The sequence below is a fragment of the Triticum aestivum genome, chromosome 1D, assembly GCF_018294505.1.
Source record: "Triticum aestivum cultivar Chinese Spring chromosome 1D, IWGSC CS RefSeq v2.1, whole genome shotgun sequence".
NCBI classification, from domain to species: domain Eukaryota; kingdom Viridiplantae; phylum Streptophyta; class Magnoliopsida; order Poales; family Poaceae; genus Triticum; species Triticum aestivum.
The window spans coordinates 346,036,987-346,108,289 of NC_057796.1; the positions used below are offsets into that span (position 1 = coordinate 346,036,987).

The 71,303-nt window shown below is 47.4% G+C and overlaps 3 protein-coding genes across 6 annotated transcripts; 1 reads left to right on the forward strand and 2 right to left on the reverse strand.

The window, feature by feature from the left end:
* Positions 1-30,626: 30,626 nt before the first annotated feature.
* On the reverse strand, positions 30,627-35,457 carry LOC123181954 (uncharacterized). Of its 3 annotated transcripts, XM_044594376.1 has the most exons (6): positions 35,436-35,457; positions 35,159-35,346; positions 35,019-35,068; positions 34,828-34,945; positions 34,117-34,506; positions 30,627-34,045 (listed from the first exon to the last, which is right to left on the reverse strand). In XM_044594376.1, exon 6 carries the CDS (start codon positions 33,963-33,965, stop codon positions 31,167-31,169), a length of 2,799 nt encoding a protein of 932 aa, XP_044450311.1. In that variant the 5' UTR covers positions 33,966-34,045; positions 34,117-34,506; positions 34,828-34,945; positions 35,019-35,068; positions 35,159-35,346; positions 35,436-35,457; the 3' UTR covers positions 30,627-31,166. The 3 variants fall into 3 exon arrangements, with proteins under 3 accessions (XP_044450311.1, XP_044450312.1, XP_044450314.1); XM_044594377.1 differs by lacking the exon at positions 35,436-35,457 and having other exon boundaries at positions 35,019-35,201; XM_044594379.1 differs by lacking the exons at positions 35,159-35,346; positions 35,436-35,457 and having other exon boundaries at positions 34,117-34,160; positions 34,294-34,506; positions 34,828-35,034.
* Positions 34,967-44,138, forward strand: LOC123181955 (putative disease resistance protein RGA1). Its single transcript, XM_044594380.1, has 3 exons — positions 34,967-37,817; positions 39,655-39,866; positions 42,117-44,138. The coding sequence occupies exons 1-3, from the start codon at positions 34,967-34,969 to the stop codon at positions 43,932-43,934; spliced, it is 4,881 nt and encodes a 1,626-aa protein (XP_044450315.1). The 3' UTR covers positions 43,935-44,138.
* Positions 44,139-44,710: 572 nt separating this feature from the next.
* LOC123181956 (probable manganese-transporting ATPase PDR2) lies at positions 44,711-56,401 on the reverse strand. 2 transcript variants are annotated; one of them, XM_044594382.1, is made up of 22 exons: positions 56,181-56,401; positions 55,812-56,095; positions 55,617-55,709; positions 55,334-55,536; positions 54,119-54,191; positions 53,869-54,041; positions 53,625-53,790; positions 52,767-52,871; positions 52,572-52,682; positions 52,405-52,491; positions 52,109-52,291; positions 51,986-52,036; positions 51,789-51,914; positions 51,612-51,691; positions 50,630-50,738; positions 49,765-49,893; positions 48,848-48,913; positions 48,689-48,760; positions 48,320-48,468; positions 47,692-47,803; positions 47,501-47,617; positions 44,711-46,116 (listed from the first exon to the last, which is right to left on the reverse strand). In XM_044594382.1, exons 2-22 carry the CDS (start codon positions 56,058-56,060, stop codon positions 45,046-45,048), a joined length of 3,525 nt encoding a protein of 1,174 aa, XP_044450317.1. In that variant the 5' UTR covers positions 56,061-56,095; positions 56,181-56,401; the 3' UTR covers positions 44,711-45,045. The 2 variants fall into 2 exon arrangements, with proteins under 2 accessions (XP_044450317.1, XP_044450316.1); XM_044594381.1 differs by having other exon boundaries at positions 55,617-56,095.
* Positions 56,402-71,303: the final 14,902 nt, after the last annotated feature.

Consider the following 71,303-nt stretch of genomic DNA (forward strand, 5'->3'; position numbering starts at 1 on the left):
TAAAAACGGTGGTGGAAATATCATCGCGAAGCGAGTGATATGATTCCAGAAGACTACAACTCATCGAGCGTCGGAGTGAGGCTCGAGAAGACTTATTGCGGGTGGCGGAAGCGTATACAATACAAGTGACCAATATCCGGGATCGCATAGGACTGACTGGGACTCCTCTAGGCATCGGACGCGCTATCAAACTCTTCATCCAAGAGATCGCCTTCGTCAACATCTGACCAAATCAACAAGCCAGGTGAGTACTATGAAAGTACTCGCAAGACAGTTCGGACATAAGGTATAACAAATGTAAACATGAAGCACATGAACAAGTTAACCAGTGCGATCAGACATAGAGATAATAAGTACTGGGTGCCAAGCGAGGGTCTGAATGACGCCTCGAGCGGAAACTGCAGAATAGTAATACTGGTGCCAAACGAGTGTCTGAAAGACTCCTCGAGCGGAAAATGCGGAATAATAATACTGGTGCCAAACGAGTGTCTGAAAGACTCCTCGAGCGGAAAATGCGGAATAATAATACTGGTGCCAAACGAGTGTCTGAAAGACTCCTCGAGCGGAAAATGCGGAATAATAATACTGGTGCCAAACGAGTGTCTGAAAGACTCCTCGAGCGGAAAATGCAGAATAATAATGCCACAATCGGGCGTCGGGGCGACACCACATAAAGGGCTTATACTTAAAATGAGAAACGAGTACACGCCACAGTCGGACGTCTGCGCGACGTCTCATAAAGGGCTTATATTGTAGCTCAATAATACAATAGTTTGGGAACATAATTTATCACAAGCATGAGACAAATATAAAGTTAGTCCATCCACAGGAATAACAATAAATCTGAATTTACCACTTGAGCTTGTTCACCGGGGACAAGTCTCACACGGATAGATATGGATATAATGTTTACACTACTTGATCATGAATACGATGATTTGGAAAGAATTGACTCTGCAGAGTTTGTACTTAACCACAGCCAACGGATTTCAGTAGTCACGGGGACTAGTTCCGTCTACGGTGTTTTGGAAGAAACACGTCTAACCAGTACACACCCAATTCAACCATCCGAAGCCAGGGATCACCCTCGGCAACATTCAAGAAAAACCTTGAGACGGGGAGTCTACAACCTCGCGTAGCATGGGATCAAATTTCTATACGCGCGCTTTAAGGGGGTGCCCCCCTCTCGGTCCCAACCGGAAACACCCATGCCCCCTGACCGGATGACTGGCTTTAATCCTGGACCAAGGTACCATCATCCCGGCCTCTCTGTTTGGTGTGTACACGGAAAGAGGTTACCAACTTACTAAACCGCATCCTGGCAATGAGACATGTGGTAGCACGGAAAGGGGAAAGAACGGTAACGTGGCTCCAACCACGTTAACGTCGGAGGAAAGTCGGATGACGCAAGGCTGGTATGCTACAACAGTACCACCTTGCTGCCCTTCATGTCACCACATGATTAGGCCATCTCTCATCAGAGATCATCGCAACTTTGGAACATGCGGGAAAAGAACGATAACGTGGCTCCAACCACGTTAACGTCGGGGAAAGTCGGATGACGCAAGGCTGGTATGCTACAACAGTACCACCTTGCTGCCCTTCATGTCACCACATGATTAGGCCATCTCTCATCAGAGATCATCGCAACTTTGGAACAACCGGGTCGTTGCCTTACAAGCAACGAGGTATTTACCGACACTCATATGCCACGCACAAACTTTCACGCAAACATGCAAAACACCTGTCATATCAAATGTTCAAAACATGCTTGCCTGGTTCGGAGAAGTCGGAGTCTAGCTCGGCGAAGTTCGCGGCTCCGTCACCTCTTCCGGAACCTACGGCAATCACGAAACGGGTACTAACGTGAAAACCAACACATGCACAGAAACTTTTCCAAATATTTTTCAAATAAATCCCATAAAAAAACTAGACAAAATTTGAAGATTGTCAGAAAAAGAATCACTCAAAAATCCCTTTTTATTAAAAAGTTATAAAGGTTTCTGTCCAGGGACTTATCTGTAATGAAACAGAAAAGTTCCAGGGTTTTAACTGAGAAAACAGAAAACGCTTCGGTTGGGAATGCGCAAGCGCAAAGGAGGAAACGTATTTTTCCCGAAGGCGCCAACAGAAAACGGTTCGCGAATAAAAGAACAGAGGCTGACACGCGGGGTCCACATGTTAGGTTTGAAAAGCTCGCCGGCGCCCGAAGACTGCGGTGGACGCCGGCGTCGAACCACGGCGAGTTAGCAGAAACGGAGGGTACCAAGAGCTTCAGCGTCTTCTTCCGTGTCGGTGGGTGGTGGACTCGTCCAACGGGGAGCACCACGTCGACGGCGACACTATCTCCGGCGGACGGCGGCTCGGGTGAGGATGGGGAACTCCGGTGGAGGGCTGCAAGCTACAAATTGAGGCGCGGGTCAGAACGAGGGATGCAAGGTGAAGCTACTGGCAAGAGAATGGAGGCGGAGGGGCACACACGGGGGCGAATCGGGCTGGATCCCGTGGCGGGTCGCGGTGGCGGAGTCGAGGAAGGAGACCTCCTCGGGGCTCTACCAGTGGCTAGGCTTGCTCTAGGGGGAGTGCAGGGATGGTGGGTGCTCGAGTTGAAGCTCGGGGCCTCTATTTATAGGCAGATCGACGGGGTGGCCGTGAATGGAGAATCTCCGGCGAGCGATTACGGCGGAGCAGTGGATTGGCAGGTGGTTTGAGCGGCCAGGCAGCATCAGTGGAGGTTACTGGAGTCGTTTCACAGCTAAACGGAGATGGTCTTGGCGTAATGGCGTCGGTCCACGGTGAGGTGACCGCACGGGCTCAACGGCGGCAGAGAGCGCGCTCCGCGCCCTGCGGTTCACGAAGAGAGCGGCAGCGCATTCGGGGGAGTGGAAGGCCACGCGGCGGGCTCCGGTGGTTTGGGCGGCGCTGGGTGGCGTCGTCGGCGCCGTGTCTCCCGCTGGCGCCCGCAAAGCCGCCGCCGGCGTCGGTCACGGGGCGGCGCACCTTCTGCGGCTCGTCGCCGACGCCCGCAAGGCGCCAGGCGTTCGTGCGGTGCAGGAACAAGAGGGCGGGGACGAGGAGCAAGGCGACGCGGTGGCACTGGCGAGATCGACGTCCTTCTCTGAAGAAAACGACAGCAGCCACTGTAGTGTTCTCTGAACTTTCTGAACTTGACATAGACAGTGCACTGCAGGTGTTCGACATAAGGTTTTTGCAATGAGATGAATTTTTCTGGAGCTGTAACTTGGTGAGATGACCACTCAAAGCACCCAGGGGCTGCCTGATTTTACTTGGAATTTTTGGAGAAGGTTTTGAATGAATTTCACCAAATTTGTCAAATCTGGTCCAAACTCGCAGCAGGTGTAGTTTGAAAATTTTGAACTGAAGACCAGTGGATCTTCATGGTTCTAGGTTGAGGGTTCAAAGGACTAGGAGGGGAAAAAGGTTTGGTGGCAAAAATCAAGACAGAAAGTGGAGTTCCTTTGTAAATCTCCAAGTGCTAGAAAAGGAGGCAGAAAATTATTTGAATAGAATTTGAATGGAAATAATCACATGGGGAGGTTCAACTTGCTGGGTCTGATGCAAATCATGATCCAAAGGTGAGGAAGTGGTTAGGAGAGAGGATTTGCACTAATGCCATGGCAAGAAGGAATTGTTGAAAGTGGCAAAGGATTTTCCAAAAGCCATAGTGCAAAAATCAAAAAAAGATTTTCAAAAGTCATTTTCCAAGTGAAAATATTTTGTCTTCAGTCCAAGTGAAAAGCAAGAACCTCCAAGACCAAAGACAGATCTTGGGTGAATCCAAATAAAACTTTTGCCATAAAGAAAAAATATTTGAGAGTGAGAGTTCTCTTGAAGAAAAATTTAAATCACTCCCCTCAAGTCAAATAAAATCTTTTGAAAAATCCAATTAAAAACTTGGGTGTCACACGAAACTATTCCGCATTGTTTCAAATTAAGACCAAACTCGTAACTCAAATATCCTCCTCCTCCATGATCAGATCGTAGAAATTTTATTTTCTTGTTATGATGATTTTCAACTTCACTCTGAAATTCTTTGAACTTTTCAAATGTTTCAGACTTATGTTTCATTAAGTAGATATACCCATATCTGCTCAAATCATCTGTGAAGGTGAGAAAATAACGATATCCGCCACGAGCCTCAATATTCATCGGACCACATACATCTGTATGTATGATTTTCAATAAATCTGTTGCTCTCTCCATAGTTCCGAAGAACGGTGTTTTAGTCATCTTGCCCATGAGGCACGGTTCGCAAGTACCAAGTGATTCATAATCAAGTGATTCCAAAAGTCCATCAGTATGGAGTTTCTTCATGCGCTTTACACCGATATGACCTAAACGGCAGTGCCACAAATAAGTTGCACTGTCATTATCAACTCTGCATCTTTTGGCTTCAACATTATGAATATGTGTATCACTACTATTGAGATTCAACAAAAATAGACCACTCTTCAAGGGTGCATGACCATAAAAGATATTATTCATATAAATAGAACAACCATTATTCTCTGATTTAAATGAATAACCGTCTTGCATTAAACAAGATCCAGATATAATGTTCATGCTTAACGCTGGCACCAAATAACAATTATTCAGGTCTAATACTAATCCCGAAGGTAGATGTAGAGGTAGCGTGCCGACTGTGATCACATCGACTTTGGAACCATTTCCCACGCGCATCGTCACCTCGTCCTTAGCCAATCTTCACTTAATCCGTAGCCCCTGTTTCGAGTTGCAAATATTAGCAACAGAACCAGTATCAAATACCCAGGTGCTACTGCGAGTATTAGTAAGGTACACATCAATAACATGTATATCACATATACCTTTGTTAACCTTGCCATCCTTCTTATCCGCCAAATACTTGGGGTAGTTCCGCTTCCAGTGACCAGTCTGCTTGCAGTAGAAGCACTCAGTTTCAGGCTTAGGTCCAGACTTGGGTTTCTTCTCCTGAACAGCAACTTGCTTGTTGTTCTTCTTGAAGTTCCCCTTCTTCTTCCCTTTGCCCTTTTTCTTGAAACTAGTGGTCTTACTGACCATCAACACTTGATGCTCCTTTTTGATTTCTACCTTCGCTGCCTTTAGCATTGCGAAGAGCTCGGGAATTGTCTTATTCATCCCTTGCATGTTATAGTTCATCACGAAGCTCTTGTAGCTTGGTGGCAGTGATTGAAGAATTCTGTCAATGACGCTATCATCCGGAAGATTAACTCCCAGTTGAATCAAGTGATTATTATACCAAGACATTTTGAGTATATGTTCACTGACATAACTATTCTCATCCATCTTGCAGCTGTAGAACTTATTGGAGACTTCATATCTCTCAATCCGGGCATTTGCTTGAAATATTAACTTCAACTCCTGGAACATCTCATATGCTCCATGACGTTCAAAACGTCGTTGAAGACCCGGTTCTAAGCCGTAAAGCATGGCACACTGAACTATCGAGTAGTCATCAGCTTTGCTCTGCCAGACGTTCATAACTTCTGGTGTTGCTCTTGTAGGAGGCCTGGCACCTAGCGGTGCTTCCAGGACGTAATTCTTCTGTGCAGCAATGAGGATAATCCTCAAGTTACGGACCCAGTCCGTGTAATTGCTACCATCATCTTTCAACTTTGCTTTCTCAAGGAACGCATTAAAATTCAACGGAACAACAGCACGGGCCATTTATCTACAATTAACATAGACAAGCAAGATACTATCAGGTACTAAGTTCATGATAAATTTAAGTTCTATTAATCATATTACTTAAGAACTCCCACTTAGATAGACATCCCTCTAATCATCTAAGTGATTACGTGATCCAAATCAACTAAACCATGTCCGATCATCACGTGAGATGGAGTAGTTTCAATGGTGAACATCACTATGTTGATCATATCTACTATATGATTCACGCTCGACCTTTCGGTCTCCGTGTTCCGAGGCCATATCTGCAAATGCTAGGCTCGTCAAGTTTAACCTGAGTAGTCCGCGTGTGCAACTGTTTTGCACCCGTTGTATTTGAACGTAGAGCCTATCACACCCGATCATCACATGGTGTCTCAGCACGAAGAACTTTCGCAACGGTGCATACTCAGGGAGAACACTTTTATCTTGAAATTTTAGTGAGAGATCATCTTATAATGCTACCGTCAATCAAAGCAAGATAAGATGCATAAAAGATTAACATCACATGCAATCAATATAAGTGATATGATATGGCCATCATCAGCTTGTGCTTGTGATCTCCATCTCCGAAGCACCGTCATGATCACCATCGTCACCGGCGCGACACCTTGATCTCCATCGTAGCATCGTTGTCGTCTCGCCAACTATTGCTTTTACGACTATCGCTACCGCTTAGTGATAAAGTAAAACAATTACATGGCGATTGCATTGCATACAATAAAGCGACAACCATATGGCTCCTGCCAGTTGCCGATAACTCGGTTACAAAACATGAGCATCTCATACAATAAAATATAGCATCATGTCTTGACCATATCACATCACAACATGCCCTGCAAAAACAAGTTAGACGTCCTCTACTTTGTTGTTGCAAGTTTTACGTGGCTGCTACGGGCTTAGCAAGAACCGTTCTTACCTACGCATCAAAACCACAATGATAGTTTGTCAAGTTGGTGCTGTTTTAACCTTCGCAAGGACCGGGCGTAGCCACACTCGGTTCAACTAAAGTGAGAGAGACAGACACCCGCCAGTCACCTTTAAGCAACGAGTGCTCGCAACGGTGAAACCAGTCTCGCGTAAGCGTACGCGTAATGTCGGTCCGGGCCGCTTCATCTCACAATACCGCTGAACCAAAGTATGACATGCTGGTAAGCAGTATGACTTATATCACCCACAACTCACTTGTGTTCTACTCGTGCATAACATCAACGCATAAAACCAGGCTCTGACACCACTGTTGGGGAACGTAGTAATTTCAAAAAAATTCTACGCACACTCAAGATCATGGTGATGCGTAGCAACGAGAGGGGAGAGTGTTGTCCATGTACCCTCATAGACCGAAAGCGGAAGCGTTAACACAACGCGGTTGATGTAGTCGTACGTCTTCACGATCCGACCGATCAAGTACCGAACGCACGGCACCTCCGAGTTCAGCACACGTTCAGCTCGATGACGTCCCTCGAACTCCGATCCAGCCGAGTGTTGAGGGAGAGTTTCGTCAGCACGATGGCGTGGTGACGATGATGATGTTCTACCGACGCAGGGCTTCGCCTAAGCTCTGCAACGATATTATCGAGGTGTAATATGGTGGAGGGGGGCACCGCAGACGGCTAAAAGATCGTTGATCAATTGTGTGTCTATGGGGTGCCCCCCTGCCCCCGTATATAAAGGTGCAAGGGGGAGGCCGCCGGCCAAGGAGGTGTGGTGCGACAGGAGGAGTCCTACTCCTACCGGGAGTAGGACTCCCCCCTTTTTCCATGTTGGACTAGGAGTGGAAGGTGGAGGAGGTGGAGGGGAGGAAGGAAGGGGGGCGCCGCCCCCCTCTCCTTGTCCTATTCGGACTGGGGGGAAGGGGGGCGTGGCCCTGCCCTAGCCTCCTCTCCTCTCTTCCACCTAGGCCCAATAAGGCCCATTAAGTTACCGGGGGGTTCCGGTAACCTCCCGGTACTCCGGAAAAATCCCGATTTCACCCAGAACACTTCCGATGTCCAAACATAGGCTTCTAATATATCAATCTTTATGTCTCGACCATTTCGAGAATCCTCGTCATGTCTGTGATCACATCCGGGACTCCGAACAACCTTCGGTACATCAAAACATATAAACTCATAATATAACTGTCATCGTAACGTTAAGCGTGCGGACCCTACGGGTTCGAGAACTATGTAGACATGACCGAGACACCTCTCCGGTCAATAACCAATAGCGGAACCTGGATGCTCATATTGGTTCCCACATATTCTACGAAGATCTTTATCGGTCAGACCGCATAACAACATACGTTGTTCCCTTTGTCATCGGTATGTTACTTGCCCGAGATTCGATCGTCGGTATCTCGATACCTAGTTCAATCTCGTTACCGGCAAGTCTCTTTACTCATTCCGTAATACATCATCCCACAACTAACTCATTAGTTACAATGCTTGCAAGGCTTATAGTGATGTGCATTACCGAGTGGGCCCAGAGATACCTCTCCGACAATCGGAGTGACAAATCCTAATCTCGAAATACGCCAACCCAACAAGTACCTTTGGAGACACCTATAGAGCACCTTTATAATCACCCAGTTACATTGTGACGTTTGGTTGCACACAAAGTGTTCCTCCGGTAAATGGGAGTTGCATAATCTCATAGTCATAGGAACATGTATAAGTCATGAAGAAAGCAATAGCAACATACTAAACGATCGAGTGCTAAGCTAACGGAATGGGTCAAGTCAATCACGTCATTCTCCTAATGAGGTGATCCCGTTAATCAAATGACAACTCATGTCTATGGCTAGGAAACATAACCATCTTTGATTAACGAGCTAGTCAAGTAGAGGCATACTAGTGACACTCTGTTTGTCTATGTATTCACACATGTATTATGTTTCCGGTTAATACAATTCTAGCATGAATAATAAACATTTATCATGATATAAGGAAATAAATAATACTTTATTATTGCCTCTAGGGCATATTTCCTTCACCGCGATGGAGGATTGTCTCCGCGGATCATGAGCTTGTCATGGGCTAAGTTGGGACACCCCTGCAGGGTTTAAACTTTCGAAAGCCGTGCCCGCGGTTATGTGGCAGATGGGAATTTGTTAATATCCTGTTGTAGAAGACTTAAAGAAAACTTAATTAAAATACACCAACCGCGTTACCGTGATTGTCTTTTTTCGGGGAAGTTCGAGAGGAGAACACGGTTGGGTTATGTTTGAACGTAAGTAGTTCAGGATCACTTCTTGATCATTACTAGTTGGCGACCGCTTGCGTAGATTCTCATCTTACTCTTGTATTCGTAAGTTAGCCACCTTACGTGCTTAGTCGCTGCTGCAACCTCACCACTTTACCCCTTCCTTACCCATTAAGCTTTGCTAGTCTTGATACCCATGGTAATGGGATTGCTGAGTCCTCATGGCTCACAGCTTACTACAACAACAGTTGCAGGTACAGGTTATGCGGTGATCATGACGTGAGAGCGATGTTTACTCGTGTTGGAGTTCTTCTTCTTCTTCGTCGATCTTGGGTTAGGTTTCGGGTCGGCCGCCTGGGCTAGCAGGGTGGATATTGTTTGAGTTTCTGTTTGTGTTTCATCCGTAGTCGGATGTTGATCTCTTGTATGATGTTGATGTATTCTTGGGGCGTTGTATGCCTTTGTATGTATCCCCAACTATTTAGGTAATGGTTTGATGTAATGATATCCACCTTGCAAAAGCGTGTCAATATGCGGTTCTATCCTTGGTGGGACCTTCGAGTCTCTTTAGGATAGTATCGCATATTGGGCGTGATATAAAGTTTCTACAATCTGATCGCGGAGGCAAATATTTGAGTTACGAGTTTGGCCTTCATTAAAACAATGTGGAATTGTTTCACAACTCACGCCACCTGGAACACCACAGTGTAATGGTGTATCCGAACGTCGTAACCGTACTTTATTGGATATGGTGTGTTCTATGATGTCTCTTACCGATTTACCACTATCATTTTGGGGTTATACATTAGAGACAGCCGCATTCACGTCAAATAGGGCACCATCTAAATCCGTTGAGACGACACCGTATGAACTATGGTTTGGCAAGAAACCTAAGCTGTCGTTTCTTAAAGTTTGGGGTTGCGACACTTATGTCAAAAGGCTTCAGCCTGATAAGCTCGAACCCAAATCGGAGAAGTGCGTCTCCATAGGATACCCTAAGGAAACAACTGGGTACACCTTCTACCATAGATCGGAAGGCAAGATCTTTGTTGCCAAGAATGGAACATTTCTAGAGAAGGAGTTTCTCTCAAAAGAAGTGAGTGGGAGGAAAGTGGAACTTGATGAGGTAATTGTACCTTCTCACAATTTGGAAAGTGGCACATCAGAGAAATCCATTCCCATGATGCCTACACCAACTAGAGAGGAAGCTAACGATGATGGTCATGAAACTTCAGATCAAGTTACTATTAGACCTCGTAGGTCGAACAGAGCACGTTCCGCACCAGAGTGGTACGGTAATCCTATCCTGGAAGTCATGTTACTAGACCATGGCGAACCTACGAACTATGAAGAAGTTATGATGAGCCCAGATTCCGATAGATGGCTTGAGGCCATGAAATCTAAGATAGGATCCATGTATGAGAACAAAGTGTGGACTTTGGTGGACTTGCCCAATGATCGGCAAGCCATTGAGAATAAATGGATCTTCAAGAAGAAAACAAACATTGATGGTAATGTCACCACCTACAAAGCTTGACTTGTCACGCAAGGTTTTCGACAAATTCAAGGGGTTGACTACGATGAGACCTTCTCACCCGTACGATGCGTAAGTCAGTCCGAATCATGTTAGCAATTTCTGCGTTTTATAATTATGAAATTTGGCAAATGGACGTCAAAACTACATTCCTTAATTGATTTCTTAAAGAAAAGTTGTATATGATGCAACCAGAAGGTTTTGTCGATCCTAAAGGTGCTAACAAAGTGTGCAAGCTCCAGCGACCATCTATGGACTGGTGCAAGCATCTCGGAGTCGGAATATACTCTTTGATGAGGTGATCAAAGCATATGGTTTTATACAGACTTATGATGAAGCTTGTATTTACAAGAAAGTGAGTGGGAGCTCTGTAGCATTTCTGATATTATATGTGAGTGAAAGCTTGCATATGGTTTTACGCTTTGAAACATTTCGAATACGACCAATTCATAGTTACTCCACATGTTTTTAGCAAGTCTTTTGCCTCCTATATAGATGAGGAGGAGTTGCATGCCACATCAGTATGGTCATCTGCTCTCTCATTTAGTAGGAGCGATTTTGGACGTGGGCCTAGATGAACCTGGGCTTACTTCATTAATTGAGCTTACAGCCTCCGGACGTAAATCAAAGGCCGCCCATTCAAAAAAAGGTAGTAAGTCCCATATGAGGGCGAAATTTTCTAAATCTATTTCCTCATGATTGTCATGTTCTTTAATAGCAGAGGTCTTGGTGACTTGGCTAAACATCTATTCATTGCGAAATGTAATAGGGAATACAATTTAGACTTTTTGGCTATCTCTGAAATGGGGAGACGTGATTTCTCATTAACTCTACTTAACCGTCTTTCTGGCGGGATAGAATTTACTTGGATTTCACGACCGCCTAGAGGTCGTTCTGGGGGCATTTTACTTTGCGTAAATACAGGGACTATGGATGTTTTGGCTAGTTCAGATGGTGTGTTTCACGTTAAACTCCATCTTCACAACAAAGCCGACAACTTCACATGGCCCCTCGTTGTCGTGTATGGGGCAGCCCAGGATGAGTTCAAGGCCGATTTTCTCCATGAATTGGTTAATATGGCGAAAGGTAATCCCTACCCCATTCTTATAGGTGAGGATTTCAATTTGCTATGATTTGCAAATAATAAAAGCCGCGGGAGGTTTGATAATCATTGACCTTTCCTTTTCAGCGCTGTCATCAGCAGTCGAGATTTATGAGAGGTTTCCATGATCAGAAGATAGTTCACTTGGGCGGACAGTCTTCCAAAGCCGACATACGAGAAACTAGATCGCGTTTTAATGGATACTGACTGGGAATCCAAATACCCTATGGTTTATGTTCATGCTCTACCTCGTATCGAGGCTATATCAGACCACACACCCATCCTCCTAACTACTAGTTTGCCACGACCACAACATAGACGCAAGTTCAAGTTCAAACTTGGTTGGTTGCATCGGGATGGCTTCCATGACATGGTCAAGGAGGTGTGGGAGAAACCAGTGCTCGGTCATACCCCCAATACACAAACAGAATAAAAAATGTGTGCATTACGTAAATTCCTTGGTGGTTGGGCTAGGTATACCACATACGGTAGGTATCCTCAAAAAGGTGAAGCTTCATCTATCATCTATCATTGATGAATTAGAAGATTTGGCAGAGGTTAGACCCCTATCTGAGCATGAAGTCAAGATCAAGAGTCAATTGAATGCACAGATAGCTAGCATGTTGCGGGAATAGGAACTCAAATGGTACCAACATTCTAACTCTCAATTAATCCTGAAAGGTGATTCGAATACTAGACATTTCCATGTTGTCGCCAATGGCAGACACTGGAAAAAACTTATTCATTCCCTACAATAGGAGGAGGGCACGATTCAAGGTCACGAGCAAATTAAATCTTATATCACTAATTATTATAAGAATCTGTTCGGAGCCCCAGAAGAAGGAAACTTTTCGATGGATGAGTCCCGAACAGATGACATCCCCCAAGTCTCTGATGAGGAAAATAGTCTTCTAATAGCCCCATATTCGGAGGAGGAAGTTAGAAGGTGGTTTTCCTAGAGCACAACAAAGCCCTGGGTCCAGATGGTTTTCCCGCCAAGTTTTATCAGAACTTCTAGGAAGTCATCAAACCAGATCTCCTACTTTTGTTTGGCTACCTACATGCTGGCCAACTAGAATTGTTTCGCTTAAACTTTGGTGAGATTATTTTATTACCTAAGGTTAATGAGGCTGAAAGGATACAACAATATAGACCTATCTACCTCCTTAATGTTAGTTTTAAAATCTTCACGAAAGTTGCAACGATTAGGCTAAAATCGGTTGCTGAACATGTAGTTCATCCTTCATAGACCGCTTTTATGCAAGGCAGACATATTCTAGATGGAGTTGTTATCCTTCATGAAACAGTCCAGGAATTATATCAGAAAAAGTTGAATGGGGTGGTACTCAAAATCTACTTTGAAAAAGCTTATGACAAAGTCAGGTGGTCTTTTCTTCAACAGACTCTCAGAATGAAAGGCTTTTCTGTAGAGTGGCGCACTATGATCCATAGTTTCATTTCTGGAGGTAGTGTGGTCATTAAAGTCAATGATGACGTTGGCCACTATTTCCAAACGAAGAAGGAATTACAACAAGGTGACTCATTATCGCCCATGCTATTCAATATATTGGCGGATATGCTAGTGGTCATGATTAAGTGTGCCAAGGTTGATGGCCAAATTGATGGGGTAGTGGATCATATAGTTGATGGTGGTCTCTCTATCCTTCAATATGCCAATGATATGATTCTCTTCAGGGATCATGACCTCGAGAAAGCGAGAATCCTAAAATTAATTTTATCAGCATTTGAGCTACTCTCAGGTCTTAAGATCAATTTTCATAAAAGTGAATTGTTTTGCTTTGGCAAGGCTCAAGAAGAGGCCCACTTGTACGCTGACCGGTTCGTATGCGGGTTGGGCCAGTTTCCGATCACATATTTGGGGATACCGATACATTATCGGAGACTCACAAAGAGTGAATGGAAACATGTCGAGGAGAGACTACAGAAAAGACTAAGCAGTTGGAAAGGTAAATTGTTATCTCTAGGTGGAAGATTGGTCCTCATAAATTTAGTACTTAGTAGTATGATACTATATATGATTTCCTTCTTCCAGTTGCCGAAAGGAGTATTACATAGATTGGATTATTTTCGATCAAGATTCTTTTGGCAAGGAGATAGGGAGAGAAAGAAATATCAATGGGCTAAATGGAGTGTACTTTGCCGTCCCAAAGACCAAGGCGGGTTGGGCATTCATGACCTTGAGGTTAAGTATAGGGCCCTCCTCGGAAAATGGTTGTTTAGGTTAGTGACGGGAGATGGTGTATGGCAAACCCTCCTAAGGAGAAAATATATGAGTTCGAAGGTGGTATCCCAAGTATACTGGAAACCTGTGGATTCTCACTTTTGGGCAGGTCTAATGGCTACGAATGGATCCTTCTCGATTAAGGACAGTTCGGAAATTAGATTCTGGGAGGATAAGTGGCTAGACAATGCTACACTCCGGGAATAATATCCGGCTCTATGCAACATTGTGCGTCACAAGGGTGATACTATTGCCAATGTTTTGGAATCATTTCCGCCAAATGCAACGTTCAGAAGAGATTTAATTGGACCTAGACTCCAATCGTGGAACATCCTGCTCCAGAGGTTGTCCAAGATGCACTTGTCACATGGGTCAGATGTATTTCGTTGGAACCTACATGGGAATGGACAATTCTCAGTGGAGTCTATGTATAGAGCTTTACTCCAGTCTGATGTGCCAGTTGATAATAACAAGAAGATCTTGAAGATGAAGATACCTCTTAAGAATAAAATCTTTGCATGATATCTTCGTCGCGGAGTCATTCTTACCAAAGGTAACCTTATTAAGATAAATTGGCCTGAAAGTACGCAATGTGTCTTTTGTCAGCATGATAAGACAATAAAACATTTGTTATTTCAATGCAAATGGGCTCGTTCTATATGGTCAGTCATCCAAATAGCTTCTGGCTTGCATCCTCCTTGTAGTGTTACTAATATATTTGACAACTGGTTACATGAGATTGATCACAGGTTAAGAACTCTTCTCAGGGTGGGAGCGCTTGTCGTTATTTGGTCGCTTTGACTATGTAGAAATAATAAAAGTACTTCTCTTATACAGGTTATCTACAGATGTACTGAGACTCTTCGTTTATGGTCCTCTCTACAAAGCGCGGAGAATCGAGACATGTTTACGGATGTGTTTACACGATTGGAGGCTATGACGAGGGATGCTTTTACCCAACATGCATGGCAGCATGATCTTAGGATTGGCGCCCTCCGGTTTAGGTTTTTTGCAGACTACATGTTTCTTTGTATTTCGCCTCTTTTCTATTTTTGGCTTTTGTGAGACGATAGTCGGACGGGGGTAAATAGGAAGTTAGAATTATGGAGACAAACCTTGGAATCGAAAGGGTTTAGGCCTAGTAGAACTAAAACTGAGTACATGATGTGCGGTTTCATTACTAAAAGGTGTGAGGAGGAGGAGGAGGAGGAGGTTAGCCTTGATGGCCAGGTGGTACCCCAGAAGGACACCTTTCGGTATTTGGGGTCAATGCTGTAGGAGGATGGGGGTATTGATGAAGATGTGAACCATCGAATCAAAGCCGGATGGATGAAGTGGCGCCAAGCTTCTAGCATTCTCTGTGACAAGAGAGTGCCACAAAAGCTAAAAGGCAAGTTCTACAGGACGGCGGTTCGACCCGCAATGTTGTATGGCGCTGAGTGTTGGCCAACTAAAAGGCGACATGTTCACCAGTTAGGTGTGGCGGAGATGCATATGTTGAGATGGATGTGTGGCCACACGAGGAAGGATCGAGTCCGGAATGATGATATACAAGATAGAGTTGGGGTAGCACCAATTGAAGAGAAGCTTGTCCAACATCATCTGAGATGGTTTGGGCATATTCAGTGCAGGCCTCCAGAAGCTCCAGTGCATAGCGGACGGCTAAAGCATGCAGAGAATGTCAAGAGAGGGTGGGGTAGACCGAATTTGACATGGGAGGAGTCCGTTAAGAGAGACCTAAAGGATTGGAGTATCACCAAAGAGCTAGCTATGGACAGGGGTGCGTGGAAGCTTGCTATCCATGTGCCAGAGCCATGAGTTGGTTGCGAGATCTTATGGGTTTCACCTCTAGCCTACCCCAACTTGTTTGGGACTAAAGGCTTTGTTGTTGTTGTTGTCAGAGTAATGGGCCACGGGTAGCCTAACCCGAGTCCCAGAACCTTTCAAGACATCGGGGCCGGTTGCACCCCTCGAGACGTCAAGATAAAGCGCCGCCTTCTGGTGGCTAGCTGGCTGAACGGCCGACTGCCAGAAGACGGCCATGCTCAGGAAGGCGGCTCCAAGACGGGCCGACTCCTACCAGGCGGCCTCCAGAGAGGCCGGCTCCTAGCAGTCGGCCCATGGCGCCCTCAAAGTCTGCACCCCCATTAAGAAGACAAGACAGGGTGAGGCTACAGTGTAGCCCATCCCCCCGTATCCAGGGCCGGGCGTGGCCACAGTGCTCCGTACAGGCGGAGATCTCCGCCCGGCGCGGCACTGTTGCCACTCCGCCCCTGACGTCACCCCTGTCAGGCGGAGCCCTGCTCCCACGACCACCTGTCGGTACGGCCCGAAGACGGCGGGCCCTACTAGTCAGCGAGAGCCCGGAAGACGGCGGAAGCCTCACCAGTCAGACCCGAGGGAGGCCGGCTCCTAGCAGGCGGCCCGTTCCTTCCTCGGGGCCCGTGCACCATTAACCAGATAAGACCCAGAGTGGCTACAGTGATCCCCCACCAGGCGGCAGGACTATAGCCACGCTCCCCTGACCAAGCCTGTGTCATTAGCATCACGGCTACAGTAATCAGCAGCCGGCATGACCCGCGAGCGGCGGGAGCGGCCTGTCGGCGCCGTACCAGACCAGCCAGCGGGGCCCGCCAGGCGGCGGGCCCCAGCAGCCGGCGGAGAAGCCGGCGACCAGAGAGACTGACAGCCGGGTCCTACACCCGGCCAGATTACCATTGTACCCCTGAGGGGGTAGGCCTATATAAACCCCCCAGGGCGCCCATGCAAAGGGTTCCAACCTATTAGAATTAGACTCACACCTAGGGGGAGAGGAGAGCAGGCTCTGCCCTCTTCTACCTCTAGCATACAGCTCGAGGAGCACCATTGTACTCACTAGTGCCTTAGTGATCATGCAGAGACCCCGCAGAGCAGGACTAGGGGTGTTATCTCCTAGGAGAGCCTCGAACCTGGGTAAAGTGCGCCGACGTTCGTGTCTACGCCTCATCCCGCTTCCAGGCACCGGCGACGTTCTACTCGCTCCCACCATGATAAGCCATCCATTGGCATATGTCGCACCCAGCCCCCGACATTTGGCACCCACCATGGGGCGAGGTGCACCATCTCCCGAAGACCTGTTCTGGACGGGAACCCTGTTCCTTCCTGGCGAGCGCAGCCAGCCCGGCATGCCAGACGGCGTCTGCGCCGACGCGCTGCGCGACGCAGAGGTCGCCTGCGCGGCGAGCTGCCTCGCCGATCTCATTGGCGAGATTCGCCTCTCCGACGAGCCCGCGTCTGATGCGGGCACCGATGGCCCCGAGAGCCGCCTCGTGAGCCTCCATGATCAGCTTCACGTCGCCAGCGAGCTTGCTGCAGACTTGGAGTCGGTTGGCTCCACCGACCCGATGCTGGTCGACTCCGACACCGCGTCGCTTGACGCATTCCCCACCAACGTGGTGGTCTACGATGAGCCGCTTCCTCGCGCGGATAGCGGCGGCAGCACCGTCACGGAAGTGCTCATCATTAGCCATGGGAGCACTCTGGTGGAGGAGATCAGCATCCGTTGCGGGCGGCAATACAAGACCTGACTGTGCCCATCCCGGAAGACGCCGACGCCGAGACGCTGGAGGCACGCCGCGTCCAGCTCGTCGAGAGCGCCAACCGGTTGGCCAGCATGAGACGCCTTTCGGAAGCCTACCAGCGGAAGATGGACCGTGTTGTCGGCGGCACGCCGGCTCCTGGTGGTCCTAGCCGCATTGGCCAGATCCGGCAGCGTGGCGCGACCATCGCCAGCATGTTTGGGACAGATCGTCCCGTCTACGCCACGCCTGCGGAGAACATACGAGCTGCCCAGGCGGCAGCAGACGAGCTAGACAAGCTCAAGGGCGACGAGCGTAGCCACATGATGGAGCGCGTTTAGAAGCTCCTCGACGCGGCTGCTGAGCAGCAAGACCCCGGGTGCCGCACTGAAGCGCCCAACCGGCGAAACGACGACCCGCCTCCTCGCCGAGACCAAGGCGCGACATCCCGGACACCGACTGGTGGCGTCCGCGATAGAAGAGACAAGGAGCTGGCTGCCAGCCGCAGCCGGACTCACATCACCATAGAGTGCGACCAAGACGGCCGCCCAACAGCAGTGCGGCGGCGAGACGACTGTCCGCCTCCCCCTCCCCGCAGGGAGAGGCGTATTTCCCCGCCGCCTGTTGATCACCCGTCACTCGGCGACCGGCTTGGCCGCCGAGAAGGAATCGGGGAAAATGATGCCCGCCACCGGATCGATCGCCTCAACCGATCCCTGGTGCTAGAAGAAGAAGATGAGCTGGGTCCACCTTGCTTTGGCCCCCGCATCCAAGACGAGCCTTTCCCCAAAGGGTTCACACTCCCAAGAGATACACCCAAGTACACCGGCTCCATGAAGCCGTAAGACTAGCTGGTCGACTACTCCACAGTCGTCAGCATCGCGAACGGCAACAAGCGCGTTGCTGTGAAGTATGTTCCGCTCATGCTCCAGGGCACAGCCCGGACGTGGCTAAACAGCCTGAAGCCCCGCAACATCAACAGCTGGGTTGATTTCACTAAAGCATTCATCCGCAACTTCACCAGCACGTACAAGCGGCCGCCCAAGCCTCGCTAGCTCTCCTTGTGCGTCCAAGGCCCCAACGAGTCGACTCACGAATGCCTCACGCGCTGGGCCGAGCTGCGCAACTCTTGCGAGGGCGTGCACGAGGTGCAGGCCATCGAGTACTTCACTGTCATAGGTGCAAACCTTGACAACAAATAGGAAGGCGAGCTCGTCGATTTCCTCCGTGAGAATCGGGACATCTTTGCATGGTCTCCCAAGGACACGCCGGGTGTTCCGACGGAATTCGCCGAGCACAAGCTACATGTTCGGTCTGACGCCAAGCCAGTCAGGCAGCCCTTGCGCCGCCTGTCGGGAGAGAAGAGAAGAGTCGTTGGAGAAGAGATAGCCCGGCTTCTAGCAGTCGGCTTCATCATGGAAGTATTATTTCTCGAGTGGTTAGCCAACCCAGTCCTAGTGCTGAAGAAGAACAAGCGGTGGCGCATGTGTATTGATTATACCAGCCTCAACAAAGCATGCCCCAAAGACCCATTTTCTTTGCCAAGAATCGACCAAGTGATAGACTCCACAGCCGGATGCGAGTTGTTGAGCTTTTTGGATGCATACTCAGGGTATCACCAGATCAAGCTAAACCCGGCCGACAGGCTGAAGACCGCCTTCATCACACCGTTCGGAGCCTTCTGTTACCTGACCGTGACGTTCGGCTTGAGGAATGTCGGTGCCACGTTTCAGCGTTGCATGCAGAAGCGTCTCCTCAAGCAACTCGGCAGAAACGCCAACGTCTATGTGGACGATGTTGTGGTGAAGACGGAGAAGCGTGGAACGCTGCTAGAAGACCTCAAGGAGACCTTTGAGAACTTGCGCCGATTTCAGATCAAGCTCAACCCAGAGAAATGCGTCTTTGGAGTACCAGCCGGCCAGCTTCTTGGCTTTCTGGTCTCAGAGCGCGGCATAGAGTGCAACCCTGTGAAGATCAAGGCCATCGAGAGGATGGAAGTGCCCACCCGACTGCTGGACGTGCAAAAATTTACCGGCTGCTTGGCATCCATCAACCGTTTCATCAGTCGGCTGGGCGAGAAGGCTCTTCCCGTGTACCAACTCATGAAGAAGACCACTTTTTTGAGTGGAACGACAAGGCGGGTGAAGCTTTTCTCCGGCTCAAGAAGATGTTGACCACTCCTCCTGTCCTGGCGGCTCCGACTCCTAAGGAGCCCATGCTCCTCTACATCGCCGCCACCAGCCGGGTGGTCAGCACGGTCATAGTTGTGGAACGCAAAGAAGAAGGCAAAGCACTACCAGTCCAGAGACCGGTGTATTACCTGAGTGAAGTGTTGTCCGCCTCTAAACAAAACTACCCCCACTACCAGAAGATGTGCTACGGCGTGCACTTCGCCGCCAAGAAACTGAAGCCATACTTCCAAGAGCACCCAATCATTGTGGTCTGCACAGCTCCACTGGCCGAGATCATTGGAAGCCGAGATGCCTCAGGCCGAGTGGCCAAATGGGTCATAGATTTGGCCCCCTACACCATCTACTACCAGCCTCGCACCGCCATCAAGTCACAAGCACTGGCCGACTTCCTCGTCGACTGGGCCGAGACCCAGTACCTGCCGCCAGCACCAGACTCCACCCATTGGCGAACGCACTTTGATGGTTCCAAGATGCGCACCGGTCTGGGAGCCGGCATCGTCCTCACCTCTCCCAAAGGCGACAAGCTCAGATATGTGCTGCAAGTCCATTTTGCCGCCTCTAACAATGTCGCTGAATACGAAGCACTCATTCACGGGCTCCGGCTTGCCAAGGAACTCGGCATTCGCCGGATCTTGTGCTATGGTGATTCCGACTTGGTGGTCCAGCAGTCGTCAGGTGACTGGGACGCCAAGGACGCAAACATGGCGAGCTACTGTTTCCTCGTACAGTAACTCAGTGGATACTTTGAAGGATGCGAGTTCCTCCATGTGCCAAGAAATGACAACGAGCAAGCAGATGCCTTGGCATGGATCGGCTCCACCCGGCAAGCAATACCAGCCAGCGTCGCCTTGCAACGCCTCCTCAAGTCGTCGCGAGAATCAGACTCCATCTTCGTGCCGGCTCCTCTTGAAGCAGTCGAATCCGACTTGAGGACCCCAGCAGCCGGCACGGGGAATTCAGCAGGCGACCCGGGGACTGCGGCAGCCGCACCCGGCCCGGGGACTTCAGAACCCGGTCCGGGGACTGCAGCAGTCGGCTCGGGGACTTCATCAACTCAGCAAGCGGCAGCCGACTCCAACCCGCCGCCTCCCGGCCCAACCGCCCTCGTGCAAGTAGCAGTCCTAGCAGTCGAAGAACGTGCAGCACCTTCATGGGCCCAGCCCATCCTCAACTTCCTGGTGAACAAAGAGCTGTCGACTGATGAGATCTCGGCCCAGCAAGTGCAGCGCCGGGCAGCAGCGTACACCATCGTCAACAGAGAACTTGTGAGGCGCAGTGTCACTGGTGTTTACCAGCGCTGCGTAGAGCCGGAGCAAGGCCAAGCAATCCTCAAAGATATCCATCAAGGCGAGTGTGGTCACCACGCGGCTTCAAGAGCACTTGTGGCCAAAGCTTTCTGCCACGGTTTTTTCTGGTCGACTGCTCTAGAAGACGCCAAAGACTTGGTCCAGAAATGCAAAGGGTGTCAGAAGTTCCGCTCCAAGCCACATCAGCCGGCTTCTGCACTCAAGACCATCCCCATTGCCTGGCCTTTCGCTGTTTGGGGGCTGGACATGGTGGGACCATCCAAGACAGCACACGGCGGCATGACTCATCTGCTTGTTGCGGTGGACAAGTTCACCAAGTGGATAGAAGCAAAGCCAATTAAAAAATTGAATGGTCCGACTCCTGTGACTTTCATCTCCGACATTACCATCTGGTATGGCATACCGCACAGCATCATCACCGATAATGGCACAAACTTTGCCAAAGGCGCCTTGGCCCGTTTCTGCGCGACGCAGGGCATCCGACTGGACCTAGCGTCCGTTGCCCACCCGCAGTCAAACGGCCAGGTGGAGCGAGCAAATGGCCTCATTTTGTCCGGCATCAAGCCCAGACTGGTCGAGCCTCTGGAGCGTTCGGCTGGCTGCTGGCTCGATGAGCTGTCGGCCGTCCTCTGGAGCCTGCGCACAACTCCGAACAAGTCAACCGGCTTCACGCCTTTCTTCCTCGTCTACGGTGCCGAAGCCGTCATCCCGACGGACATAGAATCCGACTCCCCTCGAGTCACTATGTACACCAAAGAAGAGGCAGAAGAAGCACGACAAGACGGTGCTGATCTGCTGGAAGAGGGCCGGCTGTTGGCACTCAGCCGGTCCACCATCTACCAGCAGAGCTTGCGCCGATACTACAATCGGAAGGTCAAGCCAAGATCCTTCCAAGAGGGAGACCTTGTGCTCCGGCTGATCCAGCGAACAGCCGGCCAGCACAAGCTCTCGGCACCTTGGGAAGGCCCCTTCATCATCAGCAAGGTGTTGGGCAATGACTCCTACTACCTGATCGATGCTCAGAAGCCTCGAGCACGCAAAAGAGACGACTCCGACAAGGAGACGGAGCAACCATGGAATGCAAACCTCCTTCGAAGGTTTTACAGTTGATGCAGTATGTACCACGCCAACTTTTGTATTAAGTACGAAGACTCCGGGTCCCCCGAGAAGAGCTCAGGGACTGCCCTCTTTTATCTATATGATAAGATTATGCCTATCAGTGTGTTATTTCATTTAGTCCGCCTGGCACCGGGTTTGACCAGTCGACTCGGGGACTCGCCGTCTTGTACTATGTAATGCTTCCTGTAGCCGGACAAGTAATGTGTTGGCACTTAAGCTTTCTCCTGGCAGAAGCCGCAGCTCGCAGAGAGACTGTTCAGTCGGCAGGAGTCAAGGTAGAAAGGGTGTCTGCATGAAAAATGGCTAAGGACCCAAAGCATGCACATAGTCCAAGCCGGCTTCCCGCTTCACCGACCGGCTGCTGAATAGCCGGCCGGCCGGCTTCTACTTAACTTTCTAAAAACTCTAATCGGCTAAGTACTTGCCTCCTGAAAGTGGCTAAGTACTTGACCCAGCCACAGTCCGCAGAGCGGCTGTTCAGCTGGCAAGACGGCAACCGAGGGAAGGCGGCAAAGGAAAAGGCCGAGGAGCAGAAAGCAAGGAAAGATAGAACTCGGCGAGCATATTTACATATCAAAAGGCCCTTGGCCAACATTCAACAGAAGTTTGAAATACACCCCGCGGGTGGAATTGTGCGAAGTTAACAAAGTTTGTCGAGACTGATAAGCAGGTAGAAACAAAGATAAATTGGCAGCCTAGGAAGCAGCAGACGGGTTCGGCGAAAGGTGGAGTCGGTGGCGCCGGTTGGTGGAGCAGCTGGCTGGTCGGTCTCCGCTTGGTCACCTTCAGTAGCAGCCGGCTCGCTCGGGCGTGGCTCGTTGCTGGAGGCGCGGTCGAGATGAGGCTGGCCGTTTGCTCCAACCTCTGGCACCTCCTCTTCACTTTCCTCCTCCTCCCCGCCTTCTCCCTCGTCGCTGGAGTCGATCACTTCGGCCGAGTCCTCGCCATCCTCCGGGTTCAGCCCAAACCACTCTGGTGGTGCCTCGGCGCCGTTCTCGGCCAGCTCCGGGATGAAGATGCCGGTGTTGGTGTATTCGGCGATCGCCGCCGCTCGCTTGACAAGATCACCCTCCACCGCCACCAGCTCCTCCTGGGCCTCCTGTCGAAACATGGTCAACTGGGCTAGATTTAGCCCAGGGTACCACGCCTTGACGAACTCCAAGGCTCGGCGTGCTCCAGCCCGGGCTGAGGAGCCCTTCCAAGCCTCAAGGCGGCCAGCCGCCACCTCCAGCCAGTCGACAGTCCGGCTGGATGTGCACGGAGCCGGCATGTCCGGCCACAAGGCGGCGATCGCCTGGGTGCCGACACGCTGAAGGCGGCGCAGCATCCGATGAGCCGGCCGAAGACGAGCCTGGATGCTGAGAAGCTGCTCGCTAAGAGTGCGGGGGGCGTCGGCAGCGATCTGCTCGCCTTCTGCCCTCTGTCCTTCGCGATCGGCCTCGATAGCCTGGTTGGCAGCACTAGAGTGACCTGGGAAGAAGTCTGCTCGGACCAAAAAGCAAAAGAGTCAAATCAGAAACAAGAAGCCGGCCTGATCAGAAGCTGGTGGCTCGAAGAAAAGAGTAAAGAAGGAAGCTCACCGTCAACCATGTCTTCAATCTCGCCGAAGCCGGCGGTCAGCATTGCCTCCTTATCAGTCCAGGCGGAGCGTTCGGTCTCGAACTCAGCAAGGAGACCGGCCTCCTTGTCCTCCGCCTCCTTCTGGGCCTTCTTGAGAAGCTCCGCCTGCTCCGCCAGTTGCGTGACCAGCCGGTCACGCTCCTCGGCCAGCTTGCTGCAGTCCACCTCCTTCGCATGCAGCGCGGTGTTGGCTTCACCCAGCTGCTGCTGCAGGGCGGCGTTGGCCTCTGCAAAAGCAGAAGAAGAAAAGGACATCAACAATCAACAAAGAGAGATATAGTTGCTGGGAAGGTCCGGCCCGACTGCTCAGCAGTCGGCCCGAATCTCGGGGACTACAGCCCGCGGGTGCACCAGCGCGTCCCCGTGGAGAAAGAAGTTATCAAATATCAACAGAGAAGAAGAACAGTTGCCAGGAAGATCTGGCCCGACTGCTCAGCAGTCGGCCCGAATCTTGAGGACTACAGCTCGCGGGTGCGCCAGCGCGCCCCCGCGGAGAAAGAAAAAGACTTACTATGGCTCTCCGACAAGTCGACGGTCCGTTGATCCAACTCCTGAACTTTGGAGTTGAAGGCGGCTGCACGGAGGTTACGATAATCCTGCAGCAAAGATATCAGACAATATTAGTACTCGGAGCTTGCCAATTAAAGTTCCGAGTCGCCTGCTCAGCAGCCGGCCCGAAACTCGGGGACTACACCCAGTGGGTGCGCTGGCGCGCCCCAACGGAGCAATACAAGAATTAAAAACAAAGAAGCAAGAAGCATACCCGGACGGCTGCTCGCGACTCCAGGAACGCATTGTTGCAGTGCTTGAGTGCATCGGCTTCAGCGCGGAGCTTGGCCTGGACGTCCAGGATCGCCTTGTTCAAAGGGCCCGTCCCGCCTCCCCGCACCCACCCAGTGGGCGCGGCGCTGGTCGCCTCGGCATCCGGGATTGAGGAGCTCGCAGCACCGGTCTCTAGCGAGCGTGGCGCCGAGGCCGCCTTTGCAAACCGGCGGCGCGATGGTGTGCGGACCTCAGGAGTCGGACCAGTTACCATCTCGTCTCCGGCTGGCGGCACCGGTGCGTCCGCCGGCTGCTCCTCTAGCACATCTCCAGACGGCGGTGGCGGAGGCACGATTACGTCCGGCATGACGACGTAGCCGCCGTCCCTCTCCATGATCGGGTGCTCATCGCCGGCTCCCCCAGTCGGCGCCATGAACTCTGGTGGTGGCGGCGCGGAGTTCAGGGGGATGACGAATACCGCCGACTGGCGGCGCGCGGCCTCTTTGGCCTGCTCCTTCGCCGCGGTAGCGGCCTCGGCCTCCGCCAGCTTCTTCAAGGCGGCGGCCTCCGCCTTGTCTTCCTCCGCCTTCTCCAGGCGGGCGGCTTCCCGCTCCTCGCGTGCCTCCCGCACGTTTCGCTCCGTCACCTCCCGGAGGTCGGCGGGCGGATCGATTCGCCGGGTGGTGGTGGAGGTCTCCGCCGACCCAACGATGGAGGCGGCGGCCGACTTCTCGAGAGAGAGCGGAGCCCTAAATCAAGAAAATAAAGCAAAGGAAGTTCAGAAAGAATCGGCAAGAAAGAAGAGCACCAGGAAAAGATGCTTACGCCGACACCATAGGAGGCGCCTTCGGGAGCTTCTGGTATTTGGCCGCCTTTGCGGCGGCCTCCTTCCGCCTGGTCGCGGCGGTCAGATTCTTGGCCTTCTTTGGCGCGCTGCCGAACAAGGCGGCGCCTTGCTTACGCTTGCGCGTGCCACCTCGGGCAGTCGGCTCGACGGAGGGGCCCGCGTCCGCCCTGCCGGCATCCCGCGCGGGCGCGGCTCGTCTTCCTCCTCGTCGTCGTCAGGCCAGTTCTCGATGCCGCCTTCTTCGGAGCCGCCTGCTTCGTAGACGTCGCCTGTGGTGGTGTCCTCCAAGGCGGCCGCCCCCAAGTCGGGGTCGTCCACGTCGCTCACCGCCCGGTCCGGCTGGTAGTCACCGCCCGCCCCCACGATGGCGGTCGTCATTTCCGACATGTAGATCTGTTTCAAATGACGAGAGGCCGGCTGGTCAAGACCAAGATTGAGACTAAGACAAGTATCAGAAGGAAAGAATGGAAAAACTTACCGCAGGCGGCGGGTCGGCGCGGGAATATGGCCGCCTGCCGAAGCTCCAAGACCCCTCCAGCTTGAGGCTAGAGATCTCCTTCACCAAATTTGTGACCTCGGCAGCCGGCATCTCCTTGGTGCTCAGCCGGCACGGGTCGCGATGCCCGCTCATCCGGCTGATCAGGTGCGGCCGGCCTTGAAGCGGGAGAACCCGGCACGTGACGAAGGCGACCAGCAAGTCGGACGCCTTGAGGCCTTCGGCTTCGGTCAGCTCCCGGAGTCGTTGAATGGCGGCGGCGCCGTCTGCTGATACCGGCTTCGGCTTGTAGCCCCAGCTGGCCCGAGGCTCTGCCGGCGGGCCGGCTACATAAGCCGGCAGGGTGATGAAGTCGATGGCCGGGTCCACGTTCTCCACGTAGAAGTAAGATTGCTGCCACATCTTAACCGATTGTGGCAGCTTGATGGTGGGGAAGGCGTTCGTCGGCGAAGGCCAACGAACCGCGACGAAGGCACCACATTGGGTAGCCACCTCCCGGACGGAGGTGCCCAGCTTGGTGTAGAAGAATGCTCCCCACAACTCGAGGGTGGGGAGGATGCCGAGATAGCCTTCGCACATCGTGACGAAGGTGACCAGGAGCATCACGGTGTTGGGCGTGATGTGATGAGGCTGGAGGTGATAAAACTCAAGAAACGAGCGGAGAAAGCTGCTCGCCGGCAGGCCGAAGCCGCGGATGAAGTGCGAGCGGAAGACGACCCGCTCGCCCTCCCCCGGCGTCGGCGAGATCTCTCCCTCCGGCGGCACACGCGCCTTCACATAGCCCGCGCTGGGGAGACGCCGCGTCTCGCGGAGGAAAGTGATATGGTCTTCGTTGACGTTGGACCCGTCCCAGTCTCCTCCTCGCTCGCGCGCCATGGAGAGCTCGACGAAGAAAGGGCGCAGCGAGGGAGCTGAGAATGGAGCGGGGCAAAGAGGGCTCGGGGCGGACGAACTCGACGGAGACGAGCTGCGGCAGCGCTCCGGCGTGGCTCGGGGGCGCTGCGGCGAGAGGAAGAAGAAGGAGGCAAGAATGGGGTGGAGGGGCGCGTGTGCTCCGCCGCTCCCTCTCCTCTCCCTACTTATAGCCTGCGGGCTATGAAGCCGAGGGGGCGGGCGTGGGATCGTGGGATTAACTGTGCCCACGACCCCACGCTCCCGCATTTGCCGCGCGAGTTACTGCGTGCAGTAACTCCGCGGGGAAACTCAACCGCCCGCCTCGGCCGCAGCGGATCCGCTCGTGTGCCGAGGCCCGGTGGTGGCGGGCCCAGCCCGCAGTCGCGTCCCATCGCGCGCGTGGGCTGGCAGGCTGGCCCGGCTGGCTAGCGCCACGCGGCACGCCCACGACGGGCGGCGGGCCTAGAAGCTTAGCTAGCACGCCACCTAGTTCCCGCCGTTACATTCAAAATTCTAGATAAATCCGACTGGACGTGGCCAACTCCCCTTAGGCGGCTTGCGAGGAGCCGGATGAAGCTTCCACCCAGAGCACCCGGAGGAGGAAACTGTTGAGGCTTCTCGGCTCCTCCGCCGCGGCGCCTCACCAGCTTCGGGGACTACTGTCGGAGTAATGGGCCACGGGTAGCCTAACCCGAGTCCCAGAACCTTTCAAGACATCGGGGCCGGCTGCGCCCCTCAAGACGTCAAGATAAAGCGCCGCCTTCTAGTGGCCGGCTGGCTGAACGGCCGACTGCCAGAAGACGGCCATGCTCAGGAAGGCGGCTCCAAGACGGGCCGACTCCTAGCAGGCGGCCTCCAGAGAGGCCGGCTCCTAGCAGTCGGCCCATGGCGCCCTCAAAGTCTGCACCCCCATTAAGAAGACAAGACAGGGTGAGGCTACAATGTAGCCCATCCCCCCGTATCCAGGGTCGGGCGTGGCCACAGTGCTCCGTACAGGCGAAGATCTCCACCCGGCGCGGCACTGTTGCCACTCCGCCCCTGACGTCACTCCTGTCAGGCGGAGCCCTGCTCCCACGACCGCCTGTCGGTACGGCCCGAAGACGGCGGGCCCTACTAGTCAGCGAGAGCCCGGAAGACGGCGGAAGCCTCACCAGTCGGACCCGAGGGAGACCGGCTCCCAGCAGGCGGCCTGTTTCTTCCTCGGGGCCCATGCACCATTAACCAGATAAGACCCAGAGTGGCTACAGTGATCCCCCACCAGGCGGCAGGACTGTAGCCACGCTCGCCTGACCAAGCCTGCGTCATTAGCATCACGGCTACAGTAATCAGCAGCCGGCAAGACCCGCGAGCGGCGGGAGCAGCCTGTCGGCGCCATACCAGACCAGCCAGCGGGGCCCGCCAAGCGGCGGGCCCCAGCAGCCGGCGGAGAAGCCGGCGACCAGACACTACTAGGGAAAAGCCTAGCAGTAGCGCGAGTTTTAGGTATATTAGTAGCGCGGGTGCCCGCGCTACTGATACGACGCTACAGCTAATAGGTAGTAGTAGCGCGAGTGCCACCGGCGCTACTACTAACTTTTTTTTTGAATTTTTTTCCCGAATTTTCAAATTTCTGAATTATTTTAACTTCTAATCTCTAATCACCCCTCATCGCTGCTCAATTTAATCTCTAATCTCTAATCACCCCTCATCATTCCAAATCATCTAACTTCCCGGACGGTCACCATCCTCTCACTACCCCAGCCTGAGCACGCTTAACTTCCGGGTTCTATTCTCTCTCGTTTCCAAGTCTGCACTTATTGTTTTCCTGACAATAGTAAGATGTCAATCCTATTAACCCTCGGGAGTTTAGCTTGAGCATGAAGTCACACATTTCACTGTTTGAGTTTGAAACTATTGTTCTAAAAAAATAATTATTTAGTAACACTAATATTTCTTGAATAAGTAGTTTGACCATTGTTTGACCACAGTTTGACCATAGTTTGACCAGATTTGACCAAAATTCAAAAAAATGAAATAATTATTTAGTGACACTAATATTCTTGAATAATTATTTAGTAACACTAATACTTCTTGAATAAGTAGTTTGACCATAGTTTGACCAGATTTAACGAAAATTCAAAAAAAACTAAAATTTGAGCATAACTTTTTTCCCTTTTAGAATTTGAGGATTCTAAAAAATTGCAAACAGGCCATAGGTGGTCAAAATCGGATGCGGATTTTCGTGCTGAACATTTTGATATATTATACTTTTTTTTCTGACATCGTATGCAAAAGTTATACCCGTTTTACATTTTCCCTACACTTTTTGCAAAACATGTCCAAATTCAAGTTTTTAAATTTTCCTAACTAGTAGATGTAGTAACATCACTACATCTCGAAGGATTTTAATTTTTGAAGTTTTTATCATTTTCTTTTGCTTTTTACAAAACTGAAAAGGCGATCCAGGGGGGTAGAGTTTAAAATGGGACCTTTAGTTCCGGTTTGAAAATGGGTTGCATCCATCAGAGATCTGGCCATCGTCATGGACGGCGCTTTGTTGGATCTTCCTCTCCTTCCAGCAGCGGAGGAGGAGGAGGAGGAGGAAGGAGGGGCAGCGGAGGAGGAGGAGGAGGAAGGATGGGCTACGGTGGAAGAGGAGGTCACCGGATTTGAGGGAGACGTCGCGGAAGAGGGACGAGGGAGAGGAGTGATTTGGACGAGGAGATGGGGATTTCAGGGCTGTTAAAAAACCCAGTACTTAGTAGTAGCGCGGGTTTTTAATCCTCGCTACTATTATGGCATGTCCCGGAGGGGCACGGTTGAGACCGCTTAGTAGTAGCGAGGGTTAAAAACCCGCGCTACTACTATGGCATGTCCCAGGGGCACGGTAGAGACCGCTTAGTAGTAGCGAGGGTTAAAAATCTGCGCTACTACTACCAACTTAGTAGTAGCGAGGGTTAAAAACCCGCGCTACTACTATGGCATGTCCCGGGGGCACGGTAGAGACCGCTTAGTAGTAGCGAGGGTTAAAAACCAGCGCTACTACTATCAACTTAGTAGTAGCGAGGGTTAAAAACCCGCGCTACTAGTAAGTAGCAGTAGCGAGGGTTTTTAACCCGCGCTGCTAGTAAGCGTCTGTGTATAAGCTTTTCCATAATAGTGAGAGAGACTGACAGCCGGGTCCTACACCCGGCCGGATTACCATTGTACCCCTGAGGGGATAGGCCTATATAAACCCCCCAGGGCGCCCATGCAAAGGGTTCCAACCTGTTAGAATTAGACTCACACCTAGGGGGAGAGGAGAGCAAGCTCTGCCCTCTTCTACCTCTAGCATACAGCTCGAGGAGCACCATTGTACTCACTAGTGCCTTAGTGATCATGCGGAGACCCTGCAGAGCAGGACTAGGGGTGTTATCTCCTAGGAGAGCCCCGAACCTGGGTAAAGTGCGCCGGCGTTCGTGTCTACCCCTCATCCCGCTTTCAGGCACCGGCGACGTTCTACTCGCTCCCACCATGATAAGCCATCCATTGGCATATGTCGCACCCAACCCCGACAGTTGTTGTGAGAGGACTTTGTTTGACTGTGTGCATCTTAGTTATGCAGAGGCCGGGTGTAATGCTTAAACCTTCTAACTAATAAAGTGTCCCTAATCGGAAAATATAGTGTCACAATAATTTGAATATCAATCATTGGATATGCTCCATCCAACGGTTGAGAGACAGATAACATCAAATTCGAAAAATATTATCCGTTGGGTAAAGTTTTCATCTCACAAGATTCTGCCGCGTGCCCTTTTAATTGAAGGATCCTGATAAGTGCCACACGTGTGACACGAACACATGGCAACTCCGAACATTAAGTTTAGTGACGCAAGAATGACGACTTTTTTTCGGATGACAAGTTCCAGTTATTTTGGTTGTTTTTTCTTTTCGAATGGCAAATTTAGTTGTAAAAAATATCAAGGCTGGAGTGCTTCGTTCAACACGTGTGACACTTATCATTTGGGTTAAATGAATCCCCACTATCGTCTCATATTAGTCTACAAGTTTTCATGCCAAGAATCTGATTCTCCAATAAAAAAACACGTACAGAAGGAAATAAAATGTCGATAATGTATTCCTCCTGCTATTATATATTTCTTGACGTGCAAAACACGTACTAATTTACTAGTAATAGAAGAGGGGAAGAACAATACAAGGTCTGATAAAAGTTAAAAAGGCCACATCGCCAAAAGAAAGGAAACCCCACGCACCTAAACAAACAGCGACTCGAACCTTAAACAAACAGCGACTGAAAGCATATTTTTTTTCTTTCCAAAAGAAGGATTATCCTGGCCTCAGTGAAAGTACTTGGCCCTGTCCTTGAACCAATAGAATGCATCACACTTAATTTGCTTTGACACATGATCAAATGAATTGAACTTATTCTCAAATACTCTACCCCGCTGCGTTCTTTCCAGTTGGTTGAAGAAATATCACCAGTTGCAATTATCAAGAAATTGAATCCTTGCAAGATTTAGGCCCCGTTTGGAATGGGTGTAATTTTCTGTGCCCATCGGAATTTAGTTCCAAGTTTGAGCTAAATACCTGCAGCCACACAAATTTTACACCCATTCCAAACAGCCCGTTAGGTGTCGTTTCATGTTAAGCGAGATGCGAACCTTCCATAATTCCATTCGTCTCCTTCAGCCACAAGCCCTTTTGACAGTCAGGCCAGGTTTCAAGATTTTCACATTCATGCACCTCCAATACATGGAGTTTCATGAAAGTATCACGCAGTGCCGTCCATGAATAGTTGAGATGCTTGAGGAACCTTAACCGAAGCACGGTCACCTCCCAATACTTGTCCTCGCCTAGACTACTTATGATACCTCCCCTGATATAGAGTTTCTTCAGGTTTTTCAGCTCTCCAGGATTAACCCAGCAAGGAAATTCTGCCACTGGGAAGCAACAGATCTCCAGCTTCTCAAGACCCGAGGGGAGAACACAAGGCATTGCATGATTAACAGCAATAGTAGCAGCACTGCTTGATCTTGAAAGACGATTGCCACCGTGTATAGCAGGTACCGAGGATAACCCAGCCCCCCAAGTAAGTGTGAGCGACCGGAGGGCACAAAACTCGTTAATTTTCTCAAACTGATCACTATCTACACTATTTCCAATTCTAATGCTCAGCGTCCGTAATTTTTTCAGCATGACAAGTTCCTTGAGATGGCACGGGTCTTTGCTCCTAGTGTTTGCCAGAACAAACCCCTTGAGAACTTCAAGGTGAGAAAGCTTGATTAGTCCCTTGGGCATACCAGACAGCAAGTAGCATTCAGAAACGTCCAAGTACTCCAGCTTCACTAGTTTCACTATCTCCTTTGGTAGATCCTCCAGATTATGGCATGCTTTGAGATCAAGGATGACAAGTCTTGTGAGCTTTCCAATCGAGGTTGGAAGGGCCTCGATTCTCGATATCCCTCTGAAGCTCAGGTACTTCAATTGCTTGCATGACTTGACCTGCTTTAGGAACTCAGCATTGTTCAACTCTACGTGATGCGCCCGAGGGTCATAATCTGAATCCTGCCATCGTCCTAACTGCACAGTGCTCAAACATGTCTTTCCGGAAAACCATGTCTTGTCTAACTCCAGATACTGTTGTTTAATATTGTAGATTGTCAGCGCATCGCGATGGAAACTGGTAAGGATCTTCCCATCCTGCAGACATGCACGCCGGGTTCTGGTGAAGTCATTCTTGGAGCTGCCGTCAGAATTGAGCTCAACAAATGCTGCGCTCTTTGCAGCTTCAATCAGTAGCGCACGGATCGACGGTTGCACCTTGCACCCGTGGACTTTGTTGCAGTGGTATTTCTTAACTGGCTTAATGAATCCCTTGGTGATAAGCAGCTCATTAAAAACATTCTTCCCCTCGGAAACTGAACTCACAAAGCCTTCTCCAATCCACCAATGAATTAGCAGCCTCTTCTTGATGACTGCATCCTCTGGGAACACAGCAAGGCACAAAAGGCACTGTCTCAACCTCGTCTCCAGTCCATTAATGCTATCCTTCAGCTTCCACATCTGCACACTTTCCCTGTTAATGTTGAATTTATCTGCTGCTGGCATCAATGGACGAGAAGATGAAGCTTCATGCCTTGCAGCCATCGATCTGATGGAGACATCCTGGACGTTGAAAGAGTCATCCACCTTTCCCCATATATTTGATATCTCTTTATTAATCGCACAGAGCTTTTCTCGCAGGCCACCCATCTGCTGAAGTTTTAAGGAGCCTTCAGCATCTATCATAGGCCCCTCAAAAAGATCATCAAGATGTTGCTCAATGGCATCAAAGTTACTGTATATCCCTTTTTCATTCTCCTGGACCTTCTGGAGTACATCTTTGAGCTGTGACAACTCATCGCTGATATTGCCCAAGAGAATAAAAGCACCTGATTTGTCTTCATGGGCTAAGGCTTCTAATGAGAGGTGCCTGATGGTGTTCAAACATGTCAATAACGGCGAGAAGGCTGCATTGACAATGCTGAAGTTAGCATTTCCATCCTGCTTCTTTTTCTCAATCATGTCAAGTACATGTACCAAGTGATCAATGCCGTCTTTGACATTGATCTCATCTTGGAAGCTCGAAGGTTCCAATTGAACATTGCAAGTGTCTTTAAGGCGTGACAATAGTGGCTCGATGAGAGCTTCCATTGTTCTAAAGCTTTCATCAACCTCTCTCTTATTTATATCAATCACATGTAGTGCATCCTGCAAGCATTTTACTTGGCCATCAATCTTGGCAAGCAACTTATAGTTCTCAGATTTGTCTCCGCCATCAGTAGCTGCTGATACTAGATGATCAATGGTTTTTATAAGTTTCAATACTGGGGAGAAGACATGGTCTACAATACGCAAGCTCCCGTTGGCTGCTTCCATTCTTGATCGAACGGTGGCAAGAACATCGTTGATGCACTGCATCCCACTCCTGATGCCATCCAGGAGACGAGCTTCTGAGCCACCTTCTGCGGTCTTAAGGTCTCGAAGTGATTCAAAAAGCTCATTTTCATCAAAAGACAGTGTCTCAGTACTGGCTACTGATGTGGTACCATCCTCAACCCACCCCTCTTGATGCTCAACTGCCCATTTCATTACCTCCAAAGGTTCAGGAGCTCCAGATGCATTCCGGTATGTTACTCCCAAACTTCTTTGCCACTTAAAAACTGCCTTGCTAACAGACCTAACGCTCTCACAGACCCCCTCCTTGTCTTCCATGATCCCCTCAAACACATCTTCGAGATGTTGCACTTCCCATCTGATCTTTTCTGGAAGTTCATGCATTGTAGGACCCCTTCCGTCATTTTCAGATGAGCTCACTATCCCAAAGAAGCGGCGTCCAATTTCAGTAACACGCGAAACCATTGGCTCAAACACATCTTCCTCGATGCTTTGGTTGACAAGCATAACGACTGATGGAACCAGTACTGAAGATTAAAAGTATGATCAAACAAATATGATCTGGAAAGAAACAGCTGGTAATCTTTCTGCAGGACAACCAGAACTGATTAGTGATATGCTGGAGACCAATGGAAGCTTCAATAAATAGCACAAGTACCTCAGTTGTTTTACAGCACGACAGATCTTCTCAAGTTTATTGTTCTGCAAACCATGGCGAAGTTCAGCTTGCAGTACCAATAAGCAGAATTTGCAAGATGGGAACCAGGAAACTGCACGGCAGGTTCCTACCCAAGAATCTTTCAGAAGTATTATAATGACAACTGCCAAGTCTTACTTGTGGACTGAGAACATGTCAATTGGAAACTCCAAGGAAACTGTACTAGTAATATTTAACCAGGTTTGCTATTTGTAAGTTGCCGGTTAACTCTGTCAGGTTTCCTGGCCTTTGGATAAGCTTTGGGATGTGCTTGTGTCTGATTCTACACTGATCCAATCGTCGAAAAATATGCCACAAATAAATAAATAACCATAAGTTACCATAGAATACCTGCCCATATTTCAAACAAAGGCATCAGTGAGACAGTGACGTTCCAACAGCACATCACTAAGGCCCACCACATATACAAAATTAAATTCCGATGACTGTAGGAAGGAAAATTTAATGACCCAACGGTGTAGGAAAAAAGACAGCTGTGAGACAGTGACGTTCCAACAGTACAGCACTGACCCCTGCCACCCATTACAAAACTAAGTTTTAATGGCAGATGGAAGAAAACTGTAGTGACCTAAGAAAAATCCACGAAGTTTCCTAGTAATGTGCCTAAATAAGAAAAATGAAAAAAAATGCACAGGTAGTCAACAAGCCCACCTAAAGAAAGGCAAGTTCATGACGAGGAAAAAGTCCTCCAGATCTTGCTCTTCAAAATAAATATTCTCCTTCCAAGTGCGGGCATAGTTGAAGGCAATCATATTTCTCAGAAAGAAGTCTAGGATAGAAGAGAAAAACCATGTCAGTGGAGCATCTGCTACATGCAATGGTGGAAAAGCTGAAATCGGAACCTGTCCTGGAGGTGGGCCGGTTGCTTGGCATTGGAAGCCTACTTCAGGACCTGCAGACACATTTCAGGATGATCCATTGGAGGATCAGTCGCATCGATGAGAGTGCAGTTCTTATGATCAACGTCAACAACGAGCAGTACCTCCAGCTTCTGCAGAGGCTCTGGTCTCTCACACTTGATACTGATGACGCGCTGAATAGGATCTCTCGCCATCTGAGAAAAAAGGGGGGCATTTTCTCATTTCATCAGGTATGCAGCTCGCCCATCTTTCGGAGGTTCCATTTTCGCCGTGTCAATAAGATAAGAGAGGCAGTAGCTAGCTTGAAAAACTGCTATGCACAAACATATAGAATCAGACTTCCAGCCAAACATACAGATATCCAGGAAGCTATGAGTTGCCAGAGAACATGTGGCAAACCTGAAGGTGTACTTGGTAGAGAGAGAGAATTGGACGATGTCCTAAGAATGATGCAAACTGATGACAGCACACCCGGCTTGTCAATTCTCCCCATAACGGGAATGGCTGGAATCGGGAAGACTACCCTCGCTCAGCTAGTATTCTGGCATCCATGGGTTGTTGATACCTTTGGTGATGATCGGATTTGGGTTTCGGTACCTCGTGAGTTTAACACCATGGTGATATTGAGTAGAATAGCACAAGTTCTAACCACCCAGCAGTGTAGCACAAGTGATTCGCCAGAAGAAGAAATGATAGAGCAGGAGGACTCCGTGAAACTGAAGTACCTTGTCAAAGAGAAACTCAGTGGGCAGAGATTTTTCATTGTACTGGATGATGCGTGGGATCAGGATCGGAAGAAATGGCAGGAGCTGATGGAAGTCCTTGATAGTGCTGGAAAGCCCGGAAGCAAGATGATTGTCACTAGTCGCATCCCTGATGTTGTAACATTGACCAAGTCCCTCAAACCATACACCTTACAGTGTCTCTTGCCAGCTCATTCTTCAAGTCTGCTCACACAATGGATGCAAAATCCTGCAGAGTTGCCACCACGGCTCATTCCAATCAGAAAAATGATTGCTGAAACATGTGCTGGCGTGCCCTCGTTACTACTCAGCGCATCAAACAAGCTGAAGAGCATACGGAAAACTCAGGTCGCTTGGCAGCATGTCCTGAGCAGATTTGATCTCGTCTTCTATGCAGACCGTCTTTTGTTGGATGCGGCTTATGTCAGCTACCAACATCTCCCTCCAAGCATCCAGCAATGCTTTCTTTACTGCTCACTGCTCCTAGTTCATAGCTTTACACCTGAACAACTGACTGACATGTTTGTTGCTGATGAGCTCATAAAACTGATAAGCAGCAAATCTGACATGCATCTCTACTTCTCCAAGATAATGACAGAACACTTCTATGGTGTAGTCCAGAAATCTCGACACAGAGGAAACACTGTTTACAAGATGCATCCTGGGATGCAACTTCTTGCACAAAGGATTAGTCGGGGATTCCACTTAGCAATAGATGCTAGAAAGGAAATAATTTGGCCTTCATGTGATGCCAGGTGCCTCTCCTTACTTGTTGATTGTGAAACAAGTAAGCTTCCACCAGAATTGTTTGAATTGGAAAGTTTGAGGACCCTAATATTGCTCAGAGATGAAAATATGCTTTTGTCTGAGAACAAGTGCGCAATCACCGATATCCCAGCAGAGTTTTGCCAACGTCTGATAGCTCTGCGTGTACTGCATATGCAATCTTGCAGGATCAAAAGGATTCCTAGGTTAATTGATATGTTACAGAATCTAACCTATATCAATCTTTCTCACAATGATATTGAGATTGTACCAGATTCAGTTAGCAACCTTCGATTCTTGACCCACTTGAATCTTTCACAAAATGAGATCATTGAACTGCCAGAATCAGTTGGAAAGATGCAATCCTTGCAGATGCTGGACCTGTCTCACTGTGAAAAACTTCTTGGCTTGCATGAAGCAATAAGCAACCTTGTGAATCTACATACTCTAAACCTTGAAGGCTGTCACTACCTTGCTGTATTACCCAAAGGCATGAAAAACTTGAGAAGTCTTACGTGCCTGAACATTCTTGAATGTCCTTTACTAACTCAAATGCCTCGTCAGATGAACCAACTCACAAGCATCAAGATATTGCCAAGGTACATTGCAGCAGAAACTCCCAAACATACCATCTCAGAGTTACGTCCTTTAGTTTATTTGAAGGAACTCGGTGTCCAGAACATGGAAAATTCTTCTTCTGCTGATGCCAGAAATGTAATCCTGCAAGACAAACACAAGCTTGAGTCACTGGCATTGAGTTGGACTGGAGATTGCACAGATCCTGAAACTAGCTCGAGAGCACAAGAAATACTTGAACATCTGAAACCACGCCGTGGTTTGAAAGTGTTACAGTTATTTTCCTATCCAGGAAGGAAACTTCCATCATGGATAAACAGTGGCGTACCTTACCTAAACTCACTTACTGATATCAAGTTGGTTAATCTGGCATGTGAAAGCCTGCCACCGCTGGGACAACTGCCTAACCTCAAGATTGCTGAAGTAAGCGGAATAGATGCTGTCACATGTGTAGATGACACATTCTATGGGGCCGATGGCACATTCTTCTCATTGGAGAAACTATCGTTCTTTCACATGCCCAACCTAAAAACCTGGGTACCATCACACAGAGAAGGACTTTTTCCCTGCCTTCAAGAATTGACAATCGCCCAATGCCCAAAATTGACAGCAGTACATGTAAAACTCAGAGCTGTTACAAGCTTGATCATGCTGATGAACAATGAAAATTTGATTGCATGTAGAGGATCACTCCAAGGTTTGTCTCGGAATTTAAGGTCTCTGTCAATTTCCCTGTGTGAAGAGCTATTAGAACATTCTCAATGTGAGGGGTTGCATGAACTTCATGGGCTTGAGGAGCTCCAAATTTCAAGGTGCACAGAATTAATTTCGTTACCTGGTGGTATGAGGCATTTGTCAGTCCTTCGGAGTTTGACTATAACAAAATGCACAAAATTAGAGACCTTGCCAGAGTGGTTGAAGAATATAACCTCTCTGAGATCATTGTGCATATCTGACTGTCCAAAGCTGCACATTCCCAAGAGTTTGAATAATTTGTCACATCTCCAAATTATTTTGGAGTGAAGTCCATCGGTTTTCCCTTTATATGGTAAGAACTGTTTATGTAACAGGAGCAAAGAATGGTTATGGTTATGGGTACATTTTTCATTCCCTCGCAGAAAAAAAGAAGAAAGACTGGTTATGGGTACATTTTGATGTTCCTTGTTTTAATAATTAATATTCTTGACATAAATACATGTGCGGCTTTGCACTACTACCAGACTATATGATGACTAGTTGAATGCCCGTGCATTGCTACGGAAGAACGAAAAAAATGTAGTGCCCAAACAATTGCTCTAATTCAGAAATGTGTGTCAAGCATGATGGCGTGTGATTTTCATTTATATAGCGAAAGACTGGTTTTCTCTCCCATTCCATTTCTCCTCGGCAGTGGTCGTGGTTGGAGTGGCAACGATCCATCAATTCTAACACGAGCAACTTCAGGGCCACCGTCCTCTTCCTCGGCTTGGTCGTGATTAGTACACCTGTACTGCACTCATGTGGCGGGTTTCTTCTCGGGTGTGTTCCAGATTGGTGCACTGACTTGCTTTGTACAAATTTAACTGTACCGTGGTTATTACGAACCCACTCACTCCCACCTCAGATGCTCCGTCGCAAGCAGCTATTGCCGGCAAGGGTTGGGCACACTAGACTACAGCCAGGGTCATCATGGCAATGAAATCCTTCACAGTTTCTAGTGTAGATTACTGCAGCTATATAGTGCTTGAAGATGACTCGTGGTGGCCGGGGGCCTGATGCTAGTCTAGCTACACTATTGTGTTGCCTGCAAGGTGTTCCATATCTATGGAGATGAGGAAGAAGCTAGACACGCACCTCCATATTGTCGGCACCTCTCCCCACTTTCTTTGTCGCCCTTCATGACCCAAGCCGGACTACGGCTTAGATCCAGCAATGGTGAGCTACACTAAAATTGCCATCCAAAAAAAAAACAAATCCCAAAAAAAGCTGAAACTTGCCATCCAAACAGAAAGTTGTCATGCTTCACAACTAAAGTTGTCATCCTCGCATAACTAACCTTGCCATCAAAAAACGTCAGGGCGGAATTGCTTCGTGCCACACGTGTGGCACTTATCAAGGTCCATTTCCCCTCTACTCCAGCTCGAAGCTAAGCTAAATTTTTCGTGAGGAACCGTAGCACACATCAATTATTCATTCAAATTTCAAGAGAAGTTTAGTGGAAAGCGCTAAATCTGACAGCAAAAAAAAAAAGAAGGAAATTCTGCATTAGGTTAAAAGGTGCAAAGACAAGGATCAGCAATCTGATTATTTGACCCAATAAACCTAGCAATTAGCAGTATTTAAGTTTACACTATGTTCTTGTACCATGAAAGTGGGGTCTTGAACATGTTTAAGTAGACATAAATGGTCCTTCTGACAGAATGAATAAGTTTCTATGATGGGGGGTACTGTTAATCCTATCATGAACCACTACAATCCAAACAGGTTGCTATGGCAAAAGAAGTAATAAATTTCAAAGCTGCAATGTAAGAATATTAGTAACTCACATTGGGCAGGCTTCGCCAGCATTGGCCGGACCGGTGCAGCGCCTGCAGTTGTGAGGCGCTGGCCACGCCGAGAACGCCGACTCCATAATGCTGAAGATCCTGCAGTTGAACAAGAATCTGAGCCCCGCGGGAATAGGGCCAAACCCGCACGCGGAGACAACCAGTGGTCTGTTCTTGGCGGCGACCTCTTGGGCGGCGCAGGAGCGGGAGGCATCGGCGAGGTGGATGGGGACGACAGAAACTAGGGGAGGCGACAGATTGGCTCGAGGGCTTGTGCCCTTTTTTTTCCGGTGGTTTGCGTCCGGTTCTTTCGAGGAACGAAACTACCGTGCGGACGACAGTTCCCGGCCCAACTTTGGTCGATGGAGGATCCAACAACGGTGCTATGCATGTACGGCTTGATGTGGTGATGTGCTGCATCGTTGGTAAATCGTCTAGAATTGTAAGAAATTATAAAATAAATTTAAAAAATGTGAGCACCAGGATTTCAACCTGATGAGTTAAGAAAACCAATGTCTTTTTAACCATCCGACAACAGGTTGGTTTGCATTTTTTTTTCTTTTTTTTATATACTAGGTCACTTAACTGAGACTTGATTAAGTTGACTGAGATCTAACCATGTCCTTTACAATATATTACTCCATCCTTCTCATATTCTTAGGCAGGGCATGTACAATAGTTGATAAGATAGTCTTATCTTAAGTTTTGCATGTAATTTAGAGATGACAAAAAAAATATCTACAATGGGTTATCTCTTGGCAAAATCTTTCGTCTTCGTTTTCAGCTCCGCTCGCTCGAGAATTGCCACAAGCGCAAATCCCGCTTTTTATGGGTCCAAAGATTCTTTCGCAAAACAATCCATCTTTTTCTGGTTTATCGGTTTTATAATGAAAAGTAGAGGGCCTTGTGACTTCGCCAACGACTTCTCCATTAGGTAGGTTTTTGTTAGCTTCAATAACTAGACATTTCTAAAAATGTGGTGACACATATTGTGCTAAAAGATCATCTTTTGTCTTCTCTTAAGACAAGTCTTTTTTTAAGAGTTCTTTCTCCTCCACCTCATCATTTATCCTATGTGGCACTACTAAGATAGTACCATTGTACATGCCCTTAGTGGCCAGCACGAAAATTACCGCAGCTTTTTGTTACTTGAACCATCGTATAGGCTGTTAAGATGTACGCATCCACGGGAGACCCAGCCAGATATTTGTTTCTCTTTCAGTAAAATAGCCACCGTGAGTGGTTGTTGACTTGTTGTGACCGAATGAGAGTGAAAAAGGCATCCTAGATTTTGGGATTGCACGCAAAAGTTAGTACATCCAACATTTTAGAAAGGAGGGAGTAGTTTGAAAAATCATCTTATATAATAAGGGGAAGTTGTTTTTTTTTGCGGATGAAAGGAAGATTTTAATTCATCAATCAGGACATAAGTCATTCTTACAAATATCAGTGACGTCTCCTGGTCCCGAACCTAACCACACCACAGTGCAACCTTCCGTCCGTCTAAAGAAGGCTAGATAATGGCTTGTATCATTTTGTTCCCTACGAACATGAGATAGCTTTAGCCGAACATGAATATTTAACTAAACATGAATATTTAGGGAAATGTTTGGCTTTAGTTGACGGATCACAAGCGTGAGATCCGCCGCCTTCTCTATGTCACGAGTGTCTTTTGGGTGTCTTCTCTCTCTTTTTTTTCTGCAACATTATGCGCGTTGTAAAATTGTCTTTTGCAACAACACTCATGTTAAAAAGGACAAAAAAATGCCTATATTTTCTACGACATCATTTGTGTCGTAAAAAGAAATCCGTACATGACAACACCCATGTTGCAAGCTGCATGCACATTAAATCTATCATTTTTTAATCAGCCATCCTAGCATGGAGCATGCCCTGCTGCGTATGACAAGTGAAGACACAAAATTATTTTAATGGGAGAAACTTGAAGGCGCCCTCTTGCCTTGAGGCTATGCCAACCACTTTCCTTTGGAGACGACCTTGCAATGTATGGCGTCGGCTTCCAAGTCTCCAGAGGCAGGTTCAGAGGCGAGAAAAGAGCACACTGTGGGTAACTGGGTACTCTGAAGGCATCTTCTCTTCGAGTCAACGGTGATTTGCTGCCGAGTCAAGCTCGCGGCGTCTTCCTCTCGACCACCGGCGGCCGCCACCGCTGCCGATCGATGACGAGCCTTTGGAGTCTGTGGGGAGAGTGGGAGATCCGGGTGCTACTCCTCGGCAGCCTCTCCCTGCAGGTGTTCCTCCTCTTCACCGGCGGCCTCCGCAAGCGCATCGTCGCGTCCTGGCTGCACTTCCTGCTCTGGCTCGCCTACCTCCTCGCCGATTCCATCGCCATCTACACGCTCGGCTCCCTATCTCGGAGCCAGAAGCTATGCCACCACACCGACGGGGAGGACGGCTTGCACCTCCTCCTTTTGTGGGCGCCCTTTCTCATCCTCCACCTCGGCGGCCAGGACACCATCACCGCCTTCGCCATCGAGGACAACGAGCTCTGGCTCCGCCACCTCCTCAGCCTCGTCACCCAGGTCGGCCTCGCGCTGTACGTCTACTGGAAGTCGTGCCCTTCCGCCGCGAGCCTCGTCGCTCCGGCCGTCGTCATGTTCGCCTCTGGCGTCCTCAAGTATGCCCAGCGCACCTGGGCGCTCAAATCGGCCAGCATGAGCAGCCTCCGCAGCTCCATGCTCACACGCCCAGACCCAGGACCCAACTACGCGCAGCTCATGGAGGAGTACCACTCCAGCAAGGATGCCGGCCTGCGCGCCGAGATCGTCATCGTCCCCGAGCGGCTGCCCGTAGACGACGTCCACGTCCCGGAGGAGCCGATGGAGTACGACGAGCTTGTCATCAAGGCGCACATGTTCTTCCACACCTTCCGCCGCCTTTTCGTCGACCTCATCCTCAGCTTCCAGGACCGCACCGACAGCCTCACCTTCTTCCGCCGCCTGAAGCGCGACCAGGCCTACAAGGTCGTCGAGATCGAGCTCCAGCTCATGTACGAGTCGCTCCACTCCAAGTCGCCCGTCATACACTGCCCCTCCGGCCGCTACCTCCGCGTTTTCACCCTGGCCGCGCCCATCCTGTCGCTCCTCGTCTTCTCCAAGGCCGGCAAGGGACGCTACAAGGAGGCCGACGTTGCCGTCACTTACGTCCTCCTTGTTGGTGCCATTTTCTTGGAGATTTACGGCATCATCCTGATGGCCATCTCCTCCTGGAGCTACGCCGACCTGCGGAAGTTGCGCAAATGCCTCCCGGCGGCGAGCAGAGTGGTCTTCCAGGCCGTCAAGTATTTCATGCCGGAGGCGAGGCCACGGTGGTCGAACCAGATGGCCCAGTACAATCTCCTCAGCTACTGCCTCAAGGACAAGTCCACATGGTTGACGAGAGTGCTGGAGAGTCTCGAGTGGGATTACAACATCCGCGTCAAGACAGCGTGGGACAGCTTATGGTACACGAAGCACATCGGCGTGTCCCTGGTGCTCAAGCAGCTCATCTTCAAGCAGCTCAAAGACAAGGCGAACAGCACGATGGATCCAATGAGCTACCGGCGGTTCGGGGATCACCGCGGGCAGTGGATTCTGCAGCGCAAGGGGTGCTACCAGGAGCTCCGGTGGAGCGTCGATGAGGTCGAGTTCGACGAGAGCATCCTCCTCTGGCACATCGCGACCGACCTCTGCTTCTACGACGACGATAACCAAACGTCCTCAGATCTTGCCCCCACCGGCGCCGGCAGGTTCGCGGACGAGGGCGACATAAACAGCGGGTCCAGGTTGCCGGCGGCGAGCAGGGAGATGGCAAATTACATGCTGTTCCTGCTGGTGATGCGGCCGTTCATGCTGACGGCGAGCATTGGGCAGATCCGGTTCGGCGACACCTGCGCGGAGGCCAAGAACTTCTTGGTGCGGCTGCGGGGAGGCGAGGCACGGGCGAAGGAGCGGCAGGGCGCGAGCGCGCTGGCGGCAGTGAAGGCGGATATCGACCCGCGGAAGGTGAAGGGGGACCGGAGCAAGTCGGTGCTGTTCGACGCGTGCCGGCTGGCAGGGCAGCTGCGCGGGATGGAGGTTAGGAAGCGGTGGAGGCTGGTGGCCGGGGTGTGGGTGGAGATGATGTGCTACGCGGCGGGCAAGTGCAGGGGCAACTTCCACGCCAAGCAGCTCAGCCAGGGCGGGGAGCTGCTCACGGTGCTGTGGCTGCTTATGGCGCACTTCGGCATTGGTGACCAGTACAGGGTCGAGGCCGGCCATGCCAGGGCCAAGCTCATCGTACACAACTAGCGCAAAGTTCGTTTTGCGCCTTAACCCTCCATCCTGGCATCTAAGATGCGTTCAGTTGCTAGCTATTTGTTCACACTTTTCTGCTATATCCTCTATAACACTAAGCTCCCTAGTTTAGAGCTCACATTTAACTGAGATTTTCAATTAAAATTGGGTCATTCGATTTTGACCTGATTAATAATTTCTCAAAGCTTTCTCATTCAATTCTTTTGTACCATGCTTCCTAATTTGTAAGGCCTTGGTATTTACTCTCGTAATCCAATTGGCTGTAGCATTTGTCTTAGGATCAGCGACAAACTGAACAGTGAGAGTGATTCGTCTAAATTACTCTACCGACCAAATACTACTACCCTCATCCTGGTTTATAAGTCCTCTTTGTATTTTGTGTCAATTTTTAACTAGAGATTTAACTAATAAAATATTAATGAATGCCACCAAAAATTATATCATTGGATTCATATTTAAACATAGTTTCCAATTATATTATTTTTTATGACACATTAATATTTTGTTAGTTAAATTTAAGATCAAAATTTGGCATGGAATACAAAGAGGACTAATAAACCAGGACGGAGTTACCATGTGGAAAAACTTCTACGCAGTATAATACTTTAAAAGACCGTATCGACCAAACCAAAGTATACCTGCCAAATGGACAAATTGCACATCATATACACTTCCACAAGAACAAAGTTTATGTATGCAAGTAATTCCAGATGGCAAGCCAATGGAACGGCGGAACCGTTTGGGTAGCAGGTCCTCGAGAGACTGCAATATCAAATAGGAGTAACTTATAACAGCAGACAGATGACTCATAAATCATACTGTGTCGGTGTGTCCTCAATGGTATCTTCATGCATATTCATGTCATCATTAGCACAAGGTATGGAATCTGAAAATTCTGACCCTCCATACCAGGCATGTATGTTGAGTAGGTATCAACCCTATATCCTCCTACAAATAGGGCTCAAGAGTCTGACAAAATTCTCCTAAACTACACATTAGAGTGCAACTATGCCAAATCATCATCAGTTTACTTGTGACAAGATCGCTGCCTTGGCCAGCGGAGGGTGAAGAATCAAACAGTGATGGAAAAAAAGAATGCAAGATCCTATGCCTGCTTCTTGTCTAGGTTTGCAACCGCCTGTTTCTGGCGCTTCTCCCACGCTGGCATCTTGCCTGGGAACGCCCACCGCAAGAAGCGCTCCCATCCATAGCAACCGCAAAACATAAGCATAGCCCAAAGCAGCAGTTTGCTCCTCATTCCTTCAGGCAAGGGCTCGAGCTTCATGTAGTCGTTCAGATCCCTGAACATATCCGATGTGATCACCGTGAAGAAAACAACAGCTGAATAGAGAGCATACTTGAATGGCTTGTTCTCCGATATGCTCTGGTTGAATGGGTGGCCCATGTAGTTCACAGCAAAAGTTGCCACCTGGATCATCATGTTCACCATGTATGAAACTGTGTTGACGAGGTTTGGATGGAACTCTGAATCAGGCTCAATGCATTCCTCTGGCATATACTTGGATGCTAAGTTGACAGCTGACATCAAGAAGAACAAGTGCATTGCAAACTGGCCAAGAATGGAAAGGAAGACGTATGCACAAAAGATGTTAGGATGAGGGCGCTCTGCAGACAGTGCTTGAAGTGGGCGAGCATGGGAGATGAAGAGGAAAAATGCTGCAGTGAAGACACCACTGATTGTAGCTTGAACATCACCCAGTTTCACACCATCCAAGTACATTACACTGAGAACGTATGCTGTTGCAAGGCAGTTGAGTCCAAGAATCTTGAACATTTGGAGTGTAGTGACTAGGGTGCTTCGCCCCTGGCGGATGATATCAAGCGTGGGGGCAACAGAGGCATGCTTTGCTGTGAAAGGCGAGGCCATGGATGCATCCCCAAGCTTTACAATCGGTGCTGAGCGGCCATCACTTTCATCATTCATTTCATCTAACATCTTCTGCAGCTTTTCGCGCTGTTTCTCAGCAGCAGTCAAGGGGCGGCTGCTGGGTGCTTTAGCGGAACTGCTAGCTGGTGGAACCAATTGCGATGATGACTCGTTAGCAGGTTTCGGTTTTTTCAGCTTCCCTGATTTGCTTTCAAGTTTGGATGACTGAGATTTCGAGCCAGCTTTCTGCACCGGTTCAGCATTTAACAGAGCTATGCCAACATGTGCCTGAAAATTAAGAATTTCACATCAATATATTGTCAGAAGGTGTATAACATATATCCTATCTTCCATTGGTAACACTCAAGAACAGAAACAATATGTTCACATCAATATGCTAACAAAACAGTAGATAGGACTGCCCAGGTCAAGAAATTTATCAAGTAACCTTTGAGTGTCCTACAGCGAAGGTCGCAGAACAACTATATTCAGAATAAGTGCAGAACAACTATATTTCAGAATTTGGCAAAATGGAACCAAATGCCAGGCTAATATAGGTCCAGCCTGCATAAAAACAATACATGGACATGCGTTTGTGGCTCAAACTTGCTCGATATGTTCAATATGCTATGCTTCTCATACCCCACTAATTAAAATATAAGTGCAAGAAGTTCGGTTCAATTTTACAAGCTTATCAGACAATAAAAGTATTACCAAGACGCTAACTTACAACTAATACTTGCTTCTCCAACCATTGCACAGTGGACTCCTTGTATAACGTTTACCAACCAACTTTGTGGGAATGATGTGGCCCATAAGCTGCTCCATAGGAGCTTACTACCCTAGGTCTGAGTTCTCTCCACTGCGGGATGGCAGGCAAACTGGTGAAGTGAATGGCTGTAGCCATAATAATAGGTGGCTGGATTGCATCTTTGCATAAATGCACGAACACCAGAGATGACCACAGCAAAAACAGAGCATGAGCTAAGGCCTACTCATTCTCGGAAGTGCAGGCAAAAGATCTAGAAGGCAAAGGACACAATAATCCAGAGTTATTGTGTTTTTCTCTTCTATGTCTGCAGCCTTCTTCTCTGATTTCATTCTTGTATGCAGTTGGGTGATGGGGCGATTGAAATCGATTTCCAGATATCCAATCTGTAGCTTCTTGGTCTTTTTTTTTTTTGTTAATTTCGGGTAACCGAGACAACCAAAACAAACAATTTCAGTTTTTTAGATTAGGTGATTCCTTTCTATGCGATTCATTTGGCTTCCATATTGTAGAGGCCAAAACAGATTTTTAGCAAATAATCTGAATTAACCGAATGAGTAACTGTTTCTGTGGAATGAGCATATGTAAATAAAAGACAAAGTTGTAGTAAGAAATATCAGACCAAAGTTGCCAGACAAGTTAAAGATCAAGTCCATCATTAGCGTGAGTTCCATATTCGGCTTCCTTTCTAAGAATCATAGAGAATATATACATAAAGGGCAATGTTGTAAGAAGAATATCACATCGAAACCGCCATACATGTTTGAGATCAAGTCAATCCCTGGCATGAGTGCATGACTAACAACCGTTTGTGTCATTGTGTGTGTAATGAGCACAATCATAGCATTGAATAATTATGAGAAAAAAGAGTGAATTAAACCAGGATATGAGCCAGGTACAGACCTGTTTCAGTGCACCAACATCATTGGTTCCATCTCCACACATCAGTGTCATCCTCCCAACAGTCTTAAATGTTGTCAGTACAAGTTCTTTCTGTTCTGGAGCAACGCGCGCAAAAACCTGAAACAACGACGCTTATAATGTAAATCAGGGCCTTCATAGTTTGAGAAGGTATACAATATGTTCTCACTTACCTTCACATGAGGAATGACTTGGACAACAGCATCGGTCCTTTGTAGCATTTCAAAGCAGTCCCCACTAATGCAAAGATCATGTGATTCTGATAATTCTTTAACCTCCTCAGCTCTACAAAACAATATATGCAAGATATTAGAAATGTCACCAAACAAGATATGTGTTTACATAGTTCTCGCGATAGCATAGATGAAGGGAGTGTTCGGAGTCCCTCCGCTCCAGACTCAGCTCGCGGAGCTGGCGGAGCTGCAGGCTAAAATAGTGGAGCTGGAAAATAGGTGCTCTACAGATCCTGTAATTCCGCGGAACTGGTGGATAGCCAAACAGGCCCGAAGTCATAGTTACCTAGTCCCCATTTACATGTGCAGTGGGGGGAGGAGAAGTTTGGAATGCACATGCTAATAGGGAAATCCAGCAGATCTTCCTTTTCCATTTTTCAACAAATAAAAAAAATGTCTCCTAACACCAATGCGTAAACATCTTTCTTTTCCCATGGAAAAAAGAATAGACATGATAGCCCTGAATAGCAAGAATCTTTGCCAGGGTACTAATTTAAAAATTATAGAAAAGCTTAGTACAAACACTAAGCACTCATCATAGCACAACCCAATGCATATAAATTGTTACCTGTATGGAACTCTATCAGTTTCATCGGGGGAAACCCACTCGAATCCACTAGTCTTCATCCGTGTTAAAATTAGAACCGGCTTCGAACAGATATTCACTTGGCTAGCAACATGACAAGCAGTCAAAGCTTGGTCCCCGGTGATCATAACCTAATACATTATGGAGGTGATGAGCACTTTAATCAAACAAAACAGAAAAGTTCCATTGTAATTATTCACACGTTATTGCTACTGATAAATCAATAGGAACCAAAGCTTTGGTCATATTACTGGTGTAAAAACACTCCGCCCAGGACATGTTTAAGGAAGCATGAAGATGCTTAGTTGTCACTACAGAATGACAAGTAACTTTAAGAATGGGCGGATATACCAAGTCATGCGAAGATTGTTCCAGTTCGAGCAAGACAGAGGCAGAATCACTCCTTATAGGACAGTTGAAGACCTGGTTGCAAAAATGACCCAAGAAAACCATTTAAAAATCTTCAAATAAGTCATTGGAGCATAATTTCACTATTTTAGGGTTAGTTACCGCAAAACCAGCAAAAATTAAGTCACTCTCCACTTGATCCCTTTCCAGACTTCTAGCTTCACTAACCTGTTATTCAAATACCAGGAGGTCAAACGACTCGTACCAGATAAACTTCTAGTACAAATTCAAACAAAAAGATATCAACTAAGAATAAAATGCAACTACTTGCGAATGCCCAGGCCTAATATTACTTACACTGAAGGAAAACAACTAGCAACTATGTTCTTCTAAAAATGTTAGTAACATGAAAGTTACGAATTGCTAATGTAGTAATATCTCACTGGCTTCCAAGTAAATATGCATCACAGTTCACAACTATCTAAGTAATGAATGATTTTCTGATAACTGCTGATCGCAATGCCGTGGACCAAGTAACACTACCAATATCTACAGTGCGGACCTACGATCATCAAAACAAGGGAACATCACTATCCCACAACACCTGGAGACTTGCTACTTCACCCTTCTACAAAACAGTACTAGTAGCTTAATTTGCAAACATGCTGTGCATCAGTTAAACACATGGGTATATATTGAAATGGATACTGATTTATTCCCCACTGGTGTTTTTTGCGTTTCAATGTTAACACAACGCTAACCACCATACTTTAAACTAGTTTGTCAGCACCAATTCATATGATTCCAGTGTCTAGTGCTAATGGCAGAGAATTTTCACCGCAAGCTACATGCATGCAGGATACCACTGGATCATCTGCAAAATTAAACTCAAAAGGAAAATTGACTGATAGTTGGAACTCATATGGTTCCTACACAACAAATAAAGAAAGGTTGAAAAGAAAGTGTTGCTCCTTGATCTTTACTTAAAATGCTATGCTATCTAATGGCTTGGGAAATTTAGACAAACAGTAGTACTAAAAGAAAAATAAAGGAACCATTATACTTCAATGAGAACTTACAGGCATCTCCGGAAGCAGTTTGTACGCAAGAGACAAGACCCGGGAGCCCTGACGCGTGTATTTTTTGTATGTTTCCACATACGCAGCAGGTAGATCAACTAACCTCTCCTGAATGGTCTCCGGTGCACCCTGGAAACCACAAAAAAAATTAAAAGGCGATATTCTTAACAGTTAACTGGAAAAGGTCAAACAAAACAAAAGATGGAACGAGTTAAAGTTATGAGGATCGCGACCAGAAAAACAGCTTAGACAGGCCTGCTCTGATGGGCCACAAATTATTCAAAAGGAACATAGCCAAAGACTATTCTCTGACCTAGGTAACTCAGGAGTTACAATCATTCAACTTTTTGTTTGTAACTCAATTTCAGTTCTCAACACACTCAATATATAGAACTAAAAAAACAAAAGGATGGATTGAACCATTGACTCATCTCGTTGTAATACTTTTGGTGGGATAAAATATAATAATTTAAACCAATGGATGGTCTCTTTGTGGCCACTCAACTGGCTAAGTTATCTTTATTTTACGTAACTAAATAAGAGTTGGGGAAAAAGAAAAGAACAAGGCATAAATAGATTACTTATATGGTGGATCCCGCTTCGTTTTCCATCTAAAACATAAGGATTGCAAAGATGGCAAACCACCAATGGCTAAACACATCCACAAGGAACCCAAGCCCAAACCCTCTGGAGATCATTTTTTATTTCCTTTGCTCTAAAAGTAATTTAGAGATGTCCATGAACAAGAGGACACTAATTTCTTCATGCCAAAATCATGAAACAAGGCCTAAAGAAGCAGTTTCTGAACAATCCCAAGTGTCTAAGAACCGGATCGATAATTTCATTTAGACTGTGGTAACCTTACCTTTATGAAAGCATAAAATTTCTCCTGGATACGGACAATAACAGACATTCTCTTCAAGTGAGAAGCAAAGTGATATCTGTGTACAATCTGTACAGGTTGGCCACCAGGCCTGCAACGAAGACTAGTCAGCTAAAATCTTTTAATATCCAAGTAAAATATATAATAACTCCTCATGATATTACTGGACTGAGTTCAGAAAAGGGAAAGGATAGTCATTGTTGGCAGCATGTTATTATAAGTCTATAATCAGAGGTAAGATAGTTAAGAACTCAAGATGGGGTGTACCACACCTTTACCACATATACAATAAGAAATTTCTCGCTGGTGTCGACCAAGGTATCAAAAAAGTATTAGTCAATCAAAGATCCAACTGATTCTATGTTTGCATTGCAAAATACAATAATGATTCATGAATAATAATTTTCCCATAAAGTAGTAATACTCCCCTGTCCTACTATAACTGTCCTCAGCTCACCATGCAATGCCAATGCATGCCCCTACCAATATTCAGACTAAAAACCTACTAACCTTTTTTAAAAGCATTTAAGCAAGGGTGAGTGGAACCACAGCCATCACTAAACTTGATTTCTACAGCGGGGAGATAATTTGAAACAGATTCTCCCGGGGCGGGGGACAATTACAGTGACATGAAGGGAGTAGGACTCGAGACTAGTTGAATTACAAACAGGGAAACTTCAATAATTTCAATTTGTTTGATGGAATAAAAGAACGCCTATCATTTTCATAAAAAAACCGAAGGACTAGTAGGCCCTTGATACCATGTTATGGGGGCAGCAGACTTGATCTATTGCCAAGGCTCTAGGGCCATATATACACAAGTAGAGGACATAAACTAGGAATCCAGAAATACAAAAAAGGAACTACAAGAAACCTAGTATAATACATATATCTCTCTAACAACTTAATCAAGTGTGCAATTGCTGACATAATTATATATGCGCAACAAGAGATGATGGCTTACCTCCTAGACATGGCTTTCTCATCAGAGGTGTAGATCCAGTCTATGCCTTTTATTGCAGCTTTTTCAAGGGGGTCACCAACCTTTAACAAAATGGAATATACCATTTAGAAAGGCATGTAAACTTCTTTGATTATGCTTCATGTAGACAGCTATTGGTGCTTATCACACAACACATACCAGTTTGTTGTCCACAAATACCAATGCATGGCAGCTGGATAGCACTTCTTGAATGCGGAGAGGCAACTTATTTGCGTCAGATATTAATTCTGCGTCGCTTTCCAAAGTAACAACTCCTTGGAACTCCTGAAATACGGGGTTCATTTGTTAACAAACCTCCAACCAAATGTTTTTTTATTGACAAGAACATAGTTCACCATATCATCCGATGTCAATGTTCCAGTCTTATCGAAGCAGCATATGTCAACCTGGTAGGAGAGAACTTGTAAGAGCTTGTACAGAAAGAAGAAAGAGGAGCACAACATGGTTCTCTTACTAACCTTCCCAGCAAATGGTATTCTGAATGGTTCCGTGCAGAAAATGCCACGCCGTACTAAAGCAATTAAAGATGTATTAACTGCTATGGACAGCTCCATTGGCAGTTCAGGAGGAATCACAGAAGTCAGAATAAGTGAACAACTTAAAAAAAGTTTATATCTGCTTCTTGTGGGATCCTCCAGTCCCTATATATGAATACACAGACACTTCAACGATAAAACAAAGTACATAATTTAAAAAGATAGTATGCAACTGAAAGATCAATGGATTTATCGATGGTGTTGCTATCTGATATTACCTTCATAAGCACATAGCCTGATGCAATTATCGCAAAGAATAGCAAAAATAGTATAAACAACCCACTTTCCTTGCTATTTGCAGTAACCTGTCACACAGATCAAATGTTAGCTTTAAATTTGCATACTCAGAAGTCAGATTTATTTTTCATTCAGGAAAGGAAGTTACCCTCTCAGTTGAGAATAAGATAGTTCTCATCAATTTTCCCTGGCTAGTCTCAAATCCAGTTCTCAATACAAAAGCTACACAACCACCATCAGGTGCCCGAAGATTTACAGACTGTATAGAAGAAAAGGAGTCAACGATACTATAAAGCTATTAAGGATAGCTCTCGTTAGCATGACAGATATATGATACATCTACCTTATCTGGCGTGTGTTGCAATATCTTTGTGCCACCAAATAGGATATGATTCTTATCTCTCTTTATCGATAACATTTCGTCAGGGCCACGGCCAGCAACTGAGACCTATATAGGAGAAGATGATCATTCAGAGCTAGAGCGAGATGAACAAAATACTAGGGGTATAGTAATAAAACATGTCTCAGAAAAGGAAAAACGGTACTTAGATGCTATAGTTGGATTAACACAATATACTTCATCTGTCTTGGAAGCATACTTTTCTGGCCAGAATCGTTTGGGCAGGTAAATTTCGGTAGAAAAATGGAAAAGAAGCAGTTTTGTTCTGCTTCACCACATATTGGCTCTTTCTTTCTTTTTTGAGAATAATACCAGCTCATTCAGTTAGAGGTGATGTTTGAACCCCATCATTTATGTTACAGCCACATTGTCTCCTCAAATGGTGGGCTGGAAACCCTTCTTATATTACCTATATCATTGCTACCTTGTACCTTGCTCACACGCATAACTGCATAAGGTATTTGTTAAGTAATCCAATTTCCATATTTTAATATTACATGCAAACCGTTATTTTATATCTAATATATGCATGTCTGGTGTACAATTAGAAACGTAAGTATATTTCAAAGGAGTGTGTATGCAGCTTTCTAAAAAGGAATATTTGTTGAAGGTCTGAATGGCACATCAGAACAGGAATGTTTCACTCCAAATTAGGAATGAAAACAACTTGCAGAATGGAACTAGCGAGTATAATTCCATCTTATAAAAACAAGTATGATTGGAAGTCCTAATTACCCCAAACAAAAGGAAGTCATATAATTAGCACGATCAGAAGAGGGGGGGTGGACGATAGAAGAAAACCTTCCACTGTGGAGTAGACTCTCCTGTAAGAATAGCTTCATTTACTATGGCAGATCCAGCCAGTAATAGCATATCTGCTGGTACAGATCTATCTTCACCACTAGGCGAGCGGCCTATTGACACAATATCTCCAGGTAGTAGTTCTGTGCCTGAGATTTTAACCCATCTGAATAAATAAATGCATTATTAGGATGTGATATATACTTGAACAGTGTAAGCACTAATTCAAATGAATAAGGCATACTTTCCACAGCGGTAAGTCAACACAATCTGATTATCAACTTTCACACGCCTAAGCTCAGTCAATGTCTTCAATCTATTCTTTGCCATAGTAGACTCAAATAGGAAGAGCATGAAAAGTGTAAACAAACTGTAGTACCAATACTCATCCAGACACCAAAGGCCAACACAGAAAACCTGTAGAGTAAGAGCTCACTGTTAGAAAAAGAAAAGACATATAAGCAAAATGCAGGTCAGGTGAGAAATAGACTAACCTGGAAAACGAAAAAGGGCTCCATGCATTGTTCCTTCATTAATTTCTGAAATGTGGGCTGTGGATACTCAAATCTAGAGGAAACAATTTACAGGCATTAGCCACTATAGCTAAACAGGTGTATGGCAAAAGCTTAAGCGTGCAAAGCTAGATACTCGATTCAATACACTGAGCAAAATACTGATATACAGATAATTCTCCTTGATCGCATTAAAGTGCATCAAGCATCAACCTCCATTGCCAATATTTGAACTTTCCTAGACAGATAGTTTATGTTCACTTACAGTAGGTTCTCCTAGAAAATGCCACTACAGACACATGTTTTGCACCCATTCAATATTCATAATTCGTTCCAGAACAGCAACATATTTCTTATTTAAGTGATTTTATGATATTTTGCATGCATGAGAATTGAATCCTATATAATAACTAAGTAGGTGATTCCCACTAACCTACTTTTCTCAACATGCAAACATGACACCTTAACATGAAACCATTCATGGGAAAGGTCCAACTCAGCATGCAACCATCCATGGGAAAAGGTCCAAGTCAACATGCAACCATACATGGAAAAGGTCTCAAGTCATTTCCATTTTATTATACTATATACTTATATTCAAAAAATATTTTACAACTATATACAATAATCAAATACAGTAATATGTATTCTCTGTTTCAATTCTCATATTATTAACCCAAATATTCATGGTCCATACAGTAAAATCTCATCAAAATATATTACAACCAATTCCAGCAGCAGCGTGGGGCATCATATATTTGCACATTTGCGGTGAACATATTTATGAATGCTCCAAATTCCTTCAGCTACTATTTATAGTTTTGGCTCTATTTCGCTAATGGTTTATGCATTGTAATGTACAAGAGGCTGCTATAACTGCATGTCAGCATGTGTGATAAGAAGGCACGTAGCACATCAACAAGATTTCTCTACTTTCTTGCCAATATCATCTCTTTTTTCATACCATGTACATTTTACATAGTCGATTTGGGAGTTCCCTATCGAATTGCACATTTTCAGGGCACTATTCCGCTACAATGTAGCAACTCTAGAAATAAAGAACAAAAGAAAACCAAGCGGAAGCTACAGTTCATGATGATGCCATCTATATCAACAACTATGATAAGTGATCAATTTACAGTCCTCTACCTCAACTACTGAAAGAGTGTACAAACAGGGAGCAAAACAGCAGCTTACATGTTTCTCCCCCACTTGTCCATAGCAGTGTTAATCTTGGCCTCTGTTCCATACCCGGTGCCCTTGATATAATGCCCAAATAAGTCCTTTGTCGGGTAACGTAGCTTGAAAAAGTTATCCTTCTCTGCCGAGTAAAAGAATCTCTGCTTCCGGAAATCAAAGTAGATCTCCTCCGTCTCACCTGACGTCGACGATGAGGCAACCTGAACAGACACCCAAACCACAATCAGTGACCAAACATCAAAAACACTACCAATTCACAGCAAAACCAGAACTAACTCACAGTTTTCTGTATATGCAGAGGCACAATCTCTTTCGACCCCAGGAACTTCGCCGGGATTACTTTGCACGCGTTCGCCGCATGGATGTCCTTAACCTGCAACGTAAGCAAGTGTAAGATGTTTATCCCTATATAGACTGCGCACCAAACAGGTGTGGATAATGTTGACTGTGTGGGGGGCGAGAGGTGGTGTCTCGCCTTGGAGTGCCCGACGAACGCCCGGAAGTCGACGGACCAAGCGGTGAAGAGGAACGCAAGGATGTGGGAGGCGGAGAGGACGCCGAGGATGACGAGGGCGTCGGTGAAGTCGAGCGCCGGGACGGCGAGCAGCAGCCAGAGCGCGTAGAGCGCGAGGAAGGGCCAGAAGTCGAGGCGCGCCGTCCAGTGGCGCCGCCGCAGCAGGTCCACGCCCTCCACCGACTTGCCGTTCACCTCGAACCGCGCCATGCCGGCGCCACGACCGCCCGGATCGGAGGGGAGACCTGCGGAGTCGCCGGGGGTTGCTCAGATCGGGTCTCGATGCGAGTCGGAGAAGGGGGCAGCGGGTGGGAGTTTGGAGGGGTTTACCAGTTCAGTTTCGACGGGATCGGATCGGCGGCGGGGGTGCGCCGGTGGCCGAGCGGGCAGCCGACGCGCGAGGGTTTTTCCGCCGCCGCTGCTGCTGCGGTGCTGTGCTCTGTTGGCTCGTCCTCTACCCCTCGGAGGGCCGTTTGCTAGCAGTTTTACGGTGGGGAATCTCACGCGGTCACGGCGATCTGAGTTCTCACGAGTGACTTTTTCTTTCTGCCACGTTTCCATGCTGCTACTACATAAAGAGAGGCAATCAGGCAAAGCTAAAGCTAAAGAGGAGTGATTTTCTGTTTTAATGGACTGTATACTTAGCAAAAGACAAAGTTTATATAGGGAAATCAAAACCATATATAAAATCCAGTTTTTAAGTGTAAGCTGGCATTTTGTAAGCAGTGTCAATTTTCTGAATATAATCCGTTCGAAATATGGTTGAGGGCGCAAAATTATTTGTTCCTTCGCAAATCTGTGTGACATTCTTTTTACACGGTTTCGTAGAAGAGCAAGAATTAGTCATCGAAAATCTATCACCGGTTGATCCCCTCAAACATAGGATCTTCCTTTGGCTCGCTTTTCGAGGACGTCTCAACACCAGAGATAACATGGTGAAGAAGGGATGGTCTGCGGTTGCTCCGTTTGCACATTGTGATGCTTGCCCTGCTGTTGTGTCCATCAACCACCTACTGCTACGATGTGCTACAGCCTCTGCTATATGGAGCAAGTTGATGTTGAACACTTTGGCATGCTCATCTCCTGACATTTTGACCTTTGTGGAGCAAGTAGGTCATCAACTCAGCTTCAAACGCAAATGGAATATTGCTTTCGCTGCTTGTGCCATTTCCCTTTGGCATGCAAGAAACGACAGGGTCTTCAATTCCAAAGTATGGACTGTGACATATCTTCATTTTTATGCAGCAGACCTACTTCATCTTTGGAGTCACAGAGCGCAAAGACAGCGAGATAGGAATGATTTACGGGTTTGGAGCCAAAAAATAACTGGCTAGTCTTTTTTTTGAACACCTGATGTAACCCCCCCCCCCCTTCTTTTTCCCCCTTCTTCTCCTCTTGTCTCCGAGAACGCTTGTGTCTTGCACCTGGGTGCACTGGACAAGCTTTGTAACTGTTCTTTATCATCAGGCCCTGGCCTGTTTTGAAATATAAGGTCGGCACCCAGCCACCTCCTTTGTTTCAAAAAAATCTATCACCGGCATACAAAGTATACTTCGATCGCATGCGATATTCTTTATGGAATATTTGGCCGTTGACTGGTGGGATGTAACCATAAAAATTATGAATGTGTTATGCACTCATGATATACTTTTTTAGATGGAAAAGGCTCGAGAAAGAGCCTAGTTTTGAATTAAACAAAATTTATGAATGTGCTACTCGTATTATAATCTCTTCGTTCCTAAATATTTGTCTTCCTAGAAATTTTAACAAGTGACTACATACATAGCAAAATGAGTGAATCTACACTCTAAAATATGTCTATATACATCCGTATGTGGTAGTTCATTTGAAATCTCTAAAAAAACAAATATTTAGGAACGGAGGGAGTACTTTTTTAGATGAAAAGGCAACTTGGGGTTTTCACCTGGTAGGTAGAGGGGAAGGGGGAAAGTAGACCCGGCGCGAGCGCTCCAGAAAGGTGAGCGGCGCCCGCGGGCATCGCCTAGGTCGAAGCCGGCAAGGCTGACTTTGGATTTCTATCGTCTTGCATTCCTGTCACCAGTACCCACCCAACGAAGAACTGATGCCCCCCGACGGAGCAAGCCAGGTCTTGGAGGACTCGCCAAATAAGCAAAGGGGGGAGGCGGCCTGATCTGAAGCTGAAGTTGCGCCTTGGCCCGCATCAACCGAAGGTCTCGCCGTCCATACGCCCGAGAAAGTGGAATACCTATGTCATGTGATCACTGGAGAGGGACTTTCCACATACCCCGAAAAGATCTCTGCCATTGCTGAACGGAAAACACCCAACACCATCACCCATCTAAGAAGTTTCTTGGGTCTAACTGGCTACTACGCGCGTTTCACAAATGGATTATGGCATCATTTCTAGGCCTCTCCATGTTTTGTTGAAAAAAGGGCAATTAAGTGGACAGATTACCAAGAGAAAGCTTGCATTAAACTCAAGCATGCTCTCATATCAGCGCTTATGCTAGCTTCATCGGATTTTGGGCAACCTTTTGTCCTCGAGACAGATGCCTCTCGCATTGGAGCTATAATGTTGCAGCAAGGGAGAGCAATTTTTTACTATAGCAAAGCACTATGCCCTACAAATGCTACCCTCCCAACCTATGACAATGAAACCTTGGTAGTTATTGATGTTGGAAATATGCCCTAAAGGCAATAATAAAATGGTTATTATTGTATTTCCTTGTTCATGATAATTGTCTATTGTTCATGCTTAATTGGAAACCGTAATACATGTGTGAATACATAGACCACAACATGTCCCTAGTAAGCCTCTAGTTGACTAGATCAATAGATGGTTATGGTTTCCTGACCATGGACATTGGATGTCATTGATAATGGGATCACATCATTAGGAGAATGATGTGATGGACAAGACCCAATCCTAAGCATAGCACAAGATCGTGTAGTTTGTTTGCTAAGAGCTTTTCTAATGTCAAGTATCATTTCCTTAGACCATGAGATTGTGCAACTCCCGGATACCGTAGGAATGCTTTGGGTGTACCAAACGTCACAACATAACTGGGTGGCTATAAAGGTGCACTACAGGTATCCCCGAAAGTGTCTGTTGGGTTGGCACGAATCGAGACTGGGATTTGTCACTCCGTATGACGGAGAGGTATCTCTGGGCCCACTCGATAATGCATCATCATAATGAGCTCAGTGTGACCAAGGAGTTAGCCACGGGATCATGCGTTACGGAATGAGTAAAGAGACCTGTCGGTAACGAGATTGAATGAGGTATTGGGATACCGACGATCGAATCTCGGGCAAGTAACATACCGGTGGACAAAGGGAATTGTATACGGGACTGATTGGATCCCCGACATCGTGGTTCATCCGATGAGATCATCGTGGAACATGTGGAAGCCAACATGGGTATCCAGATCCCGTTGTTGGTTATTGGCCAAGGAGATGTCTCGGTCATGTCTGCATGGTTCCCGAACCCGTAGGGTCTACACACTTAAGGTTCGGTGACACTAGAGTTGTTATGGGAAATAGTATGTGGTTACAGAAGGTTGTTCGGAGTCCCGGATGAGATCCCGGACGTGACGAGGAACTCCGGAATGGTCCGGAGGTGAAGATCGATATATTGGACGAAGGATATTGGAGTCCAGAATTGTTCTGGGAGTACCGGGTGACGACCTGCGTGACCGAAAGGTGTTTCGGAGGCCCCGGCAAGCGTTGGGGGGGCTTATGGGCCAAGGGGAGGGGGCACACCAGCCCACTAAGGGGCTGTGCGCCCCTCCCAACCCCTCTCACGTAAACTGGAGAGGTGGGGGCGCCTCCCCTAGGGCAGCCACCCCTCCCGGCTTGGGGGGCAAGTTTCCTAGGGGTGGGGGCGCCCAAACCCATCTAGGGTTTCCCCTGTGGCCGCCGCCCCTCCCCCAGGGAACCCTAGGGCGCCTCCTCCACCCCCTTCCCCCTATATGTAGTGAGGGAGATAGAGGGCAGCCGCACCCCTTCCATGGTGCAGCCCCTCCCTCCTCCAACTCTTCCTTCTCCTCCGTAGAGCTTGGCGAAGCCCTGCAGGAATACCACAAGCTCCACCACCACGCCGTCGTGCTACCGGAGTCCTCCCTCAACTTCTCCTCTCCCCTTGCTGGATCAAGAAGGAGGGGACGTCCCCGGGCTGTACGTGTGTTGAACGCGGAGGCGCCGTCCGTTCGGCGCTAGATCGGATCTTCCGCGATTTGAATCGCCGCGAGTACGACTCCACCAACCGCGTTCTTGTAACGCTTCCGCTTAGCGACCTTCAAGGGTATGAAGATGCACTTCCTCTCTCTCGTTGCTAGCATCTCCTAGATTGATCTTGGTGACACGTAGGAAAATTTTGAATTATTGCTACGTTCCCCAACAATTGAAGCACTAAGAAGGTGGAGACACTACTTCCTAGGCAACAAGTTGATCATCAAGCCATATCAATGGTCCTTGAAGTTTATCTCTGACCAAATATTGGCTGAGGGTATACAACACAAATTAATGATGAAACTTCTGGAATTTGATTTTACCATCCAATATAAGAAAGGGATATTGAATAGGGCTGCTGATGCACTCTCCAAGAAATATTATCTCTTAGTTATGTCCCAAGTCACTCCTATTTGGGCTCAATACCTACGGAACGGCACAACTATGCTAATGACTCTTGTTACAGAACAGCTTTGCACCTGCAGATTACACACTCTCCTATGGAATTATCAGACACTGAGGAAAAAACTAGTTGTGGGCAAAAATGAACAACTCAGAAAACAAGTTGCTCGTTGCATTACCCTCTTCACTTGTAGGTGGACATTCTGGCATAAGAGCCAATTACCAAAGGATAAAGGGCATTTTTAATTGGTCAGGATTAAAGAAAGACACTGAGACATTTGTAGCTCAATGCCCCTTTTGTCAAAGGTACAAGCATGAGCAATGCCTATCCACTGGCCTCTTGGAGCCTCTCCATGTGCCAGATATGGTCTGGGCTCATGTATCCATGGATTTCATTGAAGGGTCGCCCAAATCCCACGGAATGGATGTCATACTGATAGTAGCGGACAAGTCTCGTAAATATGCCCATTATATACCTTTACTTCATCCTTATTTAGTTCGGTTGGCATATCAAGCTTTTACTGACAACATTATTAAACTGCATGGTTCTCCAAGACAGATCATGTCTGATAGGGACAAAATTTCCACAACAAGTTATGGAAAGTGGAATCGAGGTATAACTCTTCTTACCATCCACAAACAGTCAGGCAGACAGAAAAGATTGAACCAGTGCCTAGAAACTTATTTAAAATGCACTACAACAGAAGAACCAAAGAAATGGGTCTCTTGGCTATCTCCAGCAGAGTATTGGTACGACACAACCTACCATACTACCCACAAAATGTCACCCATCCAAGCTATGTATGGGCTCCCTCCCCCTCTTATCAGTGATGTCAATTCCTGGTCCAGATGATTTAGAAGACTTATTGGAAACAAAATCGGCTACATCCTGGGACAAACTAAAACACAATTTGATACAAGCTCAAGAACGTATGAAAAGATATGTCGATTGAAAAGATCTGAGAGGGTTTTTAAAGTGGGGGACATGGTTTATTTGAAGATGACCCGATATAGACTTGCTACATTGGCTTCGGAGGAGCATTGAAGATGAGGAATGAATGAGCATCTCATGATCATACAATAGATAGGCAAAGTGGCATACAAGTTACAATTCCTAGAACACATCAAAATACACCCTTTTCATCTAAGTCAACTAAAACAACACTTGCCCCCAAAGCAATTTCTAGTCCAATTTTACTAAAGGTCAATCCTGACGGAACTCTGAAGGCAGCTCCGACACTAGTTCTTCCAGTAGACGAGTACCACGTGCGCAATGTGGCAGTTGTAAAGTGGCTGGTACAATGGAAAACTTGGCTCCTGATGATGCCACATGGGAGGACCCCGACTACATCAAGTACACCTCTCTAGAATTCTTCAAGAGGACAACTACAAAACGGCGCGCTAATTCTTCTTCAATGCCATGAGGTCATGACGATTCTTAGGGGAGGTAATGTCAGGCTCCAGCGACAATATTCAGTTAACTTGCTCAGTTCCAGCAAACCTTCACTTGATCCAACGGTTGTCATCGCTCGGGTGAAACCCTCCCCCGACGGCCTAGATCTACGCCATCACAAGTTATTACCATTTAAACTCAGTTAGAGTATTTTTTTGAAGCAGACAACAATGCTGGCTTTCCATTGATTTTAGCGGAAGAGAGAATGACAAAGGGGGTGATCAAGTGATCAAGTGCTGAGAACGGAAAGGAAAAATTACAGCTCGTCCTAAGATGAAAATCTGTGAACGTTGGGGGATATTCTATTATTCTCACGTCACATCCCCGAAGGGTTGCTCCATGCACCTTGCACCTGCCATCCTCCACTGTTCCATGTCGTGCCTACATGCTTCGGTAATGTGCCTCGCGTTCGCCTGCTTTCCTCTGAAGATGCATGAGTTGCACTCCAGCCAGATATGCGAGGAGATGAGCGCCACTATAGTCTTCGCGCCCTTCCTGTGTTCGGGGGCAGCTGCGGCCTCAATCCTCCGTACTCTGTCGGTTGTTGCTGTGCCCGTGCTCCAAGTCCTTTGGCTCAAGGATGGACAACCATTCCAGGTCGCCCCAATGCTCCAGACCTGCAGGGCGGTCGGACACTCCTAGAGCAGATGGACAGAGGTCTCCAGGCTGCGCAAACACATAGGGCAGAAGTATCCATTCTCCCAGCCCCTCCATTGTAGCCGATCATTGCACCAAAGCCTGTCAAGATGCAGCAACCAGAGAAACATCTTGATTTTGCCCGGAGCCCGGATTTATCCACATGACAGCTTTGAAGTTGCAGGGCTGGTTGTTGATGAACTGGGCGTTGTATGCCGATTGCATTGAGTACATGCCTGAGCTGCAGAGCGTCCATTTAATTGTATCTTGGGTTCCCTGCTCCAAGATGATAGCAGCTTGTCTGATCTCCCTCGCTAGTTGCACTTCCTGCTGAGCTATGGCATCCAGGTCACCTTGTTGCAAGTCTAGGATCCATCTATCTTCATGCAGTGCATCTTTCAGCATTCTATTCTTCCTGATGGATCTAGCAAAGAGCGGAGGAAAGGCCTGGCAGAGCTGCCTCCCCCCCAGCCATGAGCAAAAATGGAAGGAAGTTGTAGCTCTGTCGCCGATGGTCACCACAGTGGATGCGGCAAACAACGTCTTGTCAGAGGCGTCGCAAGGTGTACCCGTGCCTACCCAGGGTCTATCTGGTTGTTTCCATGATTGCCATAGCCATCGCAATCGCAATGCTCTAGTGAATCGAGGCAGATCATGGATGCCCAGACCGCCATATTGTTCCGGCATGGTCACCGTGCTCCATCCTACTTTGCATTTTCCACCTGATATCTCCTCGTCCCCCGCCCAGAGGGACCGCTGTCTCGATTTATCTACATCTTTGTAGAACTTCTTTGGAACATGCAGGGCTATGAACGCGAAAGTTGGCATGGCCGAGAGCACGTAGCGCACTAGGACATGCCTGCCTGCCTGCGGCATTAGCCTACCCTTCCAACCTGCAAGTCAAGCTCTGATTCCGTCCAGAATTGGTTGAAGATGAACTAGCCTAATACGCCCGATCGTAACTGGGAGACCTAGGTATCTAATTGGAAAAGCTGCCGTGGTGTCGCCAAAATTTTGCAGGACCGCTCCTATGTCTATGTCGTCGCATCTGATGGGGACTGTCGAGGACTTGGAGAGGTTGACACGGAGGCTATCAACTTCCTATCGTACTGGGTTTATGAAAATGACGGCGGCGTCGGCATACATGCTTGTGCGCATCCTCGTTGTCGTGCCCAGGATCGGGTTCAGAACGCCCGTCCTAGTGGCCGCCTCGAGAAGGCGGTGCAATGGGTCGATGCAAAGGATGAACAGCAGCGGCGAGAGGGGATCTCCTTGCCGTAGCCCTCGCAGGTGTATGACGCAGTATCCCGGATCACCATTGATGATGCAAGTCGAGGAGGAGGATGAGAGTAGCAGGGCAATCCAATCTCTCCACCTAGCCAAAAAACCTAGCCTCTGTAGTAACTCCATGATGTACTCCCATGATATACTATCAAAAGCTCTAGCTATGTCTAATTTGAGTATGAGCGCCGGAGTTTTGTTCATGTGAAGAGCTCAGATAGAATTCTGAACATATAAATAGCTGTCGTGGATACACTTTCTTCACAGGAAAGCCGTCTGTGCAGGCGAGATTATCCTATCTATAACAACCACCAATCTCATGGAAAGCACCTTTGTGATCAGTTTAGCAATGGAGTGGATGAGGATTATAGGTCTGAACTCACTCATTTTGTTGGCCCCGTCCTTCTTTGGTATGAGCACGATCATGGCCGTGTTAATCTCTGCGAAGTTTCCATCTGCCAACCTATAGAAGTGATCAAAAACAGCAATAACATCATCCTTTATTGTGTTCCAGCATGCTCCGAAGAATGTCCCCCAGAAGCCATCGGGGCCTGGCGCTTTGTCGGTCGGGGATGCCATGACAGCAGCCCAGATTTCAGGTTCAGAGAAAGGGTTGTCCAATCCCTCGTTTTGCAGGCTTGGCATGTCCAATTCCTCCCAGTTGATGGAGCATTGTCTTGCCTCTTTTCTTCCCAATAGGTTCGCAAAATGGTTGTGAGCAATTTGAAGCTTTCTCCTCATGGGTCGTGGCTGTGATTGTGTCCATTTGCAGTGAATGAATAAAGTTCTTCCTTCTTCTTGAGTTGATCTTTGCTTGAAAAAATGTCGTGTGTGCATCTCCCGCCTTGAGCCAGGTGATCCTTGAGGCCTGTCTTTTTCGTGCTCTTTCCACTGCTGCCAGTCCAAGTATCCTGAGTTTGAGATGCTTTCTTAATAGGAATTCATTTTGGGTCAGCCTGCTTCTCTCTTGAGCAACGTCAAGCCGAAGAATCACCTCACATGCCAAGTGAAACTGAACTTTTGCATCACTAAAGAGTGACTTGGCCCAAATTTTCAGATCATGTGTTGTCCTCTGCATTTTCTTCTTTAGCTTGATGATGGGGCAGGTGTGATTAACATGCCGTTGCCAATCTCTTTCAACGGTTTCATGAAAGTGTGGGAATCTCGGCCAAAAGGATTCAAAAGGAAACGTTGGTCTTCTGCGTGGGGCAGTTGTGTTTGCGAGTAACAACGGGCAGTGGTCTGAGCAGGCTGTTGCTGAGGCCATCAACATGAATGAAGGGAAGAGGGCTGTTGGGAATCGTAGCATAATTTAAAATTTTCCTACGATCACCAAGATGCATCTATGGAGTCTACTAGCAACGAGGGGAAAGGAGTGCATCTACATACCCTTGTAGATCGCGAGCGGAAGCGTTCCAATGAACGTGGATGACGGAGTCGTACTCGCCGTGATCCAAATCACCGATGACCGAGTGCCGAACGGACGGCACCTCCGCGTTCAACACACGTACGGTGCAGCGACGTCTCCTCCTTCTTGATCCAGCAAGGGGGAGGAGAGGTTGATGGAGATCCAACAGCACGACGGCGTGGTGGTGGATGTAGCGGGTCTCCGGCAGGGCTTCGCCAAGCTTCTGCGAGAGAGAGAGAGGTGTTGCAGGGGAGGAGGGAGGTGCCCAAGGCTTAGATCTTGCTGCCCTCCCTTCCCCCCACTATATATAGGGCCAAGGGAGAGGGGGGGCGCAGCCTTGCCCCTTCCTCCAAGGAAGGGTGCGGCCAGGGGGGAGTCCTTCCCCCCAAGGCACCTCGGAGGTGCCTTCCCCCTTTAGGACTCTCCCTTTTTTCTTATCTCTTGCGCATGGGCCTCTTGGGGCTGGTGCCCTTGGCCCATATAGGCCAAGGCGCACCCCTTACAGCCCATGTGGCCCCCCGGGGCTGGTGGACCCCCTTGGTGGACCCCCGGACCCCTTTCGGCACTCCCGGTACAATACCGATAAAGCGCGAAACTTTTCCGGCGACCAAAATAAGACTTCCCATATATAAATCTTTACCTCCGGACCATTTCGGAACCTCTCGTGACGTCCGGGATCTCATCCGGGACTCCGAACAACTTTCGGGTTTCCGCATACATATATCTCTACAACCCTAGCGTCACCGGACCTTAAGTGTGTAGACCCTACGGGTTCGGGAGACATGCAGACATGACCGAGACGCTTCTCCGGTCAATAACCAACAGCGGGATCTGGATACCCATGTTGGCTCCCACATGTTCCACGATGATATCATCGGATGAACCACGGTGTCGAGGATTCAATCAATCCGCATGCAATTCCCTTTGTCAATCGGTATGTTACTTGCACGAGATTCGATCGTCGGTATCCCAATACCTTGTTCAATCTCGTTACCGGCAAGTCTCTTTACTCGTACCGCAATGCATGATCCCGTGACTAACGCCTTAGTCACATTGAGCTCATTATGATGATGCATTACCGAGTGGGCCCAGAGATACCTCTCCGTCACACGGAGTGACAAATCCCAGTCTCGATCCGTGCCAACCCAACAGACACTTTCGGAGATACCCGTAATGCACCTTTATAGTCACCTAGTTACGTTGTGACGTTTGGCACACCCAAAGCACTCCTACGGTATCCGGGAGTTGCACAATCTCATGGTCTAAGGAAAAGATACTTGACATTGGAAAAGCTCTAGCAAACGAAACTACACGATCTTTTATGCTATGCTTAAGTTGGGTCTTGTCCATCACATCATTCTCCTAATGATGTGATCCTGTTATCAATGACATCCAATGTCCATAGTCAGGAAACCATGACTATCTGTTGGTCAACGAGCTAGTCAACTAGAGGCTTACTAGGGACAGGTTGTGGTCTATGTATTCACACATGTATTACGATTTCCGGACAATACAATTATAGCATGAATAATAGACAATTACCATGAACAAAGAAATATAATAATAACCATTTATTATTGCCTCTAGGGCATATTTCCAACAGTCTCCCACTTGCACTAGAGTCAATAATCTAGTTCACATCACCATGTGATTAACACTCACTGGTCACATCACCATGTGACCAACATCTAAAGAGTTTACTAGAGTCAACGATCTAGTTCACATCACTATGTGATTATCACTCAATGTGTTCTGGTTTGGTCATGTTATGCTTGTGAGAGAGGTTATTAGTCAACGGGTCTGAACCTTTCAGAACCGTGTGCTTTACGAATATCTATGTCATCTTGTGGATGCTACCACGCGCTATTTGGAGCCATTTCAAATAATTGCTCTACTATGCGAATCCGGTTTACTACTCAGAGTCATCCGGATTAGTGTCAAAGTTCGCATCGACGTAACACTTTACGACGAACTCCTTTCCACCTCCATAATCGAGAAAATTCCTTAATCCACTAGGTACTAAGGATAAGTTTGACCGCTGTCATGAGATCCTTTCCCGGATCACCATTGTACCCTCTTGACCAACTCATGGCAAGGCACACTACATGTGCGGTACACAGCATAGCATACTATAGAGCCTATGTCTAAAGCATAGGGGACGACCTTCGTCCTTTCTCTATCTTCTGCTGTGGTCAGGTCTTGAGTCTCACTCAATACTCACACCTTGTAACACAGCCAAGAACTCCTTCTTTGCTGATCTATTTTGAACTCTTTCAAAATCATGTCAAGGTGTGCTGTCTTTTGAAAGTATCATCAGGCGTCTTGATCTATCTCTATGGATTTTGATGCCCAATATGTAAGTAGTTTTATCCAGGTCTTCCTTTGAAAAACTCCTTTCAAACAACCCTTCATGCTTTCCAGAAATTTTTACATCATTTCGGATCATCAATATGTCATTCACATATACTTATCAGAAATGTTGTAGCGCTCCCACTCACTTTATTGTAAATACAAGTTTCTAACAAACTTTGTATAAACCCAAAAACTTTGATCACCCCATCAAAGCGTATATTCTGACTCCAAGATGCTTGCTCTGATCCATGGAAGGATCGCTGGAGCTAGCATACCTTTTAGCATCCTTAGGATCGACAAAACCTTTCTGATTGTATCACATACAACCTTTCCTTGCGAAAACTGGTAAGGAAACTTGTTTTGACATCCATCTGCCAGATTTCATAAATGTAGCTAATGCTAACATGATTCCGACGGACCTAAGCATCGCTACGGATGAGAAAAACTCATCGTAGTCAACTCCTTGAACTTGTGAAAATACTCTTTGCCACAAGTCGAGCTTCATAGACGGTAACATTACCGTCCATGTCCGTCTTCTTCTTAAAGATCCATTTATCTCAATGGCTTGCCGATCATCGGGCAAGTTCACCAAAGTCCATGCTTTGTTCTGATACATGGATTCTATCTCGGATTTCATGGCCTCGAGCCATTCATCGGAATATGGGCCTACCATCGCTTCTCCATAGCTCGTAGGTTCATTGTTGTCTAGCAACATGACTTCCAAGACAGGATCACGCATTACTCTGAAGTAGTGCGCATCCTCGTCATCCTACGAGGTTTGGTAGTGACTTGATCCGAAGTTTCATGATCACTATCATAAGCTTCCACTTCAATTGGTGTAGGTGCCACAGGAACAACTTCCTGTGCCCTGCTACACACTAGTTGAAGCGACGGTTCAATAACCTTATCAAGTCTCCACCATCCTCCCACTCAATTCTTTCGAGAGAAACTTTTCCTCGAGAAAGGACTCGTTTCTAGAAGCAATTACTTTTGCTTCCAGATAGGAGGTATACCCAACTGTTTTTGGGTATTCTATGAAGATGCATTTATCCGCTTTGGGTTCGAGCTTATCAGCCTGAAACTTTTTCACATAAGCATCGCAGCCCCAAACTTTTAAGAAACGACAACTTAGGTTTCTATAAACGGTGTCGTCTCAACGGAATTGCGTGGTGCCCCTTTTAAAGTGAATGCGGTTGTCTCTAATGCCTAACCCATAAATGATAGTGGTAATTTGATAAGAAACATCATGGTATGCACCATATCCAATAGGGTGCAGCTATGATGTTCGGACACACCATCACACTATGGTGTTCCAGGCGGTATTAATTGTGAAACACTTTCCACAATGTCTCAATTGTGTGCCAAACTCGTATCTCAGATACTCATCTCTATGATCATATCACAGACATTTTATCCTCTTGTCACGACGATCTTCAACTTCACTCTGAATTGCTTGAACCTTTCAATAATTCAGACTAGTGTTTCATCAAGTAAATACACTCAGCATCTACTCAAATCATCTGTGAAGTAAGAACATAACGATATCCACTGCATGCCTCAGCATTCATTGGACTGCATACATCAAAATGTATTACTTCCAATAAATTGCTCTCTTGTTCCATCTCACTGAAAACGAGGCCTTTCAGTCATCTTGCCCATGTGGTATGATTTGCATGTCTCAAGTGATTCATAATCAAGTGAGTCCAAACGATCCATCTGTATGGAGTTTCTTCATGCATATATATACCAATAGACATGGTTCGCATGTCTCAATCTTTTCAAAAATGAGTGAGTCCAAAGATCCACCTACATGGAGCTTCTTCATGCGTTCTACACCAATATGACTCAAGTGGCAGAGCCACAAGCATGTGGTACTATCATTACTATCTTATATCTTTTGGCATGAACATGTGTATCACTACGATCGAGATTCATTTTAGGTGCAAGACCATTGAAGGTATTATTCAAATAAACAAAGTAACCATTATTCTCCTTAAATGAATAACCGTTTTGCGGTAAACATAATCCAATCATGTTCAGCGCAACCACCAAATCTCGATGGTAGAGGGAGCATGCGATGCTTGATCACATCAACCTTGGAAACACTTCCAACACATATCGTCATCTCACCTTTAGCTAGTCTCCATTTATTCCGCAGCTTTTATTTCGAGTTACTAACACTTAGCAACCGAACCAGTATCTAATACCCTGGTGCTGCTAGGAGTACTAGTAAAGTACACATTCATATAACGTATATCCAATATACTTTGTCGACCTTGCCTGCCTTCTCATCTACCAAGTATCTAGGGTAGTACTGCTTCAGTGACCGTTCCTCTCATTACAGAAGCACTTAGTCTCGGGTTTGGGTTCAACCTTGGGATTCTTCACTAGAGCAGCAAACGACTTGCTGTTTCATGAAGTATCCCTTTTGCCCTTGCCCTTCTTAAACTAGTGGTTTTACTAACCATCAACAATTGATGCTCCTTCTTGATTTCTACTCTCGCGGTGTCAAACATCGCGAATAGCTCAAGGATCATCATAACTATCCTTGATATGTTATAGTTCATCACGAAGCTCTACTAGCTTGGTGGCAGTGACTATGGAGAACTATCACTATCTCATCTGGGAGATTAACTCCCACTCGATTCAAGCGATTGTGGCACTCAGACAATCTGAGCACACGCTCAACGATTGAGCTTTTCTCCCTTAGTTTGCAGGCTTAAGAAACTTGTCAGAGGTCTCATACCTCTTGACGTGGGCACTAGTCTGAAATCCCAATTTCAGTCTTCGGAACATCTCACATGTTCTGCGACGTTTCAAGAACGTCTTTGGTGCCTCAATTCTAAACCGCACTGAACTATCACGTAGTCATCAAAACGTGTATGTCAGATGTTTCGTAACATCTACAGACGACGCTGAGGTTCAGCACACCGAGCGGTGCATCAAGGACATAAGCCTTCTGTGCAGCAATGAGGACAATCCTCAGTTTATGGACCCAGTCCGCATAATTGCTACTACCAACTTTCAACTAAATTTTCTCTAGGAACATATCTTAACCAGTAGAACTAAAGCGCAAGCTATGACATAATTTGCAAATACCTTTTTGACTATGTTCATGATAATGAAGTTCATCTGATTATGAACTCCCACTCAGATAGACATCCCTCTAGTCATCTAAGTGAAACATGATCCGAGTTTAACTAGGCCGTGTCCGATCATCACGTGAGACGGACTAGTCAAGATCGGTGAACATCTCCATGTTGATCGTATCTTCTATACGACTCATGCTCGACCTTTCGGTCCTCCGTGTTCCGAGGCCATGTCTGTACATGCTAGGCTCGTCAAGTCAACCTAAGTGTATTGCGTGTGTTCCGAGGCCATGTCTGTACATGCTAGGCTCGTCAACACCCGTTGTATTCGAACGTAAGAATCTATCACACCCGATCATCACGTGGTGCTTCGAAACGACGAACCTTCGCAACGGTGCACAGTTAGGGTGAACACTTTCTTGAAATTATTATAAGGGATCATCCTACTTGCTACCGTCGTTCTAAGCAAATAAGATGCAAAAACATGATAAACATCACATGCAATCAAATAGTGACATGATATGGCCAATATCATCATGCTCCTTTGATCTCCATCTTCGGGGCACCATGATCATCTTTGTCACCGGCATGACACCATGATCTCCATCATCATGATCTCC

What these genes read in the sequence shown, in the direction of transcription:
- LOC123181954 (XM_044594376.1), bottom strand. Translation starts at nt 33,965, where the DNA reads ATGCTTGTCAACCAAAGCATCGAGGAAGATGTGTTTGAGCCAATGGTT.
- LOC123181955 (XM_044594380.1), top strand. Translation starts at nt 34,967, where the DNA reads ATGTCAGTGGAGCATCTGCTACATGCAATGGTGGAAAAGCTGAAATCG. An exon ending in ATGTAGAGGATCACTCCAAG is followed by an intron (nt 37,818 to 39,654) that starts GTTTGTCTCGGA and finishes CACATTGGGCAG; the next exon opens with GCTTCGCCAGCATTGGCCGG. An exon ending in GAGCGGGAGGCATCGGCGAG is followed by an intron (nt 39,867 to 42,116) that starts GTGGATGGGGAC and finishes CTCGGCGGCCAG; the next exon opens with GACACCATCACCGCCTTCGC.
- LOC123181956 (XM_044594381.1), bottom strand. Translation starts at nt 56,060, where the DNA reads ATGGCGCGGTTCGAGGTGAACGGCAAGTCGGTGGAGGGCGTGGACCTG. An exon ending in AGCCCTTTTTCGTTTTCCAG is followed by an intron (nt 54,042 to 54,118) that starts GTTAGTCTATTT and finishes CTTACTCTACAG; the next exon opens with GTTTTCTGTGTTGGCCTTTG. An exon ending in CAGGCTATGTGCTTATGAAG is followed by an intron (nt 52,292 to 52,404) that starts GTAATATCAGAT and finishes ATTCATATATAG; the next exon opens with GGACTGGAGGATCCCACAAG.